This window comes from Protopterus annectens, chromosome 1.part0, assembly GCF_019279795.1.
Source record: "Protopterus annectens isolate FY-2018-M chromosome 1.part0, PAN1.0, whole genome shotgun sequence".
Taxonomy (NCBI): Eukaryota; Metazoa; Chordata; order Ceratodontiformes; family Protopteridae; genus Protopterus; species Protopterus annectens.
In genome coordinates, this window is record NC_056725.1 from 900,217,848 (window position 1) to 900,289,936 (window position 72,089).

Consider the following 72,089-nt stretch of genomic DNA (forward strand, 5'->3'; position numbering starts at 1 on the left):
CTACCAGCAGCTAGGTCAAGAAAAAGCAAATACACTTTCTACTGATGAAATACAAAAAAACATGAAGTTAAATAATTGGAAAATCCAGCCACAGTCTTCTAAAATACCTTAGAAAAAACGTGTACTATTTCAATTTAAAGTACCTATCTTAGCCTTGATGGCACTAGATTCAAGCCAAGCACTCTGAGAACACTGACAAGGATGCCAAGCATTTGAGCTCTGTGGAACTGATCCAAAAGTTGCATAAATATGATAAATTTATAGACTCAAAGAAACCTGACTAAAACAAACACAAGCCTTCTGGCCAATGAAATGATCCTACTTTAAGCCTCCTGATGAGATTCTCAACTCAGACAGCTCAGTCTACCTTTCTTCTGCCACTAGAATTACAGACCCAGTCATCTTAATGTAAAAACATAGTTTAGTTAGCCAAAAAAGAAAAGGTATCAGAAAAACAAATCAAGCAAATGGCTATAACAAGCAATTCTCAACCCTCTTCATAAATACCATAGCATTCTCCGTGTATCTTAGCTTATTCATATTATTCCTGAATTATTTTACTATTTTTATACTTCCCACACATATAGAAAGTCTACCCCATTCTGTCAAATAAAACTTTCTTACATCTTCCTTGTACCATCTGCATTCCAATTTCAAATCATAATGTCTTGTTTTTGTATGACTGTTTTACTGGAATGTAGTATCATTTCATTTTTCCTTAAGGTACATTGAAGAGTCTTCTACGTCTCTCATATGCCTTATTATTTATATTACATGCTAAATCTGGTATTGGTTTAAATGGCCTTTGAAACCTTATGGTTTTGCCTTCCTCCTAGTCGTCTCAGTCACGTCCACATCCTTACAAAAATGCGTTCTCCAGTAAATCCAACAGCATTACAAGTGCATACTTACCAAAATGTGCATAGCACTACAGTAACATCAGGTTTTCATCTGCCCATTCTTCATTTCATGTATCCCAGCATACCATGCAGCATTTCCCACTATTGTCCTATATTGTCTTATTTATTTTAAATGACTTAGGAAGCTGAGTGCATTGCACATGCACTGGTTCAGAAAAATGTATTAAATGCATTAAATAATTCCTTCATTATTGATATATAAACTGAGTATAAGTGATAATATGCACGGGGTTGCTTGTGATAACATGAGCAGGGTTGTTTGTGAATAATGGTAGTTCCTTGTCTTTAATAGCATAATAAGTGTTTCCTTTAAACATGCTCATCAAAAATAAATGCAGTTACTGAAAAGAATTATATCTCAGTGTTCTGAAATAATGATTCTCATTTGTTTAAGTTTTAAAAGAGGGTGAGTATTATTACTAAGCCAGGGAAAATTGTCACATAAAGAATAGCGGATTTAATGTATTAAGTGATAATACAGTTTTAGCATTGTTAAATGAATTTACTCTTTTTCGATCATATACCATTGCAGACAAGCAAGATACGTTTGAATCTGTTTGTGCATTCTTTACTTATGAAGGAGTGATCTGTTAATATACTTGAGAAGCAGTCATTCATTTTTCTACAAAACATCACTTAGTTCTGTAGGGAGTAATTCTGAGTGTTATTCTTTCCATTGTGATGAGATGTGTTCCATGCCTGAATGTGTGTAGGAGTTGGTTGAACTATGTGGAAGTGACGATCATGAGACTATGAGCAATATTTGGACAAATGCACTGTTTTTTTATCTTTTTAGTTCTCAGACAGTAGGTGGGTTAATTCCTGTAAACTTCATTTTGCATTCAGAACTGAAGTCTCGAAAATATGCATCAGAAAATATTACTAAAGAAAATAAAGGTACTACTGTTACTAATTTGCTGATTAATTAGATTAAATATCACACTGTATTTTTTGTCCATTCAGTGTAATAATCAATGAAAATATTGATAATTCATATTATTGATACCTGGGAATCGTAACTTGCAATTTTCTGGTGAAATAAGATCTTAAGTGAATAGTTAATTTTGCCCCGCATAGTAAATGGTGGGGATAGACACTCCACTGCATATGAAAAGAAATTTAGCTGACCAATGCAATGTATTGTAAAGTATAACAATGTATTGTAAAGTATAACAATGTATAAAACCCTTAGACCTTTCTGAGACAGAAAATTCAGCACAGCATATGAAAATATTAACCTTAAGCCTGCTATGCCCTGCTTTGCTCATCTCCCAGTTTGCAGTAAAGGTACAAAAGCACAACTATGGGGCCAGCTGTCTGCCACATTATTGTGGTGTACAGCATACAGATGTAGCCCTCATTCACAGCAAAGGGCAGACACTGCAAAGAGCATATTGCCCTGTTCTCCCTATGGGTGGAGGCAATGGCTGCTGTGCCCCAAGAACATTTGCATCTGGCCTTCCTCGTTACACTGCTGTATATCCATTTTCTTGTGTCCACAGTAATTGTGCATGTTTCTAATGCATTTGCAGTGTTTATAAACAGTAAACACATACTCATCTATTTCATGTATTTGCTGGTTAAAAATGTTAAAGTACAGCAAATGAAACATGTTCAGGTTAGGTCTGGAACCACCCATCCCAAGACACAATAATTTATGTGTAGCATTAGATATCTCTCTGAAGGGGTATAGGTGAGATCTTTTCAGAACACAAGCCTGTACAATAAACACAGGAAACTGAAAGGAGATGAAGTCTACTTAAAATATGCAGACATACACGTAACATCCTGGAATGGATTAAAAAGAGGAGGTTTCCTTACTAAAGAGTGTTTTCACTTAACAGTTTGGACCAAGACATTAGGTATATCCACACAAGAGAACATTGTTTTTTATTTATGGGACTAAGAAATGAGGATACCCTCAGAACAAGAACAGCAATTTAGGATTTATGACCAGAACATGGGAGGGAGGCTACCTAACAGAACACCAGTTTAAAGCTTGAGAAGAGGATATTGGAGTCAGATTTGCATTTCATCTGATGACTGAAAGGTGGACCTGACTTAGACACAAGCTCTGTTTACAAAGGCATCAAGTGGGAATGTTTAACCTTTTTCAACAACTAAAAGATTGTGGAGCAGGAGTAGATAGCCTAATGTTTGGCTACAAGGAATATGACAGTTATGGGGACTAGGGAGATGAACATAAAAATGATGGACACTGGAGGAAAGGGGCTTTGTTTTGCACTGTTTGAGTACAAAAGAAATTACCTTGATTTGTTTAACCCATAATTGCTTGCTTTTTGTCTCCTTTAGTGTGCGGGCTAAAACTGATTGTTTGTTTGTTATATGATTGAAGATTTCATACTACAAAGATGAGTTTAAGTTCAAATATAGTTATTTACTAGCCTGAGAGATCAATGGGTGTGGTGATAAGTAATAACTGGTAAGTGTTTCTGCAATGATGGCTGTTACTGCGGGGTGGTAGCAGTGGTTGAGTGAGAGTATACAAGTGAAGGAGAATGCAGGGGAGTTGCCCCCCACACACACACATTTATGTTTATTTTGCACTTTTCTATTAAATTGAAGTTTATTAAACAAGGGATTACAATCCATGCAATAGGCATGCATGGTGCACTAATTCTTACTCACCAGCAAGCAGTCTTTAAATATCTGCATACCAATATATAGATGACTCAGCCCAATACTGGAACTACAAAAAAAAAAAATGTTTGTATTCAATGTCAGTTCTTACAATGCATCAATATTAATTTATAGCAGCAATCTTTAACATTGTACAGCAATCCAACAGGGTATATACTGTAATTCTCACTTACAAAGTGCAAAAATATTCATATGCCTATAACTTTTTATAAGTTCTGGATTGTTTTAACTTTTTCAGTTTCCATATATTCAATAAGGCAGTAAAATATTTTAACTATTTACCCTCATAGAAAGTTTCCAGTACTGTCACTTGATTTAAATAATTAAAATATCACTCTAAGTTCAGCAATAAATTTCCCAGCTGCATTGACTTATTGCTCTGTCATATAAGGTATCCATGGGAGCTGTCTGTTTCCTTGTGCTTGTTCATATCTCCATGTACATCTTTTTCCTCCATCCTAACACTCTCTAATGGGCTCATAAGCTCTTGCCTTTTTGCTTTTTGGTCCTTCCTTTTCACATTTTCTAGATATAACCTTTTTAGCTAGTAAGAGAAATATCCAGATAATCTGTTTATATTCTTACCTTAAACTCTTTCCTCTACCATAGTTAGCTAAAATTTACCAGCATCCATTTCCTTCTTTTCTTACCTCATCTTTCAAATACTCTCTTCTATTTCCTCTTGAAAGTCTCTCAGTACTGAGCACCCCCAGAAAAGATTTTTTCCAGTCTCCACCCTGTAAGTATCCACATCTCCAACATGTGTTGCCCACTGTTAACAACTCCAACACGTTATTAACTGTTGGGAATATCTTATTCTATGTTGCTAAAGTATAAAAACATTTATTCAGAAAGTCCAGTGTGGAGATTCTGAAGTTCTGAGCCACCAAAGCCTTCCATGGAAATTTTTATAAATGTTCCCATTGTTTATCCAACAGTTTCTTGTTTATCACTGTACCTCATTCATTCTTATTGAAAATAATTCTCCACCTTCCTCTTTTATTCCATTAGAATCCTATACAGGTTTGATAAAATACCCTGGTCAAGTGCTTGTTGAGCACACAGACCTATCCATAGTTTAACAACAATAGGCCATATAGCTTTATCTTTTTTTTTTGCCTAAAATGCCATCTCTATTTCCTGCCTAACTCTATGTAGGGATCCCTCATACTTCAAACCTGTCTCACGTTTATTTGCAGCTCATAACCCAGCTCTCTATCAATAACTGATCCAAATATCTCACTGATGTTTTTCAGCCTTTTCATCAATGGCCTGGATAATCACATCTATTTTTAACCAAATTCCCTCCTCCTATTGGCAATAATTAATTTCCCTGTGTTTTATGAGCCTTTCCTTGAAAAAATACAGTGTATTTTCTTAACTGTATCTAACAACTATCTTATGCATTATTTCTTCCCCATCCCAAAATAATTACAGAAGGTTTAGTGTCCATACCCATTAATTCTTGTCCTTCAACATTTTTATCCATGTGATATCTCTATTGTTTTTCATTACTCTCACCAAATATACTAATGGTATTATTTAGAGATATCTTTCTATATCTGGAACCCCCCACCTACCCAAATGAATTCTAGGTTTACCCACCCACCATGCAAAAGCATTCATCCACGTCTTTAACTTGACCACTGGATATTCCAGAAATAATGTCTCAAATAGAGTATGTGTGGAAACACATACCAGTGCAATACTTGTACCCAGTGGTCTGAATCCAAATACAGATGATTCCACAATTTTAAATTCCCATTTATCCTATCCATAATAATCTCATATGTAAGTGACTGCCACCATATTCCCAGCAACATTACTGTCCCATATCTCCATCATTTAGAGTGTTTCTCTTATAATTATCTACTGAAATTTATATTAATATTAATAGCCTTAGTGTTACATTCATTTATTTTATAACCTTATAGCACTGCAAACTCATGCATCATCCTCAATACTAGTGGTATGTTTCCCTAAAGTTATTATTATTATTATTATTATTATTATTATTATTATTATTATTATTATTATCATGAGTACACTGCTACCTTGCATTTCATTCTTGCCTAATTATACCATCTAATAGTGGATTAATGTATACACGCTACTTGCAGTTCCAAATATAACACAAAACGAATAATTTACAATGGACATCCTTGTCTTGTTCCATGAAACAGTTAGAGGATCTAACAGACTTCCATTAACATTTACCCTGACTGAGGCATTAGTTTACAAGCCCTTTAACAATGTTATAAAGGGGATCAGGAGGGTTATTTTCTCTAATACTTGAAATAAATATCCTCAGCTGACTCTGTCTAATGTCTTCTTGGCACACAAGGATAGCAGCACTACTCTCTTGTTCTTTTTAAGTGTATTTTGCACAATCATGTGAATCTCCAAAATGTTGACAAAAGTCTTCCTTCCTTCTTTGAATCCCATTTGGTCAGGACTTATAATACCAGGGCAACTTTGGGCATAGTCTAGGAGCCAGGACTGCAATAAATATTCTATACCTATGACTGAATATTGTAATCTATCTGTAGGAAGAAGGACACTTCACATCTTTTCCTTTTTAAAAGCACACCAAAAGGTCACTGTTCCGAGTTTAATACAATTCAAAGAACACACGTAGCTGTATAGCCTTCAAGGAGTAGAAACTTACAAACATAAGCAACTATATATCTATACACACACACACACACACACACACACACACACACACACACACACACACACACACACACACACACAGACACACACACACACACACACACACACACACAAATAAAATAATTCTCTAGCTAAATAATTAATTAATAGATAATTAAATCAGATGATTCCAGTTACATTCTTTGTTAAGACCCCAAGGAATTAAAGTGCCATACTTTAAAATAAGAATAGTCTCTTCATATAGCAACTTATTTTTAAGTACTATATCATCGCAATATTTTAAGTATATTGGTTTCAGAATGCTAGCTTTCAAACCGGAATGATCACCTCCATGACTTAGCTTAAAATGCAGAGAAACTGGACTGTCGCAATTAAGTTTTTTAATATCCCTTACATGTTCCTGCAGTCTAAGTTTAAATGCTGTCTTAGTTTCCCCTGCATAAAATAATGTAATACTTAAATGCTAATATGCCTTGAAGGCTGTACAACCGAGGCACTAGTTGTATGTGTGTTCTTCTTTGAATTGTATTAAACTTGGAACAGCAGCCTTGTGGTGTTTTTTTACATTCTTTTCCTTTTTTAAGACTGCTTTTATCCCTTCTTTCCTTCCTTCCCTCCTTCCTTCCTTCTTAAGTCAAAGGCAGTTCCCCTTGAAGAATTTTATTAAATAGCATCGTCCATACCTTCTCTGCTATTTCTTTTCACAATTTTTATATTTGCCCAATTATTCCATCTGAACCTGGTGACCTCCTCACTTTTTGATTCTGCAAAGCAGTCCTTACCTCATCTTTGGTAATGGTGTTTTTCATTGTCAACACTACTTCCCGCAGTCCTTACCTCATCTTTGGTAATGGTGTTTTTCATTCTCAGCACTACTTCCCGCAGTCCTTACCTCATCTTTGGTAATGGTGTTTTTCATTCTCACCACTACTTCCCGCAGTCCTTACCTCATCTTTGGTAATGGTGTTTTTCATTCTCACCACTACTTCCCACAGTCCTTACCTCATCTTTAGTAATTGTGTTTTTCATTCTCACCACTACTTCCTGCAGTCCTTACCTCATCTTTGGTAATGGTGTTTTTCATTCTCAGCACTACTTCCCGCAGTCCTTACCTCATCTTTAGTAATTGTGTTTTTCCTTCTCAACACTACTTTCCTTGGGATACTGAGTAACTGTAATCATGTAAAAATATTTTCTTTTCTTCTCTCCTTCTGTCACTTGTGCTAACATCTAATGCAATCATTTATAACAGTCCCTAAACATTTTTAGAATCTTAGCCAAAGACACTACATGACATCCCTAAACCTCATTAATAAGCTAATAGACTATCCACTGAGCTTTTTATTGCCAAAGCCTTGCTGACAGCGGTCTTAATACATTTGGTGTATTTGACAAAAAAAATGTTTTGGTGCCACTCTTTATTCCAAATTCTATCATCTTCTACTTTTTCAACCCTATCTGTGCCTCTCTTAAATGTTCCTTTTTCTTATCAAAAGAAAAAAAAAACAATCTCTCAATTCACTGATTACAAAGTTTATTTTGCTTTCTAGCTTTTTTCCAGTTCTTTAGTTCAAATCCACCCTCTTCTTCACACTCTCTTTAAATGCATCCCAAATGTCCACATCTAAGCATTTTATTTCCCATACAGTCCAATGAAGCATTCAAGAGAATGTAAAAGCGCTTACTGAACATTTTTATTGTTTTTTTGTCTTCAGTTTCATGTGTTTAATAAAAGGTCAGCTTCTTATAGTCATGTTGTGCCTCAAAAACGTTTTTTTGGATTTTGATTCTACATTTTGTCTGAGGCACTTTACCCTTAGCGACTGATTCATTTTGCTGATTTTATTTCCCCTAATACTTGAATCACCCCCCATCCTTTGCTCAGTCCACAATTCTTTGTAAATCCAGTATGTACATAGGGAATCTCCAATCATTTCTGTCAGGGTCCAAGGACATAAGCTGAATCTCTCATGTTACAATATGAGTGATCTCACTGCATTAATGGTCCCACCCCCATCTTATCAATTTAGCACACATATTCTTTTAGGACAAATTCTTCATCAATTCTGGAATAAACCATCCATTAAGTGCTATAGTATGTGCACCCTTCTTCCCCCTTACCCCTTATACATTTTTTACAACTATCAATGAACCCAACATTTATAAGAATGCTCTCACTCTTTTTCTACTTTTGACTGCTGTATATATCTTTTTTCTGCTCTACTTCCTGTTCAATAAATATCATGTTTGAGTCCCCAGATAAAATTAATATTCTTCAGAGAAAAAAATATACTGCAGTGCTACTTTTCTAACAAAACAAAATTTCACTTGCGGAGGTAAGTACAAAGAGGCTATTGTACATTTAATTTTCCTAAGTTTTCCCTTTCTACCCCAGAGATCAGCAATCATCACTACTTTGAATATCTTCTTCTACCAGACAAAGAGCCATGCTCACTAAAACCGTACCCCCTTCATCTACCCACTTTATAAATGACATGTGCTAAACCAAACCAAAATGATTCCCTCTTCATCTACCCTCTTTATAATGGTGATGTACTTCAAACTAAAACCTCCACATTCTAATCTTAAAAGCTCTGCCTACATGAGATGTGTCTTCTGTAACAAAACTATTACCGTCCCTTCACTTTCTGTGATTTTATACACTGCATCTATCTTTATTGGGTTAATTAACCAATCTATATTCCAAGATATTAATCTTAATCTGCTCATTGATGTTGTCTTACATTCTCAAAGTTCTTACACCTCATATACTTTTCAGGTTTCATCCTTTTATGACTACTAGTATCTCATTCATATTATTACTCTTCCCCTACTGGCTGCATCTAATTCACTCTTGACAGGGGATGATTGTCCCCCTTCAATGGCTCAATAAGGAGCATAGCATCATAAACAATATCACCTTGGCTCCCTCTTCCAGACATTTGTCTCAAATTTTTACCTCCACTGTACATACTCTTTATTGTCTCCTGAGACCCACACAAGAAAAACAAAACTGAACTATAAACAAATAAATACCCTTCCAGGGAGAGGGTTCATAACCATCATAAGCTAATTGGCATGCAAGTTCCTTTCCTGAAAAAAAATGGAGAACCATGAAATAACATGCTTGTAGGCCTTTGGAGAACCATGCAATGACATGCTTGGAGGTCTTTGGAGAACCATGCAATAACATGTTTGGAGGCTTTTGGAGAACCAAGCAGTAACATGCTTGGAGGCCTTTGGAGAACCAAGCAGTAACATGCTTGGAGGCCTTTGGAGAACCAAGCAATGACATGCTTGGAGGCCTTTATGAGTCCCTGCTACTCAACTGCCATTAACTTTCAAAGTTACTCTCACCTGTCCTGCATGAACATCTTATAATCTTTTAACATTCCATCTTCTTTATCTTTAATAATATACTGAGAGCATTGTATATTGCTGTGTATTGAATAATATCTAGTATAAATAAAAATAATAAAATAATGATCTCTTCATTCACCTGCTGGGAGCTATAATGTTTTACCTGTGAGATTTAAAGCCCAGCCTATGACTCCAGCTGGTTGTACTTAAAAATATCCAATAAAATCATGTAATATTTAGAAACAGATAGCACACTCCACTGGAATTATTTGCAAGTTTATTGTTTAAAACAAAACAAAATAAGAGGAGCTGTTATTTCTGTGTCCTTGTTCTGCTATTCTGTCAAATATCTTGCCTTACTTGGCTGATCATCTGCTGTACTCTTCATCTCTGCTCTCCCTAACCCTAAATTCCTGCAAAGGTTTAGTTATTTCTGAAACAACCCTTTATCTCCATACTGTCATGTTTGCAGAACTCACTGGTCATCCTTATGCCCCTCAAGCATATCATCTGTCATTGATGTTTCTGATGTAGGTTCTGCCACCCCCCCACACACACTTTTGTTTTTCTCTAGCTCCATAATAACCTTCTGAGATTTATTTTCAATATGGTGTCTGAATTCCTTTTTGTGCAGGATTGGGCTTAGGTAAACCAAATCTATTTGGTCCAATAGGACTCCACTCTCACAGGGGGCCCCAAACTATGTAATGACAGGTTTGATGTGCATTATGCAGCCCACAAGGCTTACCTGGAGACACTACAGTAAAGTGCAAGGCATTTTCCGTCTTGCTCCTGTTGAAGTTCTAAATTTTGTTAGTGTAGAGGACTACATTTCCCATCATATACTGCATTAATGGTTTGTCTAGGCTTATTAATACTGCAGCTTCACAATACTTGTATGACTCAAATGTTATGTCCTAATTCTACCATAGTAAATAGCTGATTTTGCTGACAGGGTTTTCAAGCCAAAAGTTAGGTCAAATTAACCATCTAGTTCTGCGTATCATTCTAGTTACTCTCTTGGAAAATAATAAGATTTGTTTTAATATGAAGACAAACAAATGTACTATATTATTTTTTTGTGTTTTTCTTGCTAATCTCAGATGTAAGATCAGTTACTAATGAATGCAGTCATAACACAAATAACTGGAATAGTCAGCATTTAATGCTATGAAAACAAATTCAAGCACAAAAAAATGAGCAGATGCAGATGCTCATCATACTGATAACTACTGAAGCAGCTTTAGCTACATGTATTATATCCTGCCAAGGACAGAACAGCCAACCAGCTTTAAAAGATTCAGGGCACCTTCCATGAGTCCTATCTCCTATCTGTCAAGCAGCTCAAGCTGAGCTGACTGAAAAACAAGTCTGGGCATGAATCCCTTCAGTGCATTCCTTCCATCAAAGAGTATACTGTTCTGAGCCATATGAGGGCTGATCGTCATATTGTGCTCTTCTGTTTTTACTGATGTTTTGTTACTTTCCTCTTCAGGAAAGGTATTTTAAAGCTAGGGATGTTGTGTTTTAACATATTGTCTCAAGACTGTAATGTACTTTTAAACAGAGCACTTGTTTCTGTCAGTTTAAAAGTAGTGTCAACTAATAAATATTTTCTGTAGAGCAATTGTGTTTATTTTTCCATTCTGAAGGTGCCAATAGTGTTTGAAAATGCTTTCTACTGTGTTTTTCTATCCAAGAAAGGTAACTTTGGGGTACTGGTAGTTTTACTGGCATTTGGTGCTTGTTTTCCCTAGGATAGAGACACCATTTTTAGCTTTGCCATACAACAGATTGTCAATCCCACAGTCAGTCTTTCTTCCAGCCACAAAAAGCAAAAAATGAAGCAAACAGCATTTGCTACCATAGCAGGCTAGTGATTTGCTTCAGCTTCAGGTTGTTGACTCTGCTGTGGCCATTTTTGTGCCTCAGACCACTCATTGTTTTACCCTGGATCCCTTGGGTGTAGCACACACAACCACTATTTACCAAGGGTTAGACACATCCTAGGTGGCTGTTGGGGTCCCCTTAATGGGCATGGTAGATTCACTCTTGTCTGCCCTGGTAGAGAGATCAGGGAAGGTTTCCTAGTTGTTTCAGAATGCTGTGCCTATTCGTTTGGAACTAGTGGCTGCCATTAGTAACAAGGTTGGCCCCATTTTTCCTTTCAAAAATAAACAGAAAACCAAACATGTATCTAGTCCTCTTCAAATTTTTTGGATAGGAATAGTTGGGTCTGTCTCAAGGTTTGATTCAGGCTATTGAGCTTTCTTGTACAGTAGTGGAGATTCAAGATTCTGAATCTGACCAGGAAGATTCAGGGATGTATTCAGGGTTTCAATCTCAGATTTCTGATTCAGACGCAGAGGCAAGCTCACTTTCTGATTCTCTCTGAGGGAGGAATTATGTTTCTCTGAGACTATTGTAGTAATGTCCCATTGTTTACAGTGGGAAAACACTGAGGTTTTTCAGTCCCTCAGAAAATATTATGAGTTGTTACAGAAGGATTTCCAGAACCTATAGCCATTCCTCCTGTCCTGTCTGCTTTAGAGGATGGGTGTCTTGCAGTTTTCTTTTTAGTCAGCTGGCTGTCCATAAAATGGCAGATATGATATATAAAGTTTGTCAGTCTTTTAAATTTTTCTACACTATTCCCAAACCTGACCCAACAGCTGTAGCCTTAGTTGACTCCTCCTCTGCTAAAGCATTTTGTCAATTCCAGTCCTACTATTTCTAATAAGGATGGGGAAATTATTGATAGTTATGGGCAAAAGTATATACTTCTGCAACTTTGTATTACAGAATTTAAAATTTCAGGATCATATGTTAAAGTTTATTTTAACATATTGTGAAAATATGAGGAATGTTTAACCTAGTTTCTTCTTGTGAAGAAAAATCTGCTTTAAATAATTTAGTTTCTTCTATTGTACAGGTTACTACTCTTTGTTGTAGTTACTTCTTCCAGGTCTATGGCCACTGGTAGTGTTTTACAGAGGCTTGCATGGCTGCATTCACAGAACTTCCCAGAAGATGTATATAATAAGACTCTAAATTCTCCCTTGGATAGAGATTTAGTGTTAGGCCTCTCTGCTGCAGAGTTGATCAAAAAGTGTGATGAAAGGGAAAAGCTGATTCAGGAGAGCTCTAAGATTTTTCATCACTCTTTTTCTGAATTGCCAAAGGTATTTTATTTCTCCTCATTGAACTTCTGCAAAAAAGCAGAGAAAACATTCACAACAGAATTCAAGAAAACAGATGAAGTGGCAAGAAGGTTCCAAAAAGAAGTCTCAAACTTCCCAAAACCAAGGGCAATCCACCAAGTCTGAATGAATATTAAAGAGACCTTGTGACCCCCTCCCAACCTGTCCCCTTTTCAGTCCCAAAAAATCAAAATCTGCATTGTTCTCTTTGGGAAAAGATTGTTTCTGAAAAATGGGTTCTGAAAATCATTCATCAGATTTACAGATGGTAGTGGGAGGATATTCCTCCTTTCCAGGAGGGGGGGGTGTCATTCCTCATCATGCAGATCAAAATATTTTGTTTCCACCTGTTCTTCATTGCATGCTTAACCAAGGAGTGATAGAACCTGATCATCCTTCCCAGGAGGGTAAGGGGTTTTATTCAAGGATGTACCTTGTACCAAAGAAAGAAAATACTTGGAGACCAATTTTGGATCTTTATTTCCTAAACCTGTTTGTAATAATGCCCAAATTCAAAATGATGACACTTCATAACCTGTTGCCTCTTCTTCCTCTTTCATGTTTCCAGGTAACACCAGACTTAAAAGATGCCTATCATCACATTCTTATTCATCCAGACTTCAATTTTTTTCTTACGGTTTTGTGTGTCTGGATCACATTAACAGTTCTTTGCGTTAACCTTTGGACTATACACTGCACCAAGAGTGTTCCCAAAGTTTCCAGCTTCAGTTGTAGCTCATTGCAGGCTGCAGGGTATCCACATTTCTCTGTATTTAGATGACTGGTTATCTATGCAGTATCTTTTCAAAATGTCAGGAATCTCTGCCTTGGGTCAGAGGTCTCTTGCACATGCTGGGATTCCCAGAGAACATTCAAAAATGTTTTCTTGATTCTCTCATACAGGATTGTGTCTCTGGGATGTCAACTAGACACCTCAGTTCAAAGGACTTTCCTTCCACAAATAGAGCTTTATTTAGATCTGCTTCTAAGGTTTTCCACTCAGACTTTGGTCACTGCAAAGGAATACGTAAGGATTTTGGGTCAAATGACATTTCTGATCCTCATGATAACCCTAACACGATACAATGGTAACTAAAATCTTAGACATCAGTCATCTTCAATTGACTGCCTAGATGATAAGGTCTTGATTCCTTTTAGGTGTCTATTTTCTGAAGACATGCAAAAGGTCTGCTACTAGAAAATCATACATTACCAAATGAGACTGTTTTCTCGTTGGTGTCAACAAAATAACCAGCCTGATTCAGCGCTAGTTGTTCACTGGTTTACAAACTTTGTGTGAGTTACTGTACAAGGACCTTTCTTACTCCTCTATCAAGGTTAATTTATCAGCCATTTCAGCATGTCTGCCCATGGATACTTCTCTTTCAAGGCAGTTGCATGTCAAAATGTTCTTGAAAGGAGTTTTGCATAAGAGGTCTCTAAGTAAACTGGTGGCACCTCCTTGGGATCTTAATGTTTTGTTAGGAAAGTTAAAACATTCTCCATTTTTAACCAGCTGTCTGGCTGACTTGAAGTTTTTAACAAGGAAAACAGTTTTACTAATTACTCTGACAACTGCAAGAAGGGCATCTGAGTTGCAAGCTCTTATGGTGAGAAAATCATATCTCACTTTCCACAAGGACGGGGTTTCTTTGAGAAGTAATCCTTGTTTTATGTTTGAAGTGGCATATGACTTTACATTAAGCCAAACTATTCATCTCCACATTTCCTTTCCTGAAAAAATGAGGGAGAAAGGATAATCTTGGATGTCCAGAGACAACTTAGGTACTATCTTGACATAACTTAATCTTTCAAATCTTCAGCTCAATTGTTCATTTCTTTGGAGGTAAGAAGAAGGGATAATCTGTGTCAAAACAGGCTATTTCCAAATGGTCGTCTGTGGCTATTTCCTTTTGTTACACTCACCATGACAAATATATTCTAAGCAGGGTCAAGGTCAACTCTACGAGGACCATGGCTTCTTCTATGGCTTTTTGAAAAGGGTTGGATTCTAGAAGTATTCCAGAAGCTGCTACTTGGTCCTCTGTACATACTTTTACAAAGCACTGTAATCTTTATTCCTTCGTTAGGTCTAGAGAATGCTTTTCTAGGAACATTCTCCAGGGGCTGCAGGGGATACTGGACCCTTATTTTTACACCTCCCAAATATAGATAGCTATTGGATTCTACCCATATAGTTAAGGCTACTGCAGCAGTAATTAATATGATGAACAAAGTACAATTTGGTAAGTAAACTTACCATAACAGTAGATGTTTGAATGATCACTGCTAGAGTAGCCACTCCCTCCCTCCATCCTCCTTGCTTTTTTGGGTGTGTTTTTTTATGCCAGGGCATGGGCATTTCTTTTTTGTTATTCCTAGTCTTGTCCTTTAAGGTTTCAACTTTCTCTCTGAAGGTTTGTCTTTATTCAGCTCAGCTCAAGCTGCTTGACAGTTTGGGTGTGTGGAAGGTACTCTGAAGCTTTGGAAGCTGTCCAGTTGTTATATACTTTGCAGGATATAAACTATATAGCCAGGCTTCTGCAGCAGCAATCACTCAAGCTTCTACTATTACGGTAAGTTCAACTTACACAACTGTGCTTTATGTAAGGAAATTTCTGATGAGTCTGACTTCAGTGATATGACAGACAAAAGTCACTGATAGGAACAAAATAATCATAGAGAAGTGAAACATGAGGTATAAGCTTGGAAAGGCAGATGTGGATAGAAAAAGAGTTTTCCTTGGTGAAAGAGGAAAAACAATGAAGGAGAAAAAGTTTGGGGGAGTGTATTATAGAAAGCTGAATATTTTTTTTAATATTATATGCTCTCCCTTCATCATTGATGGTTTCCTTAAGATATTCCTCCAGATTCATGAACAGTCCATGCAAGAATAGTCTATTCTTGCACAGACTGTTCATGTAGGAATACAGCAGCAGCTCACCCTACATATTAATGAGGGTGCACTGCATTATTTGTACACCTACACAATCCATGTATGAGTGCAGGGGGTGTGTATAAGTCCTGCATGGACACATAAACATGCCCACTGCAATCAGAAATTGCCATACAGTACTTTCAAACAAGGAAGTAGCATAATATTAGAGCCTGGCTCCATATTTAATGTCCACACACACTGAAATGTAAAACTGAGCATGTCAGTGTCCATGGACACTGAAATAAGAAAAAAAAAGTAAGCACACAATCCCAAAGAAGTAGGCTGCATAGTACATCCCTGCCCTACATGCCTGCAACTGGCTGATAAATATGTATGTAATAATTTAGTATTTCTTGTTTTTTTTTATAATATAAAAAGTTCAAGCAAAGCGCAGTGGGTTTGTGCGCAGCGGTGCTTTGCTCAGCCCAGCTTAAATGCTGTTTGAGAGTCAAACAGAATTGTAAAGAAAAACTCCTCATTGCTAATGTAGCATAGTGGTTAGTGCTCCAGTTTAGCATGCAAAACATGTATGATTCAAATCTCAACTCTGGTCAATATATTTTATGTGTGAAGCAGTTGTAAATTAACTTTTATGAATTGGAATGATATTTGTAAGTCATATGCCTCATGTATGGTAGTGTAGGGCTGGGAAAATGCTATATGAACATGTAAAAAAAGTTCTATTATATTTTTTAAATAATGGACCCTGCACACCATAGCCACAGCAATCTACCACTAACCCATCCAAGCTGCAGATATGTGTGATGTTTTTCAAACATATCATTCAGTAGACTCATTCAACTGTAGGGAAAAGGTTCTGTAGAATTAGTCAAGTCTTGTATGTGTATATGTGTATATATATATATATATATATATATATATATGTATACTACTTCTCTATAGGTGCCCGTACATCTGACCAACCACACAACTGTGCACGGACTATAAGCATAACCCTACTAACTCCAGCACTCGTTGTAAAGAGTATATCCAAATTCCAATGGCCAAAAATGCGAACAGCAATACTTTTCTTCCAATTTTATTAAGTATCCATTCATGATGGCTTCAAACTGCCACAATTCCTGGTACTACAGACCGGTTTCACCATATAGGCGTCATCAGTGTTCACAGTACCTGGATAAACTTGCCGTACATTTAAATTACATTTTTGTACGCCCATTTAAAGACGTATACCTATATAATAATAACAGCAATAGCTAAACCGGCATATTTAAACTACATATATATCTATATTGCATAAATATCCACAAACCAGCTATCCAAAATGTATTGAAAACAATAAAACTCTTACATATTGATGGAAAAAATATAACATTAGGTTCAAAAACTTTCATTCAACCCTGGTGTAAATAGGGCACCCAATTTCAAGATCCACATTTTTTCTTTTTTATCCAAAATTCTATGCTTTTGTGACATAGTCAAAAATTCGCCTAATACTCTATCTATCCCTACATAAACAAAATGTGCACTTTTATGTTCTAACTGATGTTTATACAAAGTACTTCGTGTTCTTTTACAATTTATGTCACTGACATGTAATGCTATTCTATTTTTAAAAATCCTGGACGTTTGTCCTACATAAAAGGCTCCACATCTTCATATCACCATGTAAATTATCCAGCTCATATTACATGTAATTAAACTTCTAATGTCAAATACCTTAGTGGTATTAGGAGAAGTGAAAGATTTAGTTTTCGATACTATTTTACAATATATACAATTGCCACAAAACATACTACCCTTCATGATTTCTCTAAGTGGTTTTCTATCCATGAAAGAAGATTTTTTTATGCTTATTTAGGTATTCGCCTATATTCTTTCCTCTACGATACCCAAAACTGCATTGGTCACCTACTATCTGATCAAAGTATGGATCATTTTTTAAAATCGACCAATGTTTGTGTATAACCTGTTTGATTTTAAAAGTATTAGTACCATATGTAGTAATGAATCTCATAATATTCATCTGTATTGCTTTTTTGTCTTGAGTACCACTCAGTAATTTATTCCTATCCTGCATTTTACCATATTCAAGAGCACCCATAATTAAATTACTATCATAGCCTCTGTGTATAAACCTCACATGCATATTTGCTGCCTCTTTATTAAACTCCTGTTCATCACTACATAGGTGTTTCAACCTAGTAAACTGTGCCTTTGGTATATTTTCTGTTATATGTCTAGGATGGCAGCTGTTCGCCTCTAATAATGAATTCTTAGTTAAAAGGTTTTCTATATATACTAGTCTTAACTGTTCCATCTAACAATTTGGTAATATTAACATCCAAAAAAATCTATGGTAAATTTTTCAATCTTGCTAGTGAAACGTATTCCAAAAGTATTGTTGTTCAAATATTCATTAAACTCATATCATTTTTCAGCTGTCCCTATCCAGACACACCAACAATCATCTAGAAATCGTTGCCACATGTCCATATATTTTTCATATATATTCTTGTCATTGTATATCATCCTAGCCTCCAAATAGCCCATAAAAAGGTCTGCATAAATGGGTGCAAAATTAGTACCCATAGCAGTACCTTTCATCTGCAGAAGCAATTCCTTTTTATATATAAAGTAATTATTCTCCAAAACTATACTCAATATTCTGAGTAGAAAATCTATTTGGGCTTTAGTATAAAGACCAGAATATTCAGCCCAGTAGTTAACTGCAGCCAGGCCCATTTTATGAGGGATACTGGTATACAATGACTGAACGTCAAGAGTACACAAGTATGCATGTGAGGGAACACTTATATCATCCGTAAGTCTCAAGAATTCAGTACTATCTTTAATGCGGGCTCTAATCAAAGGTAATAAAACCTTAAGTTTATCCTCTAGATACATAGATAATGGCTCTATCAGAGAGCCCCTTCTGGACACTATAGGTCTACCCAGGGGATTTAAAATAGTTTTATGTATCTTAGGGAGTATGTAAAATGTAGGCGATACCATTTCAGATACTAATAGTTGTTGATGAATATCCATAGTTAGCATCCCTTTATTAACTGCATCCTCCAAGAATGCATCTATGGTAGCCTTAAATCCATTACTAGGATCAAATGGTAACCTCATATATGAAGTATGATCATTCAATTGTCTTAAAACTTCTTTGTCGTAATCTTTAGATTCCCATATAACTATTGCCCCACCTTTATCAGCTTTAACTATCACTAACTTATCATCATCCTGTAGTTTACACAAAGTATCCTTTTCTTGTTTATTCATATTATTACTGTAATTTCTAAATATTACATCCTGATTGTTGTGTAGTTCACTTAACACACGCTCTTCAAACATCTTCACTACTGGATGATAAGGGGGCTGAAAAGTAGATTTTTTAACCTTAAATCCACTAGGTGGTGTTTTTTCACCTTTATCATTAAAGAAAAACCTTAAATTTAAAGAACGACAGAAGTTTTTAACATCAGCAACAACAGACGTTATGCAAAAAATGCAGGTTCATAATTCAAACCTTTATTAAGCACATTTCTCTCATTTTTGGTCAAAATATGAGATGTTAAATTCACTATCAAATTTTTTTCATTAGACACATTATCATGTGAAATTAAATCAACAGTTTGTTCCTGAATTCTTTCTTGAAATTTCCACTTTTTATGCTTCTTTCCCCCTCTTCTAAAGGGCCTTTAGTACGTTTCATATCAGGAGAAAAAATGTCCCCATGTTCAATCACATCTACATCTGTGTCCGTTGGATTTGAAGAAAGTTCTGATGTACTAGAGTCACCCTGAATAGTGCTAACTACTGTGTCTCTTCTCAAAAACGAACGTGCCCTCTTTCTTTTAACCACTTGCTTCTTATCTTTTTAATCTGTATTAAAACGTACCATCCGTTTTCTTTGTTTCCAAGTATACATAACCCCATTTTTCAAATCATTTACATCTCTAGTATACTTCTTCATTTTACGTTTCTGTAATTCCTTTTCATAGTTTTCCATCTCTTATTTATATTTATTATTTCTTTAACAAAGTTACCATCATTACTAAACTTTTGTAAATGTTCATAACTTTCATTTACATTTTCTGTGAATAACACCAAATGATTGTCATAGTATTCTATTAACAGTTCTGAAAACATTTTGGAAGATACTTTTTGTATCTCACGTCATTTATTAATAAATGGCTCTTCATCTTGGCCCACCCCTGGTTCTATGTATACACGTAGGCCTCTTGGCACTATACCAGCAGTTAAATAAGCTTTTAATATTTTAATATGCCAGACATTATTTCTTAGCTTCTTGGTACACTCAGTCAAGCGTTTAAAACTAGTTTCCGTATAAGTTTCCATCATTGCTTTATGATGTACCTGCAAAAAAGATTCTTCCCCTCCAGAGAACAACATGACATCATCTTTATCAGAAGCCAGTCCATCCAAATACTGTTGCAAATTAAAGCCAGTTGCCATAGTCATCCGTACGCTTAATTCAAGCCAAAATGATTATCAATTGTAATCCACACGCTTAGATGAGACCAAGCGAAAGTCAATTGTGTTTAAATCCACACGCTTAATGCAAGCCGAATAACAAAAAAGTCACCAGGGTCGAATAACAGATCTCTGCAAAAATACACTACTTCTCTATAGGTGCCCATACATCCAACCAACCACACAACTGTGCACGGACTATAAACATAACCCTACTAACTCCAGCACTCATTGTAAAGAGTATATCCAAATTCCAATGGTCAAAAATGCGAACAGCAATACTTTTCTTCCAATTTTATTAAGTATCCATTCATGATAGCTTAAAACTGCCACAATTCCTGGTACTACAGACCGGTTTCACCATATAGGCGTCATCAGTGTTCACAGTACATAGATAAACTTGCCGTACATTTAAATTACATTTTTGTACGCCCATTTAAAGATGTATACCTATATAATAGTAACAACATATATGTGGACAAATATAGACACACAATATATCTATAGAGCTATACATGTAATATAGATATATATACATATATATATATATATATATATATATATATATATATATATATGTATACATACACATATATATATATAGAAAAGTATGTAAATGCATACACACATATATATAAATAAATATATATATATATATATATATATATATATATATATATATATATATATATATATATATATACATAAATATACCTAAATATATAACAGCTACAAACAAATGCAATCTGAGGGTCATGCTGCTCGACACTAGAAGTTTAAATCGTAAAAGACACTCACTCAAAGCACTCCTTATTCACAAAAGATATGCACATTTCCACACTGGTAGTCCAACATAATGCATCACAGATACTGCAAGTTTAGCTAACATAGGGTAAGACAGCCAATTCAAGTTGTAGCCTGTAGGTCCCCAACCATGTCCCAAAAGTCAAACCCACGTTCCTAAGTGCCCTGGAGAATATTACTGTACAACCTAACACTATCATACTGTTTGACCTCAAAAACCCATACATGAACTGTGAAAGCTATCCATGTATCAATGCACTTGCCCAATGTTGCCTGGAATGCATTCTTTCCAATGGCCTGGACCAACGCATTTCTACAGCCACTACATGTAGCACCATCATTGACCTAGTCAGTGCTAACATGGGCGACTGTTGCTGTACAACAATAGTCAACTCCACCACAGTGGTTAGATCTGACCACAATGTCATCACCATAGAAATCCACATCCCTCCCACCCCCCACCCCCTGCAAAGGTAACCACCATGAACATTCTTTCCAAAGCTAACTTTGGCCTCCAAAAATCAGAGGTGGCTAACTTCATGGCACCCATGCAAATGGAGTCTAGTTGCACGACCTCCAAGCACACAACAATGCAGTACAAACACAAATGCATCGATTCCACAATACCCAATATAATCAAGATGCTGTCCTCTAGAAAAAGGAACCCAATCTGGTGTTCCCTGCCCAAAAAACTCTACAACAGAAGGAGGAAACTGATATGGAATAAGGTGAAGTCACAAGACTGGAAAACCCCCCTTATCAGCTTCAACAAAAAGATGAGATTCCTCATAAAATGTTCTAACACTAGGTTTGAAAACAGAATTGCAGCACACAGTAAAAACATCCACAAGATCTCCTATAGTTATGTAAGGAATCTCCAACATAATATCAACATGTGTTCTGAGCTACTGCACAATATTAACTCCTATACTGAGGAAACAGATATTGCCAATATACTGGCACACAGATTCAGTGGCAACTTTATCCCTCTCCCCACTCCCAAAGGATCAATCACAATACCAGTACACTGCCAGACACCCAGTAGTACTGCTGCTTTGGTTAACACATCACTGTCCAAAGCCTAGAATACAGCTTCTAGTGGACTGGCAATATCCCTGGTTGTCTTCTGCATGAAATACAGAGTGAACTGGCACCTCACCTGTGTACCGTGTTCAATCAAAGCCTTACCTTAGGCTTTGTCCTTATTGACACACAGGAGAAGTGGCTGCAGATCCTGGGAAGTATCGCCCCATTAGCCTGACAAGGCTGTCATGCAAAGGTATTCATCAACTAGTGTACTGTAGCTGGTGTAACATGCAAGTGTGAGTGCATATAACATGTGATACTATCCATGTATAAAAAATAATAAATAAAAACATGTGATACTACCCATGTATATCCAAGTGTCCTGTACAGTATAGTCACACCCCTTGCTACTGTTATGAGAGCACATAAAAGCATGTTATGTACAGAAAATTAAATTAACTTATTACATGATGTCATTACTCTGCTATTTTATGAGACTGGAATGAGAGCAACAGTTACCAGGGCAGAGATATGCTTAGCAGGTCTACACATTGCTTAAATGTGAATGATAACCAGTAGTAAGCTCTGCTAGGCATATTTGCGCACTGGTAAGTGGCTGTAAGTGAAGCTTACACAGTTTAAACGCCTATTAGTTTAACTGTGTTTTATCGCCACTTAGCACCACGCACACCCACGCAAACCCAGATAAACCTGCTTACAATTGCTTAAAAGTGCCTCAGTCACTCTGTATCCAGCAGCCCTTCTTCTGGCCAGCAATAAAGTAATCAGCTGTGCTCAGTCTTGAGCCCGGGATGCTATACACCATAGTCACAGAAATTTATCACTAGGCCATCTTAGCTGTGAGATGTTAGGATGTTTTTTACAACATATCATGCAGTACAGTCAGTTTACAATAGGAAAGACACACTATGCAATCAGAAATTATTGTTTTCTAGAAATATATACATGAAAAAAAAAAGATTTACATATATAGAGAGATAGATAGATATGTATGGAGATACATATATATGTATAACAATATACAGATATATTACCAAGGAATTCTGATGTGTGTGTGTGTGTGTGTGTGTGTGTGTGTGTGTGTGTGTGTGTGTGTGTGTGTGTGTGTATAGATATATATATATATATATATATATATATATATATATATATACATATATATATATATATCTTCTATATATATATATATATTTCCTGGTTAGGGGTATATATATATATGCCCCTCATATATATATATATATATATATATATATGCCAGCTATATATATACCTTCCACAGAAGGGACACACACACACACACACACGTATATACATATATATATATATATACATACATGTCTCTAAATGCCCATACAAACATATGCTGCTGATAGACCACCCATAATTGGGGCAGCATACACAGGTGGATACGAAAGGACCCATGACACTAACATCTGTCCCCCCAGTCCAAATAATAAGTGAACAGTATGCTGCTACAAAACCATGATAGGCCATTCACAATGGCCAGACATATACAGTGACCTCTTAGCAATACAACTACAATGAGTGAAGATAGTAAACAAAAATACAAACAGCTTGTAATTCACACTAGTTCATTACACTCTGATGCCTTTGCCAAAGCCTTCAAGGAGTAACACATTACAAGACATACTTGCCTTAATTAGAAGAAGCATTTAACAGTTATTTCTTACACAGCCTCCAGTTACACTCATCAGTCAACCCCCTAGTGGATAAAGTATCACATTTAAAAATATACATTGATTCTGAACATAACAATTGTTCTTTTATGACTGCTTGACCAAACTGAGAAAAAGACATTTTCCAAAAGCAGTACCTTGTAAACCACTACACTTAATTACATGTATATACACAGCCTCCAATTTTACTACACATTCCACCCCTTTGGGGATAAAGTATCACATTTAATAATTTAAATTGATTCTGTACATAACAAATCTTTCAGGACTACTAGCCCCATGGTGAGGATTATTGAAATTTACAGCTATAGAACTGTCTTCTTCCTCATCTGCAATATGTCTCACATGTTCTAACACCCTAGTTTTAAAACACTTGTTACTCTCTCATACATAAAATATGTTACAAGGGCATCTAAGAGCATTCTCCATACACCAACCTCTTGATTGTACAGAGTCTCACATGTTGTCCACCCTTTCCCCTCAGCAGGAACGACAGAAGAAAATAATGATAGACTCTACCTATCATCCTCCTACTGTATGGCATCTGTACCATAGGTTCATAGGTTCAAAGATAGGTACTAGGCTATCAGCCCAAGGGCCTAAGTAAGCCTAGCCAACAAGGTTCCCTGGCTTATGCCACACAAGAAAGTTATTTGCCTGTGCCCCTGTCAAGCAGAGCCACAGAAGTGATTCCCAAGGTGTATTTCCTATTTCCCATCCACTTATCAAGATTTTTCTTGAAGAATGCTAATGAGGAACTTTGCTTGACATAGATGGGTAGCTTGTTCCAGAGAATGGGAAGTCTCTGGGACAGGAATCTATCCCTCCAGGATGTCCTGTTTATTGTGGTGACAAGGTTTAGGTCCCTAGAGTGTGTAGCTTTGAGGGATTGTGATTTCTTTAAATGTAGCATGTCCAATAGCTCTGGGTTTGACATAGCTTTATATGTTAGGCAGAGATCCCCTCAGAGTAGGCGATATGCTGGAGTAAAGCTGGAGTTTTTTGAGATGGTCAGTGTATGGCATCTGTTTGAGAACAGTAATCCTCTTTGTGAGGTAGTTCTGTGGCCTTTCCAGCTGCTACAGATGTCTTGTTATGTCTCACATGTTACGGAGACACCAGGTAGTTGTTTGTTTGCACACATTGTTCGAGGCCCTTACTACTCTCTTAATGGCAATCTAAATGTCTCCCTGCCATTTGTACATTTATTTTTCATTGCACTAAGTAGCAATAACTAATTCATAGAAACGGACCTTAGCCAACAAATGGCAAGGCGTTCCTGCTTAACCGTTTGCCTATACTTAAAGGTTTATTGTTTGAAAATGTTAATTTATATTTTAAATTGATGGAAATTGATACATATCGTATTACTAGAAATTACTGAAATTACCTTAGTCAGCAAACGGGAAGGCGTTCCTGCTTAACAGTCTGTCTATACTTAAAGGTTTATTGTTTGAAAATGTTAATTTGATGGAAATGGATACATATCATATTACTTACTAGAAATTAATGTTTTATGGAAATGGACCTTACCAGCAAATGTGAATTTAATGCACACTGGATAGTATCTATCATTGAGGAATGATATACACCTTAAGCTTCACAGCAAAATAGAGTAATTGGAAACTCACACTGATACATTGCTTGTTGTACCTAATTCTTAAGGGTCTTGTACTTGAAGCATTTGAGCTAACTTTTGTTGTGTTGTTCTGCTGCTTAATCTGTTAATTGTATGTTACCCACACCTGCTGCTTAACCATCATACCTCTTATTATTGTTCCTTTTTATACTCACAAATCTCTCTCTCCCTCTCTTTGTATTTTCTCCAGCACTCCAGTGTTCTCTACCTATTTTGTTTTGCTTACTGGCCCTTACTTCCAGGACATTCCAAGACCAGTCAAAAGACACCAGTCTCAACTTGTTTTGCCATAACTTCTCTCAGAAGTGACCTCAAAGGAATTAAAGAAAGTATGTTATATGAAGATACACCTTTAATTTTATAAGTGACATTGCTGTACTTCATTACTAGGAGCTAGTGTAGGATCCTGACCAGAATAGCCAGCAGACATACCCTTCTTACTATAAACCCCCATCCATACCTGCCTTATCCCTGCCTCCTATTCCCTATTTTTGAGCCTTAATTTCTGCCCTAACCTTTCTACCTCCCTTAGTCGCTCCACTCTCTACTGTTACATGATTTGACCACTAGATGGAAGTCTTCAACCACTATTAATCTCCTTTCCCTTTCTCCTTCTCACTCACTTTTATATAATATCTATTCCTACTGTTATTCTTTACCTGCTTGTTAACAATTCTACCTACCTCTGAAATCACTCAAATCCTTTCCCTTATAACACCCCCCTAAGCATTCATCTAACCACCCTGCTTACCTTCCTCCATACTTACCTTCACTATACTGATTGTTTTTCTAACTGCCCTGCTGCCTTCTTTCCTTGGGTCTACCTGCTACATTCGCCCTGCAGGCTCACTCCACTCCCCTAGCCTACCCCCAAATCTCACCCACCCCCAGGGGCCCTAACCATAAATGTCCACTAGCCACACCCCCATTCCTATACAACCAATCCCACCCTCCTACTCATTAAGTGCTAACTACCCTAACTCACCACTTATAGATACTCATTACATCACTAAGTTCTTAATCAATTTACAAACTCATTATCCCAATCTTCTACAATACCTTGAAAAACCTCCCCACTATCATCCTCTTCAAATCATCCTCTTTAATATACCTTCCCCAGTTACTTATTTAACTAACCATTCACTATGACCATTACACCCAGATCCAAATACCCAATATTATTCCTCTTAATTGCCATCCTACCTTTACTATCTATAACCTATGTTCTTACTAAATATGAACATCTAACCTTAACTAACTTCAACCAGTCCCTTAAACAATCAACGCTGACAGACCTACCACCTTACGTAAACTACATTAATATTACCTCTACACACTCCTATTTAGTGCCAAAGTTTCATTGTTTAGTCCACATTAACTATAATCAACTCAAGAAACCAAAATACTCACCCTGTAAATTCCTAAATATTATGCACAAGATTAAAAATGCTAAACGTTTAGATGATGACATCCATCCCAACCCTGGCCCCAACACCACTACCACTTCTTGTCTACCTAAACCAAATCCCTGTATTCCTCGAACCATCACTAAAGCATCAAACTCTCTCCTTATAGCTCATCTCAACATACAGAGGCTGAACAATAAAGTTGCCCACCTCCATGCCCTCTTAGATGTTCACTCTTTTGACATCCTTTGCCTAACGGAAACCTGGTTAAAACCTGCAACACAGGGCAATGAAATCACCCCACCAGGATACAATATCCTGAGGTTAGAGTGAACAACCAAAAAGAGTGGGGGTGTAGCAATATTATATAAGACAGAGTTGCAAGTAACACCAATAAATGTTCAACCACCTTATATTAGCAGCGCTGAAATCCTTATCTCTAAACTCCAAATCAACACCTATAAATCCATCTATATAATATGCACCTACCTCCCTCTAGTTAACAATATAAACACCATTGAAAATATTCTTTCCTGGCTTTCAACTAACTACCCACAAGAAACCATTGTCCTGGGTGACTTTAATATTGACTGGAGTACCTGCATCTCAGCAAACCAGACTACCAGCATAAACCTCTACGGTTTTTCCCAAACTATAACTTCCCCCACCAGGATCCATAAACCTAATAACAAAGAAACTACTCTTGGCTGGATACTGATAAATAGTCATCCCCTCTCTTATGAAGCAGGAATCCTTCCTGATGATGTCAGTGACCACTCACTGACATATATAACCTAAGACAAAAGATCAATGCTCATAAACCATCCTTATATAAAACCATTCGAACCAACAAAAACTTTAACCCTATTAACTTTCAAACTGAGCTGAAAGCATGTGACTGGTCACCCCTAAGATACCTTCAATTCGATGAGGCAGTATCCTACTTTAATACCAAATTCTTAGAAATCCTGGACTGTCATGCCCTATCCTGCTCAATGAGAAATAGGACCAAAACTGCTCCATGGCTAACAAAAGAGACAAGGCACAAAATTATACTAAGAAATAAAATCTGGACCAAATGGAGAGCAACTAAAAACCCATCTGATCATCTAACATTTAGACAGCTCAGAAATGCTACCAAAAATCCATACTTCGAGATAAAAGAAACTTCTACCACAACAACCAGAAAACCCATCAATACAAACCTCAAAAGTTCTGGGCAGGCATAAACAGACTCCTCCACCCAGGTCAGTCCAAAACTCCCACCTCAACAGGATCCACCTATGGAACTCCAAATCATATTGCAAATGCCTTTAATACCTTCTTTACTGATGCAGTCCAAAGTCTTGCCAAGTCACTACCTCCTGTTAGTTCAAGTTTGTCATCCTCCTTGACTACTTTAACTCCCTCATTTCATTTACAACCAGTCCCTACATCCCTCAACTGCACTCTTCTTCTTAAACTAAAACCTTGTACCCCTTCAGCTGACCTTTTACCAGCAGAATATCTACAGAAAGCTGCAGCAATAGTAGCCTTTCCTATTTCCATCCTTATAAATAGAACCATTACTGAAGGAATGATCCCATCTATCTAGAAAGCCTCCCACATTGTCCCACTGCACAAAGGGGGCAACTCACATGAACTCTCTAACTACCGCCCAATAGCTGTACTCTCTCCTTCAGCCAAAATTATGAAAAAATGTATCCACCACCAACTACTAGACCACCTACTGCAAAATAACTTACTCACTAACTGTCACCACAGCTTTAGGCCTCACCATAGTACCACCTCAGCCCTCTTATCCTTTTCCGACTGTATTAACAATAACCGAAACAACAATACTCTATCCTCAGCACTCTTTATTGACCTTTCAAAAGCCTTTGATATGGTCAACCATCAACTTCTTTTGAACATACTTAAGTGTCGCTCACTGGATACACAGGCTTTACAATGGTTTAAATCCTACCTTGAAAATAGGCAACAGGCTGTGCTTTGGGAAAATAATCTATCCTCTCACCTTCCCATTACCCTGGGAGTCCACCAAGGTTCTATCCTGGGCCCCCTCCTTTTCTCAATTTTCATCAATGATCTTAATCTAATCATTCCTCAAGCAACATGTATCCAATATGCTGATGACTCCACACTAATATGCTCAGCTACCTCTGCACCTCAACTTCAGGCCATTACCCAAACAGAGCTTAACACAGTAGAAAAATGGTTCTTACAGCATAACCTCCTCCTGAATCCTAAAAAGACAAAACTACTACTCTTCACTTCCACTCAAAGCCCCCCCCAATTGACTTCACAGTTTTATCCAATGATGGCATCGTTATATCTCCCGACCCAACTACCAAGCTCTTAGGGGTAACAATGGACCATAGTCTTAGCTTTGACACACATATTAACACAACAATAAAAACAGTAAACAGAAAATGAGGCTCCCTCTATAGGATTAAACCATTCTTTACTCCAACAGCTAGAACCACTATTGCCTACACCCATCTAATTCCCACCCTCCTCTATGCCTCTCCCATTTATACCAACCTATCAAAACACAACCTTAACAAACTAGCTACCTCCTACAACAATATTGCCAGATTTGCTACTAGTTCCTCATATAGAACTCACCACTGTCAAAACCTTAAGCACCTAGGTTGGCTAGAACTTCATAATCAACTTCAGTTTCAACAGCTTATTATTGCCCATAAGATCCTCTATCTCCCTAAAAATACTCCTATACTTACTAGCCTTCTAACCCTCAACAGTAATTTGACACCCCTTCGCTCAACAAATAAAGTACTAGTATCTACAGTCAAATACAAAAATAAGGCCAGTGATTCTCTGTTCACCAACACTGTTGGAAAATCCTGGAACCTGCTTCCCAAGGAACTCTCATCTCTCTCCTCAGCAAAACTGTTCAAAAACAACTCAGAGAATACCTTAGTAACCACTGGTTATGCCCATGTAGTAACCCAGACTAATCCTTCCACCACTTTCTCTGAACTCTACCTACATAACCTTTTGCAATTTAATTCCAGTTCTTTCTATGCCTTAGAGAGTAGACCTACCTATACTAATTTTAGTCTTTACAACTCTCTCTCTTACACTTGATCCTCTACTAACTATATACTTGCATAGATTGCTGCTTGCAGCATTAACTTGTTATCACATATAAATATCTATATAGAATTCCTTTATATTTCTTATTACATGCTGCCCTAATGTTGCTATGCTAGTATAGGATGATGGGATGACTCACTGCTAATCAATGTACCTGGAGCTGCTATATTTGCTAGTGTTTTTTATTTCTCTTTCTTAATGGTGCACCACTTTAAATTTGTTCATTGTTCAATCTCTTTTCTTATTATCTGCTACTTTAATACTAATTTTTGTCTATAAAATATTTGTATTCTTCACCTAAAAATAGTACTGCACCTAAATTTGTTACATTTTTACTTATTTGTATATATTTTGCTTATGTGGAGCTTTTTTCCCCGGGCCTCTACTGAAAATGGACATATATCCAGTTAGACTAGCCAGGTCAACAAATGTAAAACAAAATAAATAAATAAAATTGTGAGGTACATTCCAAAAGGGGCATTGTACACTATAATGGGTCTAATGAGTGTCGAGTAGAGGGGAACAATGACCTCTTTTTTTCCTAGATGAGAACCCTTTTGTGATGAGGTGTGCCACGTAGAACAATTTCCTGACTACTGTGGCAATATGATCATCAAAGGAGAGACTGCTGTCCATCTGGGTCCCCAGGTCTCTTATCACACATTGGGTGTTAAGTAGACTGCTGCCTATGTGGTAGTTCGTGGGTACAGAGTTTTTATCAAAAGGGATGACAATACACTTTTTGGCATTGAGCTTGAGGCCATGGCTCTGACACCAGGCACCTGTCTCAGTGAGGCCCTTCTCTAGGATGTCCACATCATTTGGGGACTCAACTATGGCTCCTAGTTTGCAGTCATCTACGAACTTCATTAGCCAAAGGCCTTCTGTGTTAGCCTGTACTTCAGAGAAGTAGACACCAAAAAGGAGAGGTCCCAAGACTGAACCCTATGGTACTCCACTTGTCACTGGTTTGAAGCCAGATCTGGAGTCTGCAACTTTTACAGTGTGGGTCCTGTCAGTGAGCCAAATGGCAACCCATCTTGTGACATATGGATTTATACCTAGTTTAGTGAGTTTAGCTATAATTCCAAAATGGGGACGGTATCAAAAGCCTTGGTGACGTCAAGATAGGCTGTGTGAACCACCTTACCCTCATCTACAGCTTTGGTGACTGCCTCAAAGAAGTCGATCAGGTTCAGGAGGCATGATCTGCCTTTCACAAACCCAAACTGCGTGGGGTCTAGAGTTTGGAGGTTACCAATATATTTGTTTATGAGTTCCATGCTGATATGTTCCATGACCTTACAGACCAGGCTCGTCAGGCTAATAGGGTGATAGTTTCCGGGATCAGTGGTGGCTCCCCCTTTGTGGAGTGGGATAACTGTTGCTGTGCACCATTTAGTGGGCACAAAGCCTGATGTGAGACTATGATTGAACATGGTGCTTAGGTGGGGAGCCAGTTTGTTCTGAAGTTCATGTAAAACGCAGCCTGGGATGTTGTCCGGTCCCATGGATGCTGTGTTTTTGGCTTTAGAAAGTGCAGCATTTACCTGCATAGCTGTGATTACAGGGACTCTGCATTCTTCCAGGATGTTGGCAATATCAATTGATTCTGTAATTTTCATGCCATTGTGCTGTATCAGAGCAGATCTGGGTGTTGCCATTGAGATTCTTGACATAGCTATAGAATTATTTGTGGTTGTCCCTAGAATCAGTGGTGATTTTTGTTTTCATAGCTAGCTTTGAAGGATCTTATAAGGGATCTCAGCTTCTTACTGAGGCTGACCAGGGATATCCTCCACTCATGGGATTTTAGTCTCTTTTGCAACAATTTCTTCCTTCTGTTGTAGAGTTTGTTTATGGCAGGGGACCACCAGATTGGCTTCGTTTTTGGAGAATAGCATCTTGGTTCTGTTTGGGATAGCATGATCCATGCACTCTTGTAAGTGCTTATAGAGTGCAGCTGTGTAGGATTCAGCAGTCGTAACCGTATTGTCCATCTGCATGGGTGTCATGAAGTTTGCCACTTCTGTCTTAAGAAGCATGAAGTTGGCTTTAGAGAATTTTTTTACTGTGATTTCCTTAATGGGGGATGGGGGTGGGATGTGGATATCTAGGGTGATTAGCTTATGGTCGCATCTGACCAATGAGGAGTTGACTTCAGATGTTGAACACCGGTCACTCATGTTGGTAATGACTAGGTCTAGGATATTGTTGCCCCTGGTGGGGGTGTGTATAAGTTGATCCAGGGCATTGGAATTTATGAATTCCAGAAACCGTTGAGTGAAGGAGTTGATACATGAGTAGTTTTCCCAGTTAATGGTGAGGTAGTTGAAATCACCCATTATTAGGGCGTTTGGCTGAACCCTAATATTTTCCAGTATATCAAGAAAAGAGGAGTGGGAATCCTGGGACTTGTTGGGGGATCTGTCGCAAGCTACAATTTGGATTGCAGTTTTGCCCAGAGTTAGTTGCACTTCGATAACTTTGGATGCATTATGCTGAGCAATTAGCCTGGAGGTGTGGATATCCTTAATGAATATGGACACACCTCCACCTTTGGTGTTCCGGTCCAAGTTAGGTGACCGAAAAGTGTGGTATGAGTTATAGCCTGGTAATGCAGGGGTACTCGCTGGAGCCTTGAACTAGGTCTCAGTCACTGCACAGATATCAATGTTATCCATTTTAAGGAGTGCCTAGAGGGAGTGCATTTTGAAATTTAGACTTCTAGCACTGAGTAGCATTACCCACAGTTTTTGCTTGCCTGTTACAGTGGTGAATTTGTCATTGGAACCTTGCCTAAAAAAGGCACTATAGGGGCAGTAAGAGCCTTAGAAATTATCCGGAATCCCAGGGGTGACAGGTGCAGGCCATCTCTGGCAAAGCATCGTTGTCTGTTGACCATGTCATCTCAGCAGATACTGGATCCCCTTAGGATGACACCAAAAGCTTAGCCAATTGTTGAAGTCAATCATTTTGTCCTTGTACTACAGTATCATTCTGGGCGATGGCAGGATGCTACTCAGGGCTAGGGTCATAGCTGCCTGGGCTCCAAAATCAGAGAGCTATTCCATGTCTCTTTTCATGTAGTCCAGGGAGGTACATCTCAGGTCATTCACACCAACACTGGTAATGGTAGAGTCATATTTGTACTTGTTGTGGAGTGACCTGAGTGCATGGGTTATGTGGCAGATCTTGTCACCTGACAGGCAGCGGACAGTAACCTTCTTCTTGTTTAGCCTGGTGAGTGGGACAGCAGTGTGCCTGACTATAGAGTCACCTATGACTAGTGTGTTGGGTAGATTTATATTACGAATGTGAAAAAACATATGAGCAAATACAAAGTATTGCGCAAAGTATGGAAATCCCAAATGTACAAAACCACAAATTCCGAAATGTCGATTTGTTTTGGATGGCCCATTCTACAGTATAGCTCCGTAAGGTAAGTGTACGATAGATAGGACTTTAGTGTTAGGATTTGGGTTAAGGTAAGTTTATATATAGGTAATCATTGTAAGGTTTAGTGTAGTGTTAGAAGTAGGACTATTTTAAGTGTATGCATGTGTATTGTTTATTTTGTTTGGGTGTATGTCTGTAGGGGAAGTGTACGGTAGTTACGGACCTTAGGGTTAGGGAAGAGTTAAGGATAGTGCATAGATAGTTGTATGTGGGGTGTTTAGTGTAGTGTTGGAGGTAGGGTGTTGTTAAATGTATGTATGTGGATTATTTATTTTGTTTGTGTGTATGTGTGCAGGGGACGTGTGTGGTAGTTATGGAACTTAGGGTTAGGGAGGGGTTAGGGATGGACCTTAGGGTTAGGGAGGGGTTAGGGATAGCGCATAGGTAGTTGTGTATGTGGGGTTTATTGTAGGGTTAGAAGTAGGGTTTTGGTGCTTTACCATAGGTTAGAAGTAGGGTTTGGTTAGTGTATGTGTGTGGTTTATTTGTTTTCTTTGGTTAGGTAGTATGTAGCGGGTGGTGGGGTTGGCCGACTATGACAGTTCAATATATTTTTTTTGCGGTTTAGTGCATTTGAGATTTTCGCGGTTCATGGTATAGGTGTTGACACTTAGGTATTTGGGAATAGGGTTTTTCACTTTGGTAATATAGACCCGTGTTGGGTATGCTGTTTTGCCTTATGGGTTGTGGTTGAGTGGCACACTGAGTCTGTGGGCTATGTGTCATTTGGGTTGTGTTGTGGGGTGGAGGTTTCTTGCATTTCTGCTTTGGAGGTCTCTGTTGGTTGAGCAGATTATTATTAAAAGCCTCCACGAATGTTTTTGTGTTTCTATGTGTGGATTTTGGTGGTGTAGGTTTAGTGGGACTATGTGATGAGTGTGGTGTGGTGCAAGTATTTACCTTCTCCTCTTGACTGTCAAGTTCAGTCTTGGTTGGAGAGAGCTTTACCTCCAGTTTGGCTAGATAAGTGCATCTCTCACAGGTTGTGGTGTTTGGTGGTAGCAGGAGAGGGTTGTCTGTGTACATGAGTCAATTACTACATTGACCCAAGCTGCTCAGATTCATCAGATAGACAGGAGAGAACACTGAGAGCTGACTGTGCAGCAAGAGTGCAAATTTAGTGTGCCATACTGACATAGAACAGACATGTATGTGAGGTATTAGCTATGTACATGTCAGTATGAGTAGGCATATGTGTCCACCTCATGAAAACAGACATGAGATGCAAAATGTCAATTAAAACAGCTGTATATGTTGTACATGTCAGTAATCTTAGTTACTATGCACCCAAAAGAGTGACATTTCTACAGCTACTGGTTGTTGCATTGCCCTGACATTTATTTATTTATTTTTATTTTACATTTGTTGACCGGGATAGTCCGATGGGTTACATGTCCATTTTCAGTGGAGGCCTGGGGAGAAAAGCTCAGGGATAATAATACACATTGAACATTTAGCAAATACTAGTTTCAAGCAGATTATAGTAATAAGCAACACCAATATTTAGCGCATATAGCACTTATTATAAAACACTTTACAAAACATAATATTATTTTCAAATTTAAACATACATAACATTATATTCAGGTTTAAGACACATTGAGCAGCAGTTATACAATTGACCCTTCCTGAAATGGGGTGGTAGAAAAACGTTAGAAGTAGTTGAAGGTAAGGCACCTAAGAAATAGAGAGGTCACTAGTCGGGGTTAGTGCAAGGACTTCTTTTGAATTGAGTTAGTGAGGGTTCTAGGGTCAAGTCAGCTGGGAGTCAGTTCCATATTTTTCCAAAAGAGTTGGCAAACAGCGAGTCCCCAGCTGAGTAGTTGGATTTGTATGTTTGAACTAGGAGTCTAGTGGATGATCGCAGTGGCCAGGTGCTGGTGTAGGGGCTGATAATATTTTTTAGTGCAGGTGTATTTTCTGGTTAGTAAAGGACTATGTGCCACTATTAGATGGTGAAACTGCAGTAGGCTTGGCAATTCAAGCCATCTTAGGCGATTTAGGTTGTGACAGTGGTGTGACTGGTAGACTGTGCCTGAACAAATCTGGCAATGTGGTTATAGCAGGATGATAGTTTATTAAGATCTGTTTTGTTTAAGTTGGAGAATAGAGGTGAGGCATAGAGAAGAGTTGGTAGCAGATGGGAATGGGCAATTGCAGTTCTAGCAATTGGGGTAAGGAAAGGTTTGATTCTGTAAAGAGAGCCAATTCTTTATTAATGGTTTTGATACTTTGATTGATATGCACATCAGACTTCAGGTTGTTAACAACTATGACACCCAGTAGTTTAGTTTGGGCTTTTGGGGAGATGATAATGCCATTGCAAGCAGTTATGTTGAAGGCTGGCAGGGGGGTCTTGCATGTGGGAGAGAAGAGGAGCAACTTAGTTTTGTTGGGGTTTAGGATTAGATGTTGATTGGAGAGCCATTTTCCACTGTATTGAATGTAATTTTGGTTAATGTGAATAAAGTAACTGGTGAGATGTCAGAACAAATCAAGGTGGAGTCATCCGCATATTGAATGCAGGTAACATCTGGGATGATTGAATGAAGGTTGTTGATAAAGATGGAGAAAAGAAGGGGTCCTAGTTTTGAGCCCTGGGGTCTCCTAATGTGATGGGTAGGTGAGATGATAACTTGTCTTGCCATAGGGCTGCCTGTTGCTTGCCTGCGGGTAGGATTGAAATCATTCGAGTGCATGGTTGTTTAAGGAGAAGGCCTTCAAGGTATTTATAAGCATTTTGTGGTCAACCATGTCAAAAGCCTTGGATAGATCTAGAAAGAGTGTTGAGGATAGTTTGATATTATTGCAGTTGTGGTTAATGACATTAGAAAAAGAGAGGAGGGCAGAAGTAGTACTGTGGTGTGGCTTAAAGCCATGCTGAAAGTTGGACAACAGCTTGTTCTGTGTGAGGTAGTGCATGAGCTGTATATGTACACACTTCATAATTTTAGCTAGAGGTGACAGAATAGCTATGGGTCTAAAGTTTGACAGTTCAGTGGAACTACCTCCTTTATAGAGAGGTATGACATGGGAGATTTTCCATATAGTGGGTACAGTAGCTTCAGATATAGCTCTGTTGATCAAGATAGAGATGGGGTAGGCTATGGTGTCAGCAGCCTTTTGCAGATAGTCTGCTGGGAGGAGGTCGGCAGCTAGGGTGGTGGTGGTGGGTCTTAGTTCTTAAGTAGGGCATGAATAAGTTGAGTAGGAACAGGATGGAAGGTAAAGTAAGTCTGAGTACTGGGTGTGGCTACATTAGAATTAGAGCCATTGAGAGAGAGTTGGCTGGCTAGAGACTGGATAGTCTCTGTGAAGAAGTTGTTGAAGTTATTAGCAATGTCTACTGGGGATTTTTGTTGGGAAGCTGATGGGGTGGAGTGGCAGTTTGGCCTGGGTGGAGTAGTTTGTTTATTTCTGCCCTGAACTTTTGAGGTTTGTTTTGGTGTTTTGCAGTAGATGGTGGTAGTGGTTCTTTTTGTCTAAGGTTATAGATTTTTTGGTGTCATTCCTTAGCTGTCTGAATCTTAGTTGATCAAGTGGGGCTTTTGTTTTTCAGTAGGTGGCCCATGCTTTGTTTCTGAGTGAAATTTTTGTTTTGGTATCTTTAGAAAGCCATGGTGCAATATTAATTTTGGTTCTAATAGAGTGGCTGGGAGCATGGGAGTTAAGAATAACAAGGAATTTGGTGTTAAAGTATGCTACTGCTTCATCTAGGAGGGGACTTTTTAGTACTGACCAGCTGCATGCCTTAAGTTCATTTTGAAACTTGGTGAGAATAAAATTCTTATTGTTTCTTAATGTTCTATAGGTGGGTTGGTAGGAGCAGTCTACTTTGAGCTTGATTACATAGGTGAGACTTAGGTCATCAGGCAAAGTGCCTGATTTATAAGATTGAAGATGGATATTGATGAGTATCCAGTCAAGGGTACTTTCCTTGTTATTGGGTTTTCCTATCCTGGTGGGGGAGGTTATGGTGTGAGTAAATCTATAGTGGTTTATGTGGGTTGTGGGTATTTCACAAGAGCAAGAGTTCCAGTCAATGTTGACATCCTCAAGAACAATTGTTTCTTGGTGGTGGTTATTGGATAACCAATATAAAAAGTCTTCTAAGGTTTCTGTGTTCCTCCCTGGGGGAATGTAGACACAGACAATGTTTACATTTTTGATTTTGTTAATTTGTAGTTTTGAGATTAGAATTTCAGCATTATTGAACTGGGGTGGGTGTTGGATGTCTATGCTGACAGATAGGGTAGACTTGTAAAGTATGGCTACCCCACCACCCTTTCTGGTGGTACGGTCTAGTCGAAACATACTATACCCTGGTGGCAGAATCTCATGGTCCTTGGTGGCAGGCTTCAGCCATGTTTCTGTTAGGCATAATATATCTGGGAATGAACAGCTAAGAGGGCATGCAGGTGCTGAGTCTTGTTATTTATGCTCCTAATGTTAAGATGGCAGGCTAGCAGTCAGCTAGGAGGTCTATTTGTTGAAGCTATGGTGGTATGGGATATAGTAGGGGGATTAGGGCCAACAGGTGGTGATGGACCATGGTTTGGAGATGGACCATGGTTTGGGTGGATGTCACCATCCTTTGTGAGGTTGTTGTGTATCCTGAGTATGAGTTTTAAGATTTTGAATAAAGTTTTGTAATAGTGTCTAGTTTTATGACTAATGTAACTAGGTCTAGTAAGATGGTAGTATTTAGGGGTTAAGGAGGTAAGCATGAGGGGAATGAGTAAAGGTGCATTATTATCTGTTGTAGATGGGATGGATGTCTGGAATTTAGGGTAGTGGAAACCTGGGTGATCCCGATATTCATAGGCAGTTAGGAGATATGGGATGAGTAAAAGTCATCTGACTATGAGGAAATGTCTCTGAACGAATTAAACATAGCTTACAGACACATTGATATTATTTTAGATGATTTGTTTTTGGACGACCAGATCACCTCAAGTGAAGTACAATTCTTAACTCAGACCAACCCCAGAATACCAACAATTTTCGGTATTCTGAAAATTCACAAGAGTACAATAGAGCCACCGCTTAGGCTAATTGTGGATGCCCGGGCATCGAAAACATTTACTTTGGCAAAGTTCATAGATTTTCACATGAAAAGATGTTTAGAAAAATTCCCACACATATTAAATACATGGGACTGTTTGAAAAAATTAAAAAAAAACTATATGCAGGCCATTTAGTGTTTGTGACAATAGATGTCAAAGAGCTCTTTACTTTAATTCCCCGTGATGATGGGATTAAATTATTTTATGATTTTTTATGGCAAAATACAAGCTTTGACCATACAAGGGTACTAATGTTCAGGACATTGATGGAAATGGTGTTGCATAACAATTTTTTTATGTTTGACCATCATTTGTTTAGACAGAAAATATTAGTGGTGATGGGAGCCACTTGTGCCCCCACTTTTGCAAAAACTGTACTAGCCCAATGGGACGTAACCTCAGTTGTCCACTCTACTTTATTCCAGTATTGTCGACTCTATAGCTGATACCTGGACAATATCCTTATTTTTGGGAAGGAACGCAAGAACAATAAGATGAATTCTTTAAATTTTTTAATACAAGCATTTCCTTTCTTAGGTTCACCATGGAAATACACCAACATACAGTACATTTCTTAGACATTTCCATTCATAAAGATAGAACAAATAATGGCTTTATGTCTACACTATATAAAAAGCCAACTTACTCAAACACATTGTTACATTTTCACAGTGGACATCCTATCAGCCAACAAAGAACATTGGCAAAAGGACAATGTGTATGTTTAGCACATAAGATAAGTGATATTATGAATTATGAAAAGGAAAGGGATATTTTGAAGGACATGCTACTAAGAAGAGGGTATACCTTTTACATTTGTAGATCCAATACTTCAAGAGGTAACCATGAAAATAATTAATGGCCATTTTTGTTCCCCTGTTGGGGACTGGAGATGATGAAATGATGCAAATTAGACAGGCCCCAATACAGGTGGACAACACTGTTAATATATATATGCATGCAAAGGTGTTGTCATTTAATTCTGAGTTTTATGACATCAGGAGTATTATGTACAAGAATTGGTGTATATTTGAGCCCCAAAATGAACATTTGAAGAAGGTGGGGGACAAACCATTAATAGTATATAAAAAAGATAGATGTCTAAAAAATCTAAGAGAAAGTGGAAAAAGTGACACTAACAAGGGAAGAATAAAAAAAATGTGATCATTATCATCAATGTCACTTTATATTAGAGAGAGACAGTGTCCATGTTAGAGGTTTTGGCGACATTAGGTTAAAACACAAATTCAACTGTAATAGTACATTAATAGTATATATAGCCATCTGTCAGTGTTGTGGACAATTTTATATAGGTAACACTATTAATGCTTTTAAAAAAAGAATGTATCAACACAGTTATGACATTCAAACAGGCAACACAAACAATGATTTGGCTAAGCACATAATAGAAAACCCTGGACATCATTTCAGGTATTTAGCTATTGATCAGATCAATAAATGTATAGGCGGGGGGTCCATGTGAATTGTTGTTGGAATACAGAGAACTTATGTGGCAATTGAGAGCTAATGCCACCAAGCCCCCAGGACTTAATGACATGGTATCAATTTCTAGTTATTTAAAGTTAAAAGCAGGGTACCATGTGTAGCAGCCTATTATCGTTACGTACTAAAAAGCAAAATGTTTCTCAACATTTTGGGTAGAGGAAAAATAGATAAGAAATAATAAATGATAAACAATAAATAAAAAATAAAAAATAAATAAAAAGTAAGGAAACTGTGTGTGAATGGGTGCTATATATTTGACTTTAAACAGTAATATTATTGTTGATATTATTGGTTCTATTTATAAATATAAATATATGAAACTTTTTAGTATAGAGCATTTTAGAAATGCAAGGTTTTGGTATAAGAATATGTAGGGGGTGTGCACACACGTGTGTGGGGGGAGTGTATATACATATACACTTATGCAACTGTTTACATTCAGATTTTAAATACAATTTTCAAATAAAATGTTTGTATAATATTGGCGCATGTTAAAATATGGTAATATGGTTTAAAAAGTGTGGGGCGTTTGAAATTTTAAAACTTTTAATATCTTAAACTTTGTATTATGCAACTTGTCATGTGATCGTGCCATGTAATTTTGTGATTTTAAAAGGAAGTGATAGTGCATACTTACTTATTCTGAAGAAGTCTATGTGCACTCACTGGCGAAAGTGCTCAATAAATTGTGAAGACTAGTCAACCAGGTGTCTCTTTCATGGCGTTGTTCCTTGTTTTTGGTGTTTTGGATTTTAACAGTACATGTGCAGGTACTGGACATACTATTGCCAAATGTATGGGGTCCTGTGATGTGTTTCCCAGTTAGTATCTACCAGGTACAATGTCACATCACTGGCGGGAGACCTTTTCACCAGCAGAATGCAACCTGATAATGAAAGCCATAATACAGAAGCACACAGTACTGTTGAGCCGAAGCCAGCAACATCTGCAGGAGAGGACCACCCTGTGGGATGACCCTGTCCACAAGGTAAATTAGGTGGGCCTCCACACACATACATATGAGCAGGTGTGGCATCATGTCATCAACCTCATATGCCATGCCTGGCAAAGGGCTGCTGCCAGTGCCAAGGACCCCACAACCACAGGTGGGAGTCCAGCCATGTAGCGACTGCTGACACCAAATGAAGAGCTCCTTGCCAGGCTTGGGCCACCCATCACAGTACAACACCAGGTTGCAAAGCCCCACTTGCTGGAGGTGGGTGGCACCTACACAATGGACAAGGAGAGTGCAGGTAAGGTCCAAGTGGGGATTAGTAGACTACTGTATGTGACATACTTGTATCTGTACAGTATCTACATACATGTGCCAGGTAAGATTGCAGTTGTGGATGGGGATTTCTAATGCACAGAAGTGCAAATCTAGGGTCTATATTAGAAAATCGAAGTTTCAAAACTTTGAATGTTCTAATATTGAACCCTATTCAGCGAAAGCTGAAAACATCGAACATACAGAACAGAGAATTTTTTCCTATGGAAAAAATTTGCTATTCCAAAACACATACACACAACACAAGCACACCAAACAAACAGCAATCCACACACATACACCTAAAATCTTACACCTAACCCTACACTAAACTATACACACACCACTAACTATCCACTTACCTAAACCCAATCCCTAACCCTAAGGTCTGTCACTATCGCACACTCATCTCACCTGCACCCTGACCCTAACTCACCTAGCCTGCACTAACCCTCATATCCACACAATCGCACACATACCTAACCCATGCCCCAACCCTAACTCACCTAACCCAACCTAACCCTCACGTCCACACAATCGCACACATTCCTAACCCGCACCCTAACCCTAACAACCCGAACCCGCACTCAATCGCACACTTACATGAACCCAACCCGTAACTTTCCACCACAGCACTGAAAATACCAAAGCAACAGAAATGGACAACCAAATTCTTTTCCTAGGAAAAAAATTGTTTTTCTGTTGCTTCGATATTTTCAGCTTTTGAGAATAGGGTTCGATATTAGAACATTTGAAGTTTTGAAACTTTCATGTTCTAATATAGACCCCAAATCTATGGTGAAGGACAGCAAGTTGTGTAGTATTGGGTGTTGTACTTTAAATGTGCAGACATACTGCAGCCATCCTTTACCAAGGGCACATGTGAGTTTGCTGACAATACCTCTCTCCCAAAACTACATAGGTCACTCTGGTCTGCATATGGAACAGTAGCCTGAAGCTGGTGAGTATGGAATTGTTCAGTTGTGCTTTGTAAATACCCCAGGCATGTGGAGGGTATGCAAGTTACCATGCACACAACTATGACAAATAGCCATATTATTTTATGTGCATGTTCACTTGTGGTGGGTTTAATTGTATGGCATCACAGTGGTCACCACAGGGGTCTGTCTGAAGAGAATGTAGCATTCCTGTAGCATACCTCACAACCTGTCAGTGCAAGACTTCTAGACAGACACCAGTAAAATGTGTTGGATAAACTGCTAAGGTAGGGGCATGTGTGAAACATTACTGCTATACAGTGGATATAAAATGTATACACACACCTGTTAAGATGGCATTTATTTCTGATATATACTGATTGAGAAATGTCCAGACAAAACCAACCAGTAAATAGAAATAAGGCTCCAGGACCCTGCTCCGCTAAAATAAGAGTAATTCAATTTAATGTGCTTAAAGCGCGATAAATATCCAGTACACTTTTCGTCGGTTTACATACACCAACTTCTTCAGAAGCTAAAAACAATGGTTCATACAGACACAAAATTTAAATACTGTCACATGCCCAGAGGCCCCGCCATCAATTAACATGATTTAGTTTACCTAATGATGGTTGTCATGGTAACTAACCATACCAGAGCTTGCTTTTCATACATAACCACGCCAAGAACAGAAATTCGTAACGGCAGGTCAAGCTGTTAATTTGCTCCGGTTCCCAGAATTTAAAATGTTAGGACAGTAGTCTAAAGGCATAAAAATTACAATGTTGAGACAGTAATCTATAAGCATAAAAGTTACATAAACGTAGCTCATTCAGGCAAACGATCCCTTACTCAATTAATGAGTGCATTCTCGTAGAAAAGAGAGGGCATCTTCTTAGGTAAGGGATATGTTTAAAATTATTAAAAATGTTTAAGACCAACTGTGTGTATAACACTCACTGGTTAAGTGGACGTAATGTCCAAACATTATGGTAATTCTCCCGCTGAGGTAAAAACCAAGTCTAGTGTGACAGAAATAGTAATAACCGTATGTTCATTTAAAGTACTGTGATTGTTAGAATATATAGTGTTTAAATTTCAGGCAATAGCGTCAAATGAAAAAGCTATAATGTAGTAACCTTTTCATAATGAAGTACCCTTTCCATAATGAAATACCCACACCTGTACATTAAATCCACCAGTGTGTTGACCAAGGTTCATTCTTATGACCGATCTTATGGACCTCGATCGTTAGATTTCTGCCCCTTCATCTTGGGCAAGGAGGGTAGGTTATTAAAACAGGGTACTCCATACATCAACACCAGTACAAAGTGGTAGGCCAGGCAAATGTAGCTCTGACCAATTTGACCAGCTAATCGTGGTTAATGGTGGTCCATAAAAGTAACCATTAACCAGCCAATTCGATTATCTTTCCAAGTTCTTAAGTTTAAGAATACAATTAATGGATGCCATTTCATTCAACCCCGGTTTCTGGTTGGCATTCAGTCTTAACTGCCAGATCAATTCCTTTCTTTCAAGTTTAAGCGAGTCATAACCCCCTCTGATATCTCTAGTCTGTTGGTCAATGACTCTGAACTTGAATTGGTGGCCGGCATTGTCCAATACGTGCCTGGCTAAAGCGTTGGTTGTCATCATTAGGTAAACTAAATTATGTTAATTGATGGCGGGGCCTCTGGGCATGTGACAGTATTTAAATTTTGTGTCTGTATGAACCATTGTTTTTAGCTTCTGAAGAAGTTGGTGTATGTAAACCGACGAAAAGTGTACTGGATATTTATCGCGCTTTAAGCACATTAAATTGAATTACTCTTATTTTAGCGGAGCAGGGTCCTGGAGCCTTATTTCTATATACTGATTGAGACCACAATATGTCAGTCCACACCTTTTCCAATCTTTAATGTGACCCATGACATGAACAATTCACTTGTAAAACCAAGCATCTGGACTCATGGTTTGCACTTACAAGCTTGGACAAGCCTGAGGGTAGCAGACATTGTATCAGTATGCTGTTTCCATCAGGTATGATACCTGATGCTGCCATATGTGTCAGTACACTCACTGTGTTATATCTGGCAACTATATCACATATATGGGAATTGTTAAGGCAGACAGAGCACTGATAGGTTCCAAACATCTGGATGTTCAAAACACATCTATACAGAAGACTGGTACAATGGTTTCACATGCTGCATGTGAGGCAGATGCCATTACCACACTATATAAAGTAATGGAATCGGGAGGTGGTAACCTGTCATGTATGGTACACACACCAAAATTGTATCAGCCACAAAAATATGATACACACACACACACACACACACACACACACACACACACACACACACACACACACACACACACAAAACAGTATTGAGATTAGAACTGCTACTTATCTATTTATGTCTACTATAGTGTTACTCAGTTATCAGACATACCACAGAGCTTACACAACTTCACTTCATCCAAAGGTAATTGTAAGGTGAATGACATCAACAGGACTATTTAATTAGGATGAGTATGGTGTTATCCAACTCAAAATGGTATAACCTTCACAGTACATGATTCTTACACAAACAGTTGTCAGTATTGAGATTAGAACTCCTGCCTATCTAGTTATTTATAATATGGTATTACACACACACACACACACACACACACACACACACACACACACACACACACACACACACACACACACACACACACACACACAATTGCTAGTATTGGGAACAGAACTCCCGCCTATCTAGTTATTTCTACTATAGTGTTACACAGTTATCAGATGCACCACGGAGCTTACACAATCTCGCCTCATCCAAAAGTACTTGTAAGGTGAATGACATCAACAGAACAACTAAATTAGCATGAGTATGGTGGTATACAACTCAAAATGGTATAACCTTCACAGTACATGATTCTCACAGAAACACACACAAACAGTTGTCAGTATAGAGATTAGAGCTCCTGCCTATCCAGTTATTTGTATTATGGTTTGATGCAGTTCGCAGATGCACTATGCAGCTTACACAATGTCACCTTGTCTAAAGGTAGTTCTAAAGTGAATAACAGCAACAGCACTAGTAAAGTAGTGTGGGGGAAGTGTAATGGGTGGTACACAAATCAAAATGTTATAAGCCACACAGTATCTGATTCACAAACACACACACACACACACACACACACACACACACACACACACACACACACACACACACACACAGTTGTCAGTATTAGAATGAGAACCCCTGCCTATCTAGTTATTTATACTATAGTGCTACACAGTTATCAGATGCACCAGAAAGCTTATACAATTTCATGTAGTCCAAAGGTACTTCTAAGGTGAAAGACATCAACAGGACTACTCAATTGGAGTAATGGGAAGTGTAAAGGATGGTACACAACTCAAAATGGTATAACCCACACAGTACATCATTCTCACACACAGACTCGCCAGTATTGGATTAGAACCCCTGCCTATCCAGTTATTTGTACTATAGTGTTACACATTTACTGCATATGCTGCAGTGCTTACTGAACTTACAACTGGCCAAAGGTGCTAATAACTGCACAGCTGAGGTAAAGTATTATAGATGGCAGGAAGTCTGCCTTCAATTTCTCAAGTACACCTTGCTAGTTCTTTCTGTCTTGCACTTCAAATAGCATTATAGCTTTGCACTTCAACAGTTTATTGTATCAATAAGTGTATCACACCTGAGAGCCATAAGCTGTACTCGTTCATCATGGAATTAGCCCCAGTACTTACTACTTATGACCACCCCTCCTTACATGATTGTAGTGCAGTTTTCTGTACTTTCACTCATTAACCTGGTGCACTTGTCCATTTTGAGGCACTGTTGCAACTGCCTCATGCACACAGACAACCCTCTCCTCTCAACTCCAAACACTCAGACCAGTGAGAATTACTCCTATATCAACAGATGTGGAAATATGCAATCTCCAGTAAAGACTGGACTAGCTGGTCAAGAGGATGAGCTCAACACCTGCACCACACCATCTGGACCACATAGCTCACCACAACACCCTCTATGACAGCCCTGACATACACTAAAAAGTCACACACTCACCTTCACAGAGGCACTCAATGGATATTTACACAAATCGTGCAGACCAGCAAAACAGACACCCACTCAGACACCATGACATAGCACATGCCAAAGGACACATATGTCACCTACACATGGGCGCCGGAACCATAGAGTGAGGAGGAGGGAAGCCCCCCACTTTTAAATCATCCATACCTCTGTCCCTTTCATTTTCCGCTCACCACCCAACTGCCATGATGACTTCATGTCAGTGGACATATTTCCAGCTGAATTTTGCAAGTAGGAATGAACGGATTTATTCAATGCTGCTGCCAGAACAGAAAGGATTTATTTGCAGACGCCACCTGTAGAGCAGATGCTCTGGACTGTGGACTAGGATGATTTATTTGTAGAAGCCACCTGTAGAGCAGATGCTCTGGACTGTAGACTAGGATGTAATTGCAGAGTGGAGCGGGAATAGACAGAAGCTGCTAGGATGTAATTGCAGAGCTGCTGGCGTCTCTATCAGAGTGAGTACACTGCTGGACTGTATTTATTGAAGGGTGTGTGTGTGTGTGTGTGTGTGTGTGTGTGTGTGTGTGTGTGTGTGTGTGTGTGTGTGAATGCCCTTAGCAGGATACAAGTGGTGGCTAGAGGTACTGAGGCTCAAACCCTGTACCTCGGGTACAGGTAAAAAGAGCCTAAAGTTCCTAGCCACCATCACTTGTGAATTTATGCCTCACATTTTTGTTCTGTTCCTCTGGTTTGCAGGAGTGGTAAAACAAAACCTTTTATTCTAGCAATTTTCAAAGGTTATGAAATCAGTATTTGAAATGTGTCCCTATTTTGGGGGTGTATTCCCCCATTATTGGCTTTGTTCTGTATTTTTGTGCTAAGAAGTTGAGAGCTATGGTGAGAAGTGAGAACTGAATTCACTAAATTATATGATAACCATTTAAGTTTGTCTTCCTGTCTTTCAAGAAACTGTTGGTTTAGCTTAGTGGTATCTTGCTCTGACATTGGTGCACATGGTTCTGGGTTCAAGACTTAGCAGTGAAATGCATGGTGATAACATAACAGTTTATGTAAGCAACTTTCCAAAATTAGACACACAATGTTTAAAATGTGTATCCCCTGGTTTGTGACCTTTTGCCCCCCCCCCAATTGAAAATAAGTTCAAGAAGCTGTGCAACATGCCTATGGCTTACACTCTATTGTGATTCTATATTTATAGATTGTGTGTAGAAGTAGACTGTTATCATGGAAATGTTCTGAATAGGGCAGTTTTGTCATTACTGGTGCATGCATTTTGCTTCATTGCCTACCGGAAAAATGTTCAAACAATAAATTAAAAATGCAGTTGTGTGTGTAAGTAGACCTTTATGATGGAAATATTCTGAATAGGGCATTTTTATCATTATTGGTTATCAGATCATCACAGTGATTTACCAGAGGAATACAGGATGGATGATGCTCACACAAGGTTTATGGGCCAAATGCTATGCATTCTTGCACAATCCAGCCTGTTGAGGGATGTGCCTACAAGCAATTGACTGCTGGTGCTGTGGAAATGTTCCATCACCTTGGTAATATATTACAATAGTGGTATACCTGTACATTTATGTTCTGGCCTGGTCTGATTTCCAGTCCACAGTTGAGTAATATAAATCAGACAGGATCAGGGTGACAGGCAGACACCAGATTGATTTGTAGGGGATAGGATATGTGGGAGGTGTGAATCCTGGGCAGATATGCTTGCCTGTAGCTTCCAGTACTTTGCATTGGGTTCTCCTCAATGGTTGACTGCACATCGAGGGTCTTGTGTGTATCAGGCTGTTTGACCAGCCTGGAGGTGTGTGCTTGTCACACATATATGTATGGCCCACATCATTTTGCTTGGATGGCCACATGTTGAAGTCAGGATGTTGCATAGGATGAGTGATCAAGGAGGGGTGTGTTACTCCCCATGGCTGTGGCCCAGGGTTCTGTGGGTGCAGACATGTCACCATCTTCTAGGGTTAGGCCTGCCTACAGTGAGTGCATTCCCATGTTTAAACTCCTAGCCCTACCTGTTGACTGTACATAGTATCACAGAATGCCCACATCCATGACTCATATATCTTGTTGGTTACTCACACAAGAGTGGTTTTCCAGCAAAAGTGTTTTGCAAGTCATTCAGGGTTGAAGTCAGATATTAATGACAGTTGACATTACAGTTTCAGACTTCATACCCATCAGCCATTCCATATTTCTACAAATCATTCCAACAACATTATAACATTATTAGAGCAGTATTTCACAGATGTCCTTCTCTTTGGACCTTCATTACCCCATTTCTGGCTCCCTGAGGCTGGCAGGTTTGCTCTTAGCAGTTGTCAGCATGGCCTTTCTTTACATTTTGTGGACTGTGTTATATTGGTTTTATGGACACCATGACACTCCCTAAAGGTCACTGTGGGTGAGGCATAGGCATTTGTCAGAGGCCTGTGGGCCAAGTGTGACAGATGCAGGCCATCTGTAGGAGGGCAGTGCATTCTGATGATCAGAATTGCTAATGACTGTAATACCTTTTTCACAGAAACAATTCAAACTCTTGCCAGTCACCTCTCTAGTCAAAATGCAACTATATCTAATTCTAACTCAAACCCACCACCCCCATTTCTTTTCCAACCTGTCCCAACAGCTTATATTCTCTCCCTCATCCAAAAACTCAAACCATGTACTCCCTCTGCTGACTTACTACCCGCAGAATACTTACAACTAGCAGCCAAATCCATTGCCTATCCTATTTCCATACTAATCAATAGAACCATCACTGAGGGATACGTCCCTAAACTTTGGAAAGTCTCTCATATTATTCCCCTTCATAAGGGAGGAAATTCTACTGAACTCTCCAACTATCGCCCCATAGCCCTACTCTCCCCCTTATCTAAGATCATAGAAAGGTGTATCCACAAGCAACTGCTTGACCACCTTCTCCAAAATAACTTGCTTTCTAATACCCAACATGGTTTCAGACCTTACCACAGTACCACCACTGCCCTCCTTTCCTTTACAAACACCATCAACAACAAACGTAACCTTAACACCCTTTCCTCTGCACTTTTCTTAGACCTGTCCAAGGCTTTTGACATGGTCAACCACCAAATAATCATACAAATTCTTCAATCTCTGTCACTTGACATTCTACCTATTAAATGGTTCAAGTCCTAATTAACTAACAGACATCAAGCTGTACTCTGGAACTCCACTCTATCTACCCATCTACCAGTTAACATTGGTGTCCCTCAAGGGTCCATACTGGGTCCACTTCTATTTTCTTTATTCATAAATGACCTCTACCAAGCAGTTCCCCTAGCCACATGCATACAATACGCAGATGATTCCACACTTATTTGCTCAGCCACAACTGTATCAGAACTTCACTCGCTGACACAACACATATTTAACTCTGTTGAACAGTGGTTTACACAACGTTGTCTCCTACTTAACCCAAAAAAACTAAACTCCTCCTATTCACACCTACCAATAAATCCCCCCAAATAGACTTTACAATTTTATCTAAAAAGCACACACCTATATCCCAAGATCTTACTACCAAACTGCTAGGCATCACCATCGACAACAACCTTAGCTTCGACACCCATATCAGCAACACTGTGAAAACTATTAATAAAAGAATAGGCTCTCTTTACAGAATCAAACCCTACCTCACTCCAGCAACTAGAATAACCATTGCCCACTCCCATCTAATCTCTTCACTTCTCTATGCCTCACCCATATTTACTAACCTGTCAAAACATAATCTTATGAAATTAGAAAACACCTACAATAGCATAGCCAGGTTTGCTACAGGTAACCCTTTCAGAACCCACCACTGTATTAATTTAAAGCAACTAGGCTGGCTTGAATTTCAGCAGCAACTGAAATTAATCAACTAGCCATCGCCCATAAAATACTGTATCAACCTTCCAAAACACCTATTCTATCTACTCTAATTTACCCTTACCATAACCTAAAGTCTCTAAGATCTGCACACAAACCTCTTGTAAACATTGACAAAGCAAATAACAAGGCTGGAGATTCCCTCTTCTCCAATACTGCTGGAAAACACTGGAACCTACTTCCCTCTGAACTATCTACAATTCCCTCCACAACTCTATTTAAAATAAACTTAAGCTCTTCCTCAAAACACAGTGGTTGTGCCCCTGTACTAATCCTGACTGACTATCTAGCTCCTGATATATGACTCAACCTTTAGCTTTAGAACCCTGCATATACTTCATCCTAACATCTAACGATCTATTTCTCCATCATAGTATTAATTACTTTGTAAAAAAAAAAAAAACCCTTTACTACTAGATGTATTACATGTACATTTTGCTTTTATTCTATTTGAATGTCTACTTGTAACTGTACTTGTACTAATCAATGTCAAATGTACTGCAATTATATACTTTAATAATATGTAAACAGATATTATCTTTATCTCTTTTCTCTTTTACTATAAATGTATCTGCTTTTTAAACATGTATTACTTTGATGTGAATTTATTTTAACTGTTTGGAGCTTATCTCCCCGGGCCTCTACTGAAAATGGACATATATCCAGCTAGACTAGCCCAGTCAACAAATGTAAAATAAAAAATGTAAAATAAAAAATAAATATGTTCCCAGGCTGCCAGCAAGAGATACCCCTGGGATGGCACCAGTAAGTTGACTGTGGGTGTTACTGACAGTTGCTTTCTGTTACTATTGCACAATCACTCTGGGTGACAGCTGGATTCTGTTTAAGTCTAGGAACATGTTACTGCATTTCTATGTGACTATGGGGGGGTGACACTACTGTACATGATACACATCTGCATAGACTGTGCTGATATTTGCAAAACATTTTGGTCCCATGTAGCATAGTAGTGTACCCTACCTTTCAGACTACAGGCATAACAGAATCAACCACAGGTCAGATTGTTCTGGCATAGACATTTGTAGTTTCAGACTTCTTACCTTTCAAAGCCATACTGCCACTGCCAGACCTGCTGTAATATCACTGTGTAAAAGTCTGTGGGTGTGGATTTCATGGAAGCTGACATATGGAGGCCTTTGCCAGGCATTTCTGTATGGTTGTCTACAACCGATCTGCTGCATGGGGTTGGTGGTGGGCATGGGACCCCCACTTTGATATCCATGCATGTGACCTATGACCCCCCAGTTATTTGGCTCACCACATATACTGCAGTGGTATTTATCAGCTAGAGTGGTAATGTATGGTGTGGGTAGGGCAGTACTGGGGATGCACATCCTGCTGTCCCACAGAGCTCCCAGTTGTCTGCTGCTATCCCAGTTAGCCACCCCATTCCCTTACATGCTTGATCAATACCATAGATATGCTATCAGAAAATTGCACACAATTAGTTTATTTTGTTACAGAGACTGGCTTACCTTGCACCTGCAGCTGTTGTGAGGGTGGTGCTTGAGGGCTGACTATGTTGGATGCACACAATATACTGCCTATACATGGTCAGGTATAGGTGGTGTAATGTTTGCCATCCATTTTACTGTGTGCGCGAGTCAGACAGTGAGAAAGATCAGTCCCTGGGGTCCTACAGTGTCAGTGTATGTGCTATCTGTTGACTCTTTGTCAAGGCCAGGGCATACTGGGCATGCCTCTGTCTGCCTACAGGGGCAGGTTCAGGATTTTCCTCCTCTGAGTCACTCTGTGCCTGCGGAGGCCTTGGCAATGGTGGGGGGCTGTGTGGCCCTTCCCCATTTTGTTCCTGCTACAGCTATTTCTGCAGGATCATATTGTGTAGCATGGCACATACTATGAACATGTGTGCACATGTGTCTAGAGAGTACTGCAAGGCTCCACTGGATATATCAAGGCAGTGGAACCGTGACTTCAGCATCCCAAACACACACTCTATAATGACTGTGGTTTGTGCGTTTGCCTCATTATTATGTTCTTGTGTGGGTGTGTGTGATTTTCTGATGGGTGTCGTCATCCATAGCTCCAGTGTTTAGCCAGCATCCCCCACTAAATGGTGGGTCTATATCAGTTCACCGAAATGGCTGACGTTCGAACACAATATGTAAGAACTTCTAACCACAAAGTAGAAAAACATTGAAGTCTTAGAACAGCGATTTTTTTCCCAGGGAAAAAAATCGCTGTTCCAAGAAACACACACACAACACAAGCACACCAAAAAAACAACAATCCACACACAAATACTTAAAATGCTACATCTAACCCTACATTAAACTGTACATACACTACTATCTATCCACTTACCTTAACCCAAACCCTAGCACTGAGGTCCAGCACTATCACACACTCACCTGACCCACGCCCTAACCCTAACTCACCTATCCTGCCGTAACCTTAAAGTCTGTTACTATCACACACCCACCTCACCTGCGCCCTAACCTGAACTCACGTAACCCACGTCCTAATGCTAACGTCCACACAATTGCACACTTACCTGAACCCGACCTGTAACTTCCACCACAGTCCTGATAATAGCAAAGCCACAGAAACGGCCCAACAAATTATTTCCCTGGGAAAGAATTCGGTGTTCTGCGACTTCGCGATAATCAGTGTTCGAACTTCTGGTATTCAATCATCAGCCATTTCAATGGACTGATATAGACCCTAAATAGCCATATAGGATACCCATCTGGCAAATCACTGATACAGCTGTGAGGAATGACAGATGTGGGAGTCGTGATAGCTTCCAGGGCAGCCAGCACACACATTCATGATAATGCCATGGGCATCACACATGACCTGGCAGTTAATGGAGTAAAAACCCTTGCGGTTTATGTAGACCCTACCCCTGTCATCAGGCGATGCTTTGATGTGGATGTGCATGCAGTCTATGGCACCCAATACCGCCGGGTACTCTGCTACACAGTAGAAGAGACACATATGGTGGGTCCTCTCCTCATGGGTGGTGGGGAATTTAATGTGCTCCTCGACATGTGGTCGCATGGCATCCAGGAAATGGTGGAGTATCCTGGACACAGATGCCTGCAAGACCGCCATGATATCCCCAGCTGGTTTTTGGAAAGGACCTGTAGCTAGTATTCTTAGAGCTACACTTACCTTGGTATCCACTGGGATGGGTTCCACTCTGTTTGTTCTGGATGTGAGGCAAGGCTGGCACAGCTCCACAATTTGCTGCAGTATGTCCCTTTCCACCCTGTAGCACTCTACTGTCCCCAGATCATGTAGCCCCTGGTAGGTTACCCTGGGCCTGAACACTCTTCTCCTCCTCCACATAAGTCTGGGGTGGTTGTCAGCATTGTCTTCTTCACCACCCTCAGCCTCTTGCACATACTGATGTATGAGGTCAACAGCCCCTAACATTTTGTTAGTTTTATCAGGTAAAATTCCCCATCTGTGTACATCAGCGGTGTAGAGTTTGTGGGAAAAACCAGACTAAAAGATTTTTGCATAGTTTATAATGGTGTGCTGCAGATGCTGCCTGTGTGACTGGCTGAGTATGATACATTCCACCTGCAGCTCTATTACTTGTATGTCATTGCCTCTATTCTGCTATTTCCCTTTTTTTTCTTGTTCCACTTGCCATTTCCTGTATTTTTTTATTTTTGTGGTTTAAATCCCAATGCATGTCACACACACCTGTTTAGGCAAGGTAAACAAGGCTATACAGCCTCAGACACACCCCCTTCCTTATATGTATATATATATATATATATATATATATATATATATATATATATATATATACACAGTGCTGCCATTTCCTGTGTTTTTTTTTTTTCAAGACCTGGTGCATGCCACGCAAACACGTTCAGCTGGAGTAAACAAAGTTACTCAGGTTCAGACACACCCCCTTGCTTCGCTGGGCATAGCTAAGTGCAAACCCGGGCAACAGTGCTCTAATATGCTTACAGCAAGCATAACACACCCCCTTTTCATGTTATTTGCTCCTGCTGCTTACACTATCCTGTTCTAGCACCTACATGATTAGATGCAGGTTTTGGACTTAGAATATTTTGCGATTCAGTAAATTTCCCCTCATTTGCATACCTCACTGCCTTAGCCCATAGATAGTGCACTGATACGGAGCCTTTCCCCCTGACAACCACTGTCCCCTGGTATTGTTTTGATTCTGCATGCCATAGACTATAATGGCAAATTGCAGATTTTCTTTAAACTTGGGTTTTCATACTTGTTTTATTTTTGGCATAATCATGTTTACGCGCCACTGCACTATGCTTAAACAGCCGAGATCGGCCACAAAAAAAAAAAATGTATTAAAATTAAACATTTATTCATGCCAGTGGCCATATATTTGGCCATTTTGGCATGCCTACCGATGTGACTACATGCTTGTATTTGTGCTGTCATGCCTCCATTTTCTTTTTTGCAGAAATGTGTTCAGTTAGTAACTGAACTCATTGCTGCACTGACACTGCTCCTGCATGGAGACCTGGCAGCTTCCTGAATCACTAATTCACCTCATTTGCATCTTTTTTATCAGCAAATTAGGTGATTAGCATGCTGCATGGTCTTCTGTGCAGGAACAGTGTAGACATGCTCATGCACATTAGATCAGCTGTTTGCCGAATCGCTCGGTGGCCGAACCCCATGCAGGAGCTGCTACACTCTTCCTGCGTGGAGTTTTAGCTTTCCTGAATTCAGGGGATTGTCATTTCCTTCCACCTGCCAAAACATGTTGCTAGCAGCTACTTTAAATTACCCTGCATTAATTTTCATTGTTGCCTTTCTGACCTGGAATATAGCTGGAAATATGTAAGCATTACTTCACTTACCTAGTTCAACCCATAATTATAGAAACAAAAATATATATTTTCAGAAAGAATTATATCAGTGATGGTATTTCAACAATGCTGATTGTAAGGAGAGGGTTGCAATTATTGTTATGATTATGATTATGATTAAGTATTTTGAGGAAGTCCAAGAGTTTTTTTGTAGTTTTATGAAACCTCACAGACTTAACTAGTCAACAAACTCTGACAATTCAGACCAGGTGCCTGAGGTTACTGAAACCCTTAAAGAATGAAAAGTTTAATATGATATGAGAATGTATAATACTATTTAGAAAATGTTGGTGCTCCTTTTGGCCTCCCAGTTTCCCCAAAGTCCTCATATCCATTCTCACAAACTCATTTGCTCCACACTTCATGACATCCAAAGCTACTGGGAATGAGATGCAGGAGTTTGGGACTATACTGAATCAGATTATGCCAGATTACATTTTTCAGATGATCTTACTTCAGAGTATGATATTCTGTGCTGGGCATTGTCTCAGCACCTCCCAAAGATTCTGGTGTGTGTAAAGTACTTAACAAATGTGATGGTTAGACTACTTTTGTTATAACAACTTGTCAGTGGAGTAATATGTGGCATACTTCCCCTTGGTCTATAAAGCTGTGGGTTCTATTCCCACACCAGGTAGATAGATTGCTGACACTGTAGTGCAGCATGAAGAGGGTACTGCACTCCTGAGCATGTTATCCCTCTTTATGGGGTTGGGAATTAACACAATGGTTATAATGTTTACCTCACAATCAAAAAGTACAGGGTTTGATTCTCACCCTTAATAAGGAAATTGTGTAGGCTTAAAATGACCCACAATAGCAGCTATCCTAGTACTTACCTATGAACATGTTTGATGGCCAAATGTAAGATAATAATGTTGCGCTGTTTTTAATAAATAGTAAATCATATAGTCCTGATACAACATCTGACATAGTCTTAGGTCCAGGAGGTCAGCGGGTGAAAGGAGTTGGAGGTTGGGGTAGTAACTCAGAGGGGTCAGCTGGGTCCCATCAAAATGGTACAAATTGGGTATTAAGTGCCAAGGTGAGTCCTGCTTCTTTGAGTAATACTGGATTTACAATGGGAATGGTCAGTCCAATCAGTATGTGCATTTTTTTGAATAATAATGAGCTATAATTCTGTTAATTCCTAATCATTTCATAATTCATTTGTTGTCATCTTATTATATAGATTAGAACCCAGTGCTACACCATCTAACAACATGTAATGGAGTATACAGAAGGAATATAGTCTACAAGATTATTTCTTTACAGCATGCTTCATATATGCTGAGGGACATCTTAATTTTTAAATTAATAGGAACCTTGTATAAATGAAATATTACAGATTAATAAGTAAGATGTGACATTATACTGTAAGACAACTGATGAATCTGGATGACTGCTGGTGTGCTATATTTCTAGTAGATTCATTATTCTAAAATCATCATCATTAAAATGAACTATTTAACATAAAGAAATATTTAAGCTATGACAAGTTATGCTGTTATACCACACGAAACATTCTTGGCAGTGAAATATTGCACATTCTGTAACTGTGTCACATGTTTCCTGATCTAGTAGTTAAGTTGAACATCATCAAATAATGATGTCACAATCAGGACTGTTGTAGTTGGTGCTAAAAAGTAATCATTATTTTAGATATGTTGTATTTCTTTATTATGTTATCTGTTGTGAGAAATTATTTATTTTTATTTTTTTTTGTTTTTCTGCATGATGATGCCCCTTTTAAACATTTTTTTTTTTGTTTTGTTTTGGTTGTTTTTTATTTTGGTGGGGGGGGGCGAGGATCATGATCATTGTATTCATTTTATTCTTACCTTTCTGACATTATTTATTGTAACTAGTGCTCCAAAGCTGCCTATAAGTGCAGAGGTAAATGCGTACAGAAGCCCAGCTTCTTTTTTAATTACAGTGACTTGTAAAAGAATAGGCTTAAAATGGGTGCCACTAACACTGTTAAAAACTCTGCAGGAAACTTTAAGGGCACAAGAAACTGTGGATGCAGCAAACAGTGCCCATTTATACTGGAAGGATGTAATATTTCCATTAAGGGTTTATCTGAGCCCATTAAGTTAACCAATGGATGTAACTATAACTCCAGGGAGGGGGTCTTTTGTATCTCAGTTTATAATTTTTGCAAATCACTTTATGTTGGCAAAACAGAGCATACTATAGGGAAAAAAATTATGCATACAACTATGACATGCGTAGGATAATGAAAACAGTGCTCTTTTCACACACACAGTTTTCTGTATAAATTATGAGAAGTTTAGGTCTACAGTACTAGAGATTGTACAATACAATTCCAAGTGAGGTGTGAGGAATACCTTAAATGAATACACAGAAGTTGTCTGGCGATTGCATTTGAATGTAACAACATTAGCAGAGATCAATGAGACTATCTGAATAAGAAATGTGCTAAAAGCTGTAGGCTAATCTTTAAGATTTGGGAAATATTAGTTTCTACATACATATGAAATTTATTATTTATTCATTTTTCATATAAATATTTATATTTTTATATATTTATATATATTTCAGATGTTAATGCTATTTGTTAGACTTGAGTAGTTGAGCACCATATATTTTATCAATAAGTAGCCTTGGTCTATGCATATTGCATGATAATAGTTGTTTCAAAAATGTTTGTTAGTGGATTTAGTGAACATGTTTTATTGCCAGGATTGTAATAAGTTTTTTTTTTGAAAATGCAAGATATTTAATTGAATTTACCCATACTCCTGAGGATAGCACCATAAATATGATGGAGTTCTACCCTGTGGCACACTACCCTGTACTGTGTGCCATATTTTGTACACATGTAGAAATTAGGGCACCACCAGAGGGAACAGGGAAGGCTGTACATTAATAGAAAGGGCTTTCACTTTATTAACTGCCAAGTTGTGTGTAATTCAAGGGAATCATCTTGAATGTGTGTGCTGGCAATCCTGGCAATTACCACAACTCACATATCTGTCACCCCTGCCAGCTTTATCAGATGTTCACTAGGGGGAATATTCCCCAGGGTCATTTACTGGAGGATGCAGGTTATACACTGCAACTGTGGCTGATGACACCCATCAGAAAAAGACACACACACACCTGCTAAAGAATGCCATAATGAGGCACACACTCAAACCAGAAATATCATAGAGTGTGTGTTTGGGCTGGTGAAGTTGCAGTTCTGGTGCCTAGATACATCTGGGGGAGTACTGCAGTATAATCCATGGACATGTGATGAAATATTCACACATGCTATACATCATCATCCTGAGAAAACGGCTTCAGCAGGATCAACAAGGGGAAGGAGCATACATCTCACCACCAATGCCAAGGTCATCACAGCCACACGCAGGTAAGGAATCAGAGGCAGAAGCAGCAGTTGCTGTGGCTGCAGGTAGATATAGCTGTGCTCAATATACTCTCAGATTGGCAGAGACAATGCATAGCACACTCACTCACCACCTAAGGCCCTAAAACCTTCCTCCTACACACATACATATAGTAATATAAATACAAGGCAACTCTCACAACCTTTACCTCCCCATGTAATGGCTGTGTACTGCTTGCATCAGAGAGCATCAACCCTGAACTAAAATTGCTGTTACTGCTTGATTTGCAAGGTAAGTGTTGAACTCAGTGTGTATCGTGTAATAATATAAATGACTGGCATATCCTTGCATGTTGTTACTTGGTAGTGTAAGCAAGTAAAATATGGGAGATTTGTACAGCAATGACTTCAAAATGTGACAGTAGAGACTTATTTGACTTATATGTGTCCATTATTAAGTAGTAGGCCCCAGGCATCAAAGATTCACACAGTCATACCTCTCAAAAGTAGCGATGGTCACTGCATGCCCTCAGTTTAGCACCATATGTTTTTACTGGAAAATCATTGAAGAGACAAGTTAGGAAGTAATGATACACATTGCAGTTTCAGACATGACAATCCTCACAAGATCTTTCACAATAAAGTTGGAAAATTGTGATGCTATCAAATGTCTAACTTTCTAAGATGAATATAAGTCAAATGTACAATTACCAGTTCAACATCACAAATGCAGACATATTAAGAACTAAGTCAGCTATGCACCCTGAGCATCAGACACAAAGCTTATGCATCCTTGAATCCAAAATATACAAAACATGGATATGACATAGTTATCATCACTTGCAGAGGGTGTTGGGGGGGCAGGAAGCCTAGGCTGATACAAAAGGTTGGTGAGTAAGAAAGAGAAGCAGACAGACATTTGAATAAATCAACAAATGGCCAGTGAGACAAAATTAGTTTTAATCTGCATGGCTGAACCATGTAATTGTTGGGTGTGTATCTGTAGGGGTCCTTCAGGTGAAGTTGATGTATGAGTGTCTGCATGAACCCAGCCAAGCTCTGTGCTAGCTCTATGTCTTAGTATGTCAGACAGGTGTAAGCAGTGCATGGTATAGGTGGGCATTCATCGTTGTCATCCCCAACCATGAGAACTGGCTCTGCCAAAAGTTCCACTGGTATGTCCATGTCCATGTTCAACAGAACATGGCTGATGTTGGCTGGACAAGCTCCCCTCACAAGTACACCCAGGACAACAGCCTCATGGTCTGCCATGTCTGGGTCTGGATAGCTCACTTACTGATGGAGCAGTGGAAGTAGTGCCACTATGGGACCATAATCAGGCATGGCCACATTGACTAACAGCAAATGATGTGGCTGACCTACACCCACAAGGATGCCACCCCATCACTGCTCATTCCAATGTGTCATTCATACGATCCATTGAGTGTGTAACATGGTATTGGCAGTCATGCATGTCAGCCTGTGCCACATTTACAACCCTAAGCATTTTTCTGGAGCACTTATGGGAACATGCCTGTGCCCACATGATGGCCCTAAACATATGTTGAGTGGCATGGGAAGAGACACCTGAATAAAGTGGAGGATGGACAGCATGCCTCTTCAGAGCACTCCTAACAACTTTCTTGTGTTGCACTTTGCCCACACTTGTGCTATGCCCTGACTCAACAGGCACTTAAGCTGCAGTAACCACAATGCCCTGATGGATTGTCTCACCCTCCACCTGTCCAATATCTGTGGGGGTCACTGGAATGGGTAGGTATAGGCCTACTGTCTGTGTCCGATGGAATTTCAGGGGATGGCTGTATGTCAACCTCAGTGTCAGATTCAACCTCTGCACCCCTGACTGTGCCTCTGTTTGGCCACTATCATCATCATAGTTGGCTCATACTCTGACATCAGGTGGTAGAAGTCCCGCACTTCCATTGTTAAGATCACATGCGATAATAAGCAAAATACACAGGAAAAAAAGTAAAACGTAAACTACTATACTCCAATATATGCTATCCAAATAACAGTGCTGCCACTATTAGACAGTACAGTAATACACACAACAGTCCTGACATCAACATCACACACTAAAATATTTCTCTGAACTGCTCATCAGTACTGACATAAAAATGTTTGGCTTACCATGTGCAGATGATGGTATCCTCTGCATGTCAGATGGTTCTTTAAGAAGTTAAGCAAAAGGTATGGACAACATCATCACAATTAACAGTAACACAGAGGGTACTATTTTCCCCTTTATATGCCCATTAACTATACTTTCAACAAGAACTTGGATGACAACTCCAACCTAAGCTAATCAATCAGAATGTGTTGTTGTTAACAGTAGCAATCTTCAATCCCCTGCCAAAACAAAAATCTTGTGAAACAGAAGAAACATAATGATTTAAAATGTTTTACTGTACAATAGTATTCAACATGCTTGTTGTCCCTGAAACAGTAGCACCAATGTCAAGGAAATGCTGGTCTGTGCTTTCCTGTGAGCTGTCTGGATCCCTGGCAGTGGACAGGAACTCTTCATTTGCTGTTAGTGGTGGCTCTGTTGCAGGACAATTTTCATTTTCAAAATTCTGGACATGTACGTAAAAGCAAAATGCCTGTAATTTTGGTACTCCTCTCCCACACACAGCCATTCCAGTGACCCATTACTTGGCTATTTCTCCATTTCTCCCCAGTTGCCATAAACACTATTCAAAACAATGTATGCATACTGTTTCTTGCTTTATTTCTACAGTGATTACAGATATTTGGATTTAATTTAAAACTTTTATTTCAAATTTTATAGCACAAAAGCTGACAGACATTTGCTAAACAAAGCAATACAGTTTCACAATGAAAACAGACTTAGCATTAAAACTTCTCTGCCTTTGAAACTCACATTCACTGAAACAGCACTGAAACCCACATTCAAATAAAATGCATGTGGCAGTGGCAGATTGTTTACCTTTGGGCTGTTTTCAAATCATAGGCCCCTTGCATGCATTTTAGGCCAATGTCATATTTCTTTGATTCACCTTCCTGACTTTATTAAAGATAATATATAATAAATATAGCAAAGTGAATTTCTTGTAGTATTTCTTAAAATATTGCCCCCTGACAAGTTTGTTTGACTAACTTTTATATTGTGAGGAACACTTAGATTATTCTTATATTTATTTCCTCTGAAATAATAATTAGCATTAAAATTCCCATGCAGTGTCCTCTTGGAATACATGGTTTTCATCACTGCTGAATGAACTGAAAACTGTCATCTTCAAAACTAAACAAAAAAATACAAAAAGAAAAATCTAGCAAAGCTAGACTTTCCACTGTGTGATACCTTAAACCTCTTGTACCAGAAGCAACATGGAAGATATGCAAATTACCCCTAAAGGATATAAGGTGTTTCAGCAAAATGACAAATCTGAATGTCCATGACTTTTTCATTCACTTTTATGTCTGTTTATGTACAATTTCAGGCCAATAAAGCCAAACCCCTGTAGCTGTGAACATGCATGTTTCTGTAATCTTATAGCATCATCAGCACAGCATAAGAGGAATGTTTGACTTTTGGAAACACAGGGTTGTCATACCCAACTGATATCCATAAACATTAGAGTATCTACAAAACATTGTAATTAACAAACTAAACAATGAGTAAAAAGAGCACACAGAAAAACCAATTAATTAAACACAAAAAGAAAAATATAGCAAAGCTAGACTTTCTACTATGTGATACCTTAAACCTCTTAAATTAGAGACAATATGGGATATATGCAAATTAGCCTTTAAGGATATCATGTTTCCACTAAACATCAATTCCAAATGCCCATGACTTTTTTGTTCACTTTTGGAAACACAGGGTTGTCGTACCCAACTGATATCCTTAAACATTAGGGTGTCTGCAAAATATCCCAACTAACAAACTAAAACAAAGAATAAAAAGGTCTCATAGAAAAAACAATTGGTTAAAAAACACAAAAAGAAAAATCTAGCACACACACACACACACACACACACACACACACACACACACACACACACACACACACACACACACGCACACACACCAACTCCTCATTTGTCCATTTGTGGTCCAAATGTCTTCAGGAATTCAAATTCTGCATGGAAGGAGAGGAATTAAACAATTGGTTGCACAGACACAACAGGTTTTTGCAACCTGTTTTCATCTTCTGTGGCTGTGCAACTGGATGCAAAGGACATTCTTAAAGAAGAACACCTTTAAAACAAAGACAACAGACAATTGATTTTATTTTTTACAGACTAGAAAAGGCCGTCACCACATGCACAAACACACATATTATGGAGCATGACATTTTAACCATTGATGCTTGTATTAGGCCACTTGTTCTTCACCTCTGTTGTCTAAATGCAGACCTGTTTTATACAAAAATTATTTCAAATAAATTAATTATAAAAATGAAAGTGAATATTTACAAAATATCACTATTTCCATTTCAAATACTCTCAAATGTCTTTATCAAAGATCGAGCAAACAGTTTTTGAATTTCATTCCAGTTATGTTTATTATAGATTTATAAATGTTTCTGATCTATTATGCATTTTTCTAATTATTATTAGATATAATAGCATTAAATCTTACTCTTATTAACTAAATTTCTTTCTGATAAACAAAAGGATGAATTGCATTACTTTTCCATTACTTGTTAATGACTTTTTTCAATATTACTAACAAACCCCCGGATTCACGAATCCTCCGTGTAAGACTTAATAAGTCTTACTCGGAGGCTGCAGTTGAACGGTATGACGTCAGCATGCCATGAATATTCATGAGGGCATGCTGACTCAACTGTAAGTCTTACACGGACTGTGTAAGAAAGCAGGGGGCGTGTCAGACTGCCGAGAAGTCTAAATGTCCACGCCCCTGCAAGTGTTTCAAAAGTAAAAAAGCACACACACAAGAGCGAGTCCGTTCAAATGCCCCTGCACCTAGCACTACACTCCCTGATATTGTAAACCCCTATAATAGTTCTAAAATGCAAAATATAAAATATATTTATTTAAATTCCCAAAATAGCTGCCCGTATTTGCGTGTGTGTGCGCAGGTGTGCCCATTGATTAGCTGCAGTTAGAAATTCAGACAGTGAAGAGCATAAGAAAGAATGTTTATGCAAATCACACCAAATAGCAACAGCGTAATGGTAGAGCATTTGCACAAAGAAGAGGCATTCACGGTTCGAGTCCCACCACTCCTCTTCGTATTTATGTTTTAAATCAGTATATGAAATAATACCTGACAAATATATTTAAACATTACTAAAGAGCAGTGAAATGGCCAATGTATCAGTGAAGAAAACAAATATTTTAAAGGATCCTGATATAAAATTGCCTGCAGTTAAGCAGCGCTTCACCCAGCGCAATAGAGTCGCCCGTAGTTTAATAGTGCTTTACCTAGCGCAATAGAGGTGCCCGCAGTTTAACAGTGCTTTACCCAGTGCAATAGAGTTGCCAATAGTTTAATGGCACTTTACCTAGCGCAATGTGTTTGTGCAGACGTGTGTGACGTGCCAACTGGGGCACCATAGGGCACCGAGGAACAATGTAGAGCAAAGTTGTTTAAATGCAGCCACACCCTCTAGCCTGTCTGGACAGTATGAAAATAAAATGAATGACAAGTTTCGAACCCAGAACTCTGTGCATCAGAAGCAAAGTACAGAGCCACTAAGCCATGACGGCATAGGGAAACATCCACTGTTAACATTCATATACTTATGAATGATAGTTTAACCATTACTAAGCAGGTCTGCAGTCAGCCGAGAATTTTACAAAACGGCCAATCACAAAATAGTGCGGGAAATGCGGCATATTTAAGCCCCACAGGCGGGAATATACACCATAACTGATTGTAGCTCACATCTGCAGTTAGAATGTCTGGTGTTGGAGAGCAAACACGCTTCCAAGCGCAACATTGGGGCATCGAGGAGTCCAAATACATGGTTTGGCTCCTTGTCCACCGTCACGAGTCAAGACTCCTGTAGGGCCAGTTCCAAGGGACGGAGTACAAGGCAGAGGCTTGGAACCAGTCAGCTCATGACCTCACCAGTGCCACAGGCATTCCTCAGATTGGTGAGCAGGTCCATCACCACCATGTAGACCTGAAGAGACGAAAGCAGGACTGCCTGAACCAATGGATACAGGAGGCCCATGGGATGCGTGATGCCCCACATCTGAGTATGTAGCCATGGAATGCAGTATGTAAGAATTGATAACGGAGTATGTATAATGGATAGGTATGTCTCAATATCCCTTCCTTTACTTTACAGCTGCAGGTGACCGTGCTATGAATCAGCAAGCCTATGCTGATAGGCTGCTAAGGCTGTGCCACCAGGCAGGTTAGTGATTATTCTCCATGTATTGTTATATAAAATATGGGAGAGAGCATGAAATAAAGTGTTGTAGTCCAATAATACAGCCATAAAATTGCCTGAATAAGTCCTCTGCATGTACTGTCAGATAAAAATGTCAGAGAGGCAGACAAAGAGTGTAATAACCCATTAAGAAAGGTAACATATGTCTGGAATAATATCTCTGCAGGCACTGTCAAATAAAATAAGTGAGTGAGCCTGAAAAAAGAGTGTGCTAACCTATTAATAAAGGTATAATATGTCTTGAACATGTCTGCCATATACACCGTTAAAACAAATAAAGGAGTGAGCCTGTGGAAAAGTGTGTAATGTCATTAATAAAGGTCTAAAACCCAGAGTGTGTCTGTGTCACAGAGTCCGAAATGTTGTACCCTTGCATTATACAAACAATACTGTTTCAAAAGGTACTGGCAACCCAGAGTTGTGCAGTCCCATATAAAGTGGGTGATGGAAGTGCTAGTAGCTTTGAAACATATATACAGTCCTCAACAGTCAGTTACTGGCTGGCATGCAAAAGTAAATCTTGCACACGAGTAGCATGCTAACATGTTCCCCAGAAAAGTGAGTGTGCTTCAATAAATGCAGGGTTCTGTACAAATTGAAGTGAAAATGTCATGTGAAAACATCCAGATATGTAGATAAAGAAATATAAATGCAACTATGAAATATGTAGCAGTAACATCTGCATCTTGGACAGTTAGTATGTCAGATATAGGTCAAGTAGATATATTGAACTAGCCAAACCCACTACACAATCTAATGTATGGTGGCAAGTGTAATAATACATGTAGGGAATATACACCTGCAGTCACTAGGAATGAAGTGCAGAGTAAAAGTGTTTATAAGATGTTAATGGAGGTTTTTTCTACACCCTACTGTTTATGCATAAACCATGCAATTCCACACCTCAATGGGTATGTGTAATCCTAATATTTGTTGGGACATATGTCCTATTGTTTTATAAATATTTGCATTCATGTTGATGCATGTGCCCTGTTCAAATGCCATGTTCATGATGGCCTGTTGCTACCAAACATCCCTGCATGCTGTTGGAATATCCACTATCGTTCAATATATGCATGTGTTATGCTTGCTGTTCAACTGTTGGAACCTTGGTGTGTTGGGTTAATGGGAATATTACTGCATGCTGTTACAACTAATCTGGAATACTGTTGTTTATGTTGTAATTAAACACACCTAATCACAGAACGTATGGGAAGGCTGGTCCCAGCGGACCCACCTGTCCCTCCTCAGCTGGCAAGTGCACATGGCACCAGCAGCTCTGGTGCCCAGCCCGGGCTCCCCTCCTCTGTTGGTCCTGTGCCACCTTCGGGTGGAAGAGCTGCAGGGGATGGGGCTCGTCCCCCCCCGTGCAAGCGTGGGTGGAGAAGGGCCACCTGTCACCCTTCGAAGGGTCCAGGCTGTTGTGCGTAGGGAGCTCCAGCGTTCAGTTGCTGATCCCCTACGCCAGCTTGAGGTGAGAGTGGAGCATCTCTTGGGTGAGCCTGCCCATCCTACTCAGCCCCCAGTGCAGCCACCCTCGGGGCTGTGAAGGTGCAGTGGTGACTGCCCATGGGTGGGGATCTCAGTTCCACTGTTACCATCTGTGGGCTCATGGGCTTGCGATTTCCAAACAACCTTCCCCGTCAATTGTGTTCACCCACCCCATGTGTCAAATTCTGCCCCTGTATGCATTTTGTTTGTCTTGTCTATTTACCTCCACAACCTACCTCCCCACATGTACCTACTTCCTCTACCTCACTTACCACTCTCACCTGAAAAAAAAAAAAAGGTCAATCTGTATCCGAAAAAAATTACGCCCCATACATAGCTTCCCATTTCACACACATGTCCATTGGACATGTACACCGATAATTCTAATTGGCAGTGCAACAAACTATGTTGTCCTCACCCCCTCTCTCAGGGGTGGAAGGTTTCAAATCTCACTCCAAATTTTCAACATATGCACAGCTGTTGCTGTTAAAGAAATGGGCAGCTATGGGCCTTCCCTACACCCTTCCTACACATCCTGAGCTTGTTTCCCTACTGTCTTTCCCTCTCTGTGCCCGCTTTTCACCACTTTTCTATCTCCCCATTTTCTTTTCTTTAAAATAAATTAGCGCGGGGGTTAGTGGGAGTAAGCACTTTTAAGCAGTAGTAAGCTGGATTAAGCGAGTGTGCGCATGTGTGCACTTAGCTAAGTGTAGCTAAGCGTCACGCAAACCTGCGCAAACCCGCTTACAACTGCTTAAAAGTACCTTAGTCACTCTGTATGACAGGGCCCTTGTATTGCTCAGCAGTAAAATAAAATACACCTGTCAGTCTCGAACCCTAGACCTTGGGCTCACCAGTCTGCATGAAGTACCACTCTACACCACAGCCGCTATACAATAACTTGGTGCTGAAAGAAATATATCATGCATTACAATGAGTGAATGTAAAGGGAGAATAGGAATGGCATAACAAAAATCATGTTTTGTGGCCCTTAACCAGCAAGTGTTGTAGAATTGCATGACATGACTGTGAAAAGAGAACCAGCCATGCTAGTAGGGAATAATGTTACAGTAGCACCTTACAAACGCCACACAGTATCAGATCAGGATAAACACTGGCATATTTGAATAGGTCAGAGACCAGACCCCCCAACTGTGACTGGTTTACAGGGATGTCCCTGATTTGAAAACAGATGTTAGCTGTGCCCCTCAGACTCCCTGTGAAATGTAGTAACAGTAGGTAGAAATGTGGGGAATCCCACTTAATGATAAATGTTAATAAGTGAGAGTAGACACTGCTTGCATGTCAGAAAGGTGTAGTAATACATATGCTCAGAATTCCCCAAAGTCGCAACTGCAAAATATCTGAAATATATCACAGGTGTATCCCACTGATAGGTACCTTTCCCTGAGGCTGTTCAAATATATACCTGAGAGTATCTGAGGCCTGGAAGAGTCAGAAACACACAGGCATATCAGCCTGTCTGCTGTTACACACTCTGCGAATAGCTGTAGAATGAATTCCTCAAGCATGCCCTTATATAGGAGTACAACACAGAAATATCAAAGGATGTAGCCATGTACTGCTAGCAACCACCTGTGACAATGCCATTGTTCAGGTGCTGAAAAGACTGGTGTGGTGCACAGTCAATGAATACTAGGCTAACCTCTGACTACCATCTGGATATGTCCACAAGTGGGAGCTACTCAGACAGATTACTAGCCTTTATAGACTTACAGGTACACAGCAACTCTGCATGTTCAGCAAGATAAACATCACATGATAATAAATAATGCACTCTGCAGTTCTGCACTCCTACCCAAAGGTACTATATACCCGTGTAGTCAGGCACAAACATACCATGTAGGTAGGCATACACAGTAGTGAATTATGTCCAGTTGTCCTGAACAGACTGTGCCAATGTCAACACAAACAAACCACAAACTGTTCAGATGTGAGTAGCATACTAATGACAGTATAGCAGTTCACAAACAGTGCATGTGCCTGATATTCATAATTAGTAGTACAACATACTTAGTTGTCCTCACCCCTCTCTCAGGGGTGGAAGTTTTCAAATATCCCTCCTAATGTATTGCATATGCACAGCTGTTGCTGGTAAAGAAATGGGCAGCTATGGACCTTCTCCACACCCATCCTGTACATCCCGAGCTGGTTTCCCTACTGTCTTTCCCTCTTTGTGCACCCTTTATCACCACATTCCTATCTCCCCATTTACTTTTCTGTCAAAAAAATGAGCGCAGGGGTTAGCGGGAGTGAGAACTTGTAAACAGTAGTAAGCGGGTTTGCACCAGTGTGCGCATGTGTGCGCTTAGCTTAGCATTGCTAAGATATGATAAGCTAAGCCAAGCTTAGCTTAGAAAAGCTAAAATAAAATAAGCTAAGCTAAGCTTAGCTTAGCATCGCTAAGCATCGCGCAAACCCATGCAAACCCGCTTACAACTGCTTAAAAGTGCCTTATTCACTCTGTATTACAGGGCCCTTGTACTGCTCAGCAGCAAAATAAAATACCCTTGTTAGTCTCAAACCCCAGACCTTGGACTCACCAGTCTGCATGATGTACCACTAAGCCACAGCAGATATACAATAACTTGCTGCTGAAAGAAATATAAAATGCATTACAATGAGTGAATGTAAAGGGAAAATAGGAAAGCCATAGGAATACATTGCAATAACTAACGTTGTATGCCAGTTAATTCTCTAATTCGAAAAGAAAGTACATACTCCCATGTCTCCAGTGTTAGCATTAGGAGGTGTGAGTAAACCTACACACTGAGAAGAGTGTACTGGAAGAAGCAACAGTCAGGAGTCAGTACAACATGCATTCCAATGGCTACAACCCAGCTGCAAATATGAGACATATACCAACCTTCTGACTGAGAAAACAGTGTCCACAGCAAACAAGCATAGTCCCCACCTTACAAAACTGAAAGGGTTACGCCTACCTAACCAATCATTTTATAGCAGTGTCCTGAAATCACAGTGAGAACTGCAATTACCACACAGCAGGCTGCATGCAATTACTAAATGGTGGGCACCAATTGGTGCAGAGGCCATCATATGCACATGTGCAGCTACCTAGAAAAGCAGCCTGTATCTGCTGTCCACACATGCAATAATATCATTGCACCAACTGGGAGAGTGAGAGAGAGAGCGCAAGTGAGAGAGACAGATAGGGACCGACAGACAGACAGACAGATGGATACAAATAGGCAGTAGGAGACAGACACTGAAAAGAAAGACCAACGCACAGATGAAACCAAAACCAAAAAAAAAAAAACAATAAACCTACAACAGATGGAGGTGGGGAAAACAAAGGTAAGGTATGCTACAGATATGTATTTGCTGACATCCGAATTATGTGTCTGAAGGCTACTCTACATACTGTGAATCATCCATATGTGGCAGCAGTCCGTATCTATATGTACATGCACATTTGCATAGGGCAAGGGACATACTGCAACTGTTAGTGAAGGCTGGACATATGTATGTTGTTGAAGGCTGCTATGTGTACATATCTAAGTAGGTGGTAGTGTGTGGCATTGCAGACAGCAAACAGTGCTGGTATATGTCATGTGGTGATTAAATGCTGTGGGACTGAGATAGAGGCAGTGAGGCCTGCTACAGCTATATGGCCTGAGGACAGCAGAATGCATTCTGCACAACATTGTGCAATAGTATTACATAACAGTATGTCTCACAACTGTTGCATAATTGACATCCCCACGATGAAAGGTGGCCAGTATATGTGCATATATGTGCAGCTATTTGTATAGCAATGGATGTTTAGATGTATGTGTATGTGTATATATATATATATATATATATATATATATATATATATATATATATATATATATATGTATATATTGATATAGATATATAGATATATAAAGATATATACATAAATAGATATATAGAAGTATAGATATATAGAATTATAGATATATCAATCTATATATAGATATATACATATATACATATATAGATAGATATAGATATATTTATATATATATATATATATATATATATATATATATATATATATGGATATATATAGATATTTATGGATATATATGGATGAATATAGATATATAGCGATATATCTGGAGATATATAGATATATATAGATATATATGGATATATATGGATATATATAGATATAGATATAGATATATATGTATGGATATGTATGGATATGTATAGATATGTATAGATATGGATAGATATGTATGTATATATATATATATATATATATATATATATATATATATATATATATATATTGAGAGAGAGAGAGGGAGACACGGGGTCATATGTACTGCAACAGGTGCCTGTTGTCCAAGGCATGGACTGAACACCAGTGTTGAAACTGCAGTGCCATACCCCATTCCAAAGCACCTTACACAGTACCTACCACATAGGTGGTAGCCTGCCTAACACTGAAGGTGTCAGAAGGGAACATGGGACACAGGTGGACAGTAGGCTCCCCTTTGATAATCACAGTGCCACAATAGTCCTCTGATCTGTCTACGTGGTACGTGTCATCACAAAAGGTGTGTCATCTAGGGAAATATAGGTCGGTGTTCCCCTCTACTCATCACAATGCCCCATGTGGTATATACCTCACATGACAACTGCAGCAAGTGGAAAGGCCACAGACATACCTAACAAATACTGCCCTCAAATACATGCCCTATGCAGACTGACTCACAAAACCACAGCTAGAGTGTGTTGCATACCGCCCACCCAGAGGTTACCACTGCCAGACATACAGAGGTATGTCACAACCATAGCAGTCAGCCAGCCACCATGACAACACCTCACAATCCCTCTGGGTTACATGACCTAGGGCCCTAATCCTTGTCACCTCACTGAACAGCACATGCTGGAGGTATAGGTTCCTATCCACAAATATGCCATACTCTGGACTGAACCACCCAACATTAACAAACAAGACTCCTCATTAGCAGATGTCATACATACCCCTGATGATTGATTTGGAGATTGGTAATATGCTCTGTCAGTCATCTCTGTGTATCCGGTTGACAAGAGCAAGTGAAATCACATTACATGTGTGTCAAAGGGCAGGGTAGCATATGGCTAGGCTGCTCTAGGCCCTAGGGCCAATAGCGTATTACCTACCTATGACACAATGCACACACATATACTGAGTGCAATACCTGCTATGTGAGGTGGAATGAGTGTGACAGTGACTGGGTGCAAGGTTTGTAAAGGTGTGTTAGTTTAGTGTGAGGTTGTGTCTGTCATGGTAGTGTGTGTCCTAGGTGTGAGGCCAGAGAAAGATGTGTCAGTTATTGGGATGCAGACATAGTAGGATGGCATATGTTGTGACGTAGTTCCTTGTGTACGACTGTGATGTCCCATTGTAGTCTGAAGCAATACATGTATGCTCAGTAAGTGGTACTGCTTGTGAATCCAGCTCACATATAAACTGTTGTACTACCTGAAGCTGTAGGCCTAAATAGCACAGTATGGTGTATGTTCACATTCCCTGGTAACACTGTCCTGTGTGTTTCCTGTAGTCTGCACAGATTACATACCTCAGGCATAGGTATCTGTAAGTAGGGGCACACAGTACTATAAGGTAGACAGGTAATGCTCATCTGTGTCGGCATGCATTTGTGTATTGTATGTATGTCTGATGTGTGCGTAATGATGCCTGTACCATGGCCACAATCACATGTGTGTTACAGGGTATGTGTGTGTACCTAGCAACATGTATACTCAGTTACAGTAGTATGCC